General features: G+C 42.8%; 2 protein-coding genes, 1 long non-coding RNA gene and 1 other non-coding gene across 5 annotated transcripts in view; all 4 read left to right on the forward strand.

Annotated features, from left to right (window-relative positions):
• Positions 1-4,196, forward strand: part of LOC135498903 (uncharacterized) — a 16,946-nt gene extending 12,750 nt beyond the window's left edge. Inside the window, exons 3-4 of the long non-coding RNA XR_010449177.1 lie at positions 1,088-1,139; positions 3,746-4,196. This is a non-coding gene — a long non-coding RNA (uncharacterized LOC135498903). The remainder of the gene's footprint in view (positions 1-1,087; positions 1,140-3,745) is intronic.
• A 20,102-nt stretch (positions 4,197-24,298) lies between these two features.
• Positions 24,299-44,598, forward strand: LOC135498889 (sarcoplasmic calcium-binding proteins I, III, and IV-like). 2 transcript variants are annotated; one of them, XM_064789404.1, is made up of 6 exons: positions 24,299-24,456; positions 37,117-37,169; positions 37,910-38,020; positions 38,507-38,639; positions 38,893-38,990; positions 43,772-44,598. In XM_064789404.1, the coding sequence occupies exons 1-6, from the start codon at positions 24,399-24,401 to the stop codon at positions 43,877-43,879; spliced, it is 561 nt and encodes a 186-aa protein (XP_064645474.1). In that variant the 5' UTR covers positions 24,299-24,398; the 3' UTR covers positions 43,880-44,598. The 2 variants fall into 2 exon arrangements, with proteins under 2 accessions (XP_064645474.1, XP_064645475.1); XM_064789405.1 differs by lacking the exon at positions 43,772-44,598 and adding an exon at positions 43,480-43,728.
• On the forward strand, positions 35,948-36,020 carry Trnam-cau (transfer RNA methionine (anticodon CAU)). Its single transcript has one exon. It is a non-coding gene; the product is annotated as a tRNA-Met (tRNA).
• Positions 44,599-47,246: 2,648 nt separating the features above from the next.
• Positions 47,247-48,293, forward strand: LOC135499184 (FMRFamide receptor-like). The gene has a single exon (XM_064789849.1). The coding sequence runs from the start codon at positions 47,247-47,249 to the stop codon at positions 48,291-48,293; it is 1,047 nt and encodes a 348-aa protein (XP_064645919.1).
• The last annotated feature ends 3,734 nt before the right edge of the window (positions 48,294-52,027 follow it).

Consider the following 52,027-nt stretch of genomic DNA (forward strand, 5'->3'; position numbering starts at 1 on the left):
CACCCTGTAATTTAGAAATAGTCGTTATCTCCTTGTCAGAAGTGTATGATTGCTTGTAGATGGGCTTTATCACATGGTGTGTGCAGAGAACGTTTAGGGATATACACGTACTCTACTTTCACCAATATAAGACCATTTCGAGAAGCGAATGAAGTTATTTCCGCTTAAGACAACTACGAAATCACACTAAACCTTGGTCCCCTTGGAAACAGTGTGTGTTCCCTGCGTTATCATTCAGCCCTCCGCTCCGGTTTCCGTAATTTGCAAAGAAACTTACCCGATTGTGCTGCCAACTTTGACTGTACTGCCACCTAAAATCTCACGACCGTACTTCCGCTTTAAGTAGAGAACTACGGATATCACACAAAATCTCCGTTCCCCTTGGAAACAGTGGCTTTTCTCCGCGCCATTGTTGAGACGTCCGCTTCCCTTTCTTAGAGCTTCCAAAGAAATTCTGACAAAGGGTTTGAGTATAAAGCATGTGTCGTCAGCCCATTGTGCAGAGCATGGAGTTCCTTGTGCGGAGGAAGTACCAACTCTGTACCCCGCTTTGTACACACTGGATAAGATGCATTGGTTTTGTATTCACGTGGCTGTGTTCGAGACCCTCAGTTACTGTTTTTCGCAAATTTCGTAGGATTTTTCGTAAAAAAGTGGAATTCGTACCCTGAAGTGTTGTTATTCGCGAATTCCGTCCGAATTTTGTGTAAAATTGCATCAAATTTGGAATTATTGTAGCTCCGATCCTCTCGGAACAGTCATATGATTCTCAGAGCGCATAGCTTGACAATTTCATGCGGAGTGTCACTTGGAATAGGCCAAAAATGCTGCGCCTGGGCAACATTTCGATTTAGGTAATCTTCCCTCCTTACTCTAAAGACTAGTGAACTTTTGAAAATCAACCCTCACAAGTTCTTCATTCAAATTGGTGACGTCAGTCATGACGTCACGGTGACTGCGTGTGTGGTGCATAAATTAGTTCGCTTGAGAGACGTTTCTGACGTCTGTTTTTGATATTTTAATTTTTGCCGAAACTCTCATTTTGGTGTCCGTGTTGTGTTTCGATCACGTCTTCTGTCCCTTTCAGATGTCGATCAAAGTGACGTCACCAGTAAAGATCCCGGAAGTATTATAGTGTGGTAAGTGGGTACGATCACGTGATAGAACTATCAGCTTGATTGACCAATGAAACAAGGTTTTAAATCCTTGCCAAATTGGCCTTTGAACATGTGGACAGTCTACTAAAATTCATCTGATGACACGGACCTCCAAGAAATGAAAGATTCTCATTGGACCGATTTTGGAGTTGTGGATTTTGATTCAACCAATCAAGCTGGTGTTCTTCTGTGGCACCGTCGCGCATGCGCACGGCAGCTTATTCTTGCCACACGCCACCTAGTGGCCGGCACCCTAACCAGTTCTTCGTCCAACCACACCGTATGTTAGTTTGTTAGTTAGTTAGTTTACACGTTAGTTTTACTAATTTTATCTAGTCATAGTTATGTACAGTTGCACCGTTTATATTCTTTTTAAAACCTTTTTCACTAATTCAGTCGGAAATCGGGATGAAGACAGCTATACATCGGTGGCATCAAAATGTACGGTTACACACTAAATAACAAATACTTGTGGTCAATATGTATGTGGTCAATGGGGCGTACAAACTTCTTCATGTCTGTATAGCAGTGTACGGTTGTGACTGGCTTGTTCACGGATGTTCTCAGTGATGTGGAAACATGTTAGGTATCAGCTATATTAGATATGTTAGATTTCTACCTTGATTAGTTTTAACATGTCACTGACATTTGGCGCAATTCTCTGATCTCGCACCAGCGTGATATACAGCGAAGTCACGTCCGCAGACTGATTCAAAGCGCCTCGGCGCAAACGAGCGATTTTGGCCGCTCCATCCTACGACGGACCCCTAACAACATATTGTGTGACTGCAATTTAACGAATCGGCGGCCGCATTAAAATCAGACTTGCCGTGTTGACAAAGCTCAAATGAGGTATGCGTGGTGCTTTAGGCAAGCGAAAGAGGTATCTGGTTCGAACGCCACTGTTGGCGTGTGTTTCGCATAACAAGCCTCAATCCACCGAGGTTTATATTTGATGCATGTACGTGCATGGGTACCGGTCAGAAATACCAGCATGGGCCGACTGATTTCATGCGCTATATCTCTACTAAGGCGGCGTGGCAGAGCAGAAGGTCTAAGAGCACACATTGACAACAAACTTGTCGCGTCTTTGACGCAAGGGGCGCTGTTTACCTCGAATACGAGATGACCCAGATCCTGGACTGGGCACGTAATGCCCGAAGTTAAGAATTTTGATTCTCCACCGTGAATTTGCGGCAATCCTTTTCGGTCGAACCCAATCTGATTAAGCGAACTGACCCCGATATTCGTGCAGTTTATATAATTATCGAAATCATGGCGTGGATATCCTGCTCTAATCAGAGGTCATGCCTAGACCCGCGTGCGAACTCCGGACATACTTCGCAACCAGGCCAGCTTTCCTGTTACATCTGACCCAAATATCGACCACTGGCAAACGGCAGCACGTTGAGTACTTTCACATAAAGTTTCGCCTCGAAAATAATCTCAATTTTAATTTTGCTTTTTTATGTTTCGTCGTGGAATCGTATTCTAAAACAACTAGATTCTAGATTCTAGTTCCTCCGTGGCTGCCCCTTATCTCTGGAATCGACTCCCCAAAGCAATTACATCTGCTGAGACCCTCACCCAATTCAAATCCCTTCTTAAAACACACTTGTTCAATCTTCACTTCAAAAAATAGAGGAGGTAGCGCTTTGAGCAGGGTGACCCGGAAAGGCGCTTTACAAATTCTATATTTATTTATTTATAATGTACCGCAGTTTACAGTGTAAATGCACTATGCACCGACGAAGCGACCTTTTGAATTCAGCGGTCACGCTCAGGCAACCACATCCGCCATGCCTCGGATTTGATCAACATTTTAGCTCCACCCTCGCGGTTCGGTGAGATCAATACCTCCATTACGGTATCAATAAATCATACAATTTAGCCTGTTGTGAAATTTTCATTGCAGGATCATTAGAAACTGCTACACGCCTCGTAAACAGGAGGCCTAACAAGCGATCGGCGTCATGTTACAATTGAAATAACGAAGTATCTCATCATAACAATAAATTCACTGCCTCAATACCCAACGCGTGTCGATCGCAACGTCGAAACGGAGAATTGTGGTTTTGCGTTCACCTACTGTTGCGCCATCTGTTGTTCGAAGGAGAAACTAAACTAACTTGTCCGATTCTCTTCGGAACTGGAAAGAATTACTGTGGCCAGTTTTCGATATCTTCATCTGAGATAAAGCGACCTTTGTACGAATACAATGCCCTTCCGGCGCCTCTAAAGTATCAAAGGAATTGATGCATCATTAAGGCATACGCGGGTTTCTGAATGGAACCCTTTTGCGGGCCTATTGTCTACATAACCATCAGGCCGAGTCTAGCTTACTGATCTGCGCCGGACTTATAAACAGGAAATGAGATGGTTCATATTCACCGCCTGAGAAAATGTAAAACGTTGGCCGTAACGTTGGTCGTGCGAAATCCGCTTTAATGACTTGACCAAGACGTATCCATTGGGTCTATTCAGGATTCTGACCATTGATATATTTGCCAAGGTGAAAATAATCGCCAAACCGTTTTCTACAACCGAAAGAAATTTAAAAGTACAGAAATGTTTCATTTTTTCTACAGGGTTACATTAGAGTCCAAACTCGCGCAGAAAATGAAGTCACCGAGGAATGACGTAATCGAACGACGCTCGGAAATGACGGAACAGCGGCGAAACGAAAGAGAGGAGAAGAGAGCGACGTCACCAGGGTTTTGTTCAAAACAACGTTAGCCTCTAACGCTGGCGTTATTGGATTACGGTCATGTGGCCTGCATCCTTCAGAAGGATCATTTACTGTAAGACAGACAGTATTCACCGACACTGTTATTCAGAATGCGAACTTACATGTAACGCGCCGCGAGGTAGGGCTAACGTCGTTTTGAACACATTCGCCCCGGAGAAGCAAAACTCTGAACTCCGACGAGCATTAGACGGTTCCGAACATCCTGTGTTCCTGAGTCCCGAGTCCCTGATACCGTATTTGGCTATACCTGCTCCCTTCTTTTAAATACACTAGTCAGTTCTTACATAGGTTTTTCGGAACACAACGGTCGAAGTTTAAACTTAAAACCGCTATGCACTAGGCAGAATTAAGCACAAAAAAACTAAGATTGCGTTGCTTATTTTAGGGTCAAGAGCTTTTGCTATCTTAGCAGAGGTATGACGCTTGAACGCTGTCCACAGCAGGTCGAGTATTTCTTGATCCGAATGCAAACATCAGCTTTTTACAAGCATACACAGGTATGCCGGGAGAGAGCCGTTTTTAGGAGGAACGATGGAGGGACTGGGGTCTCAGGGGCAGCGGTAGCGCAGTGGACTAGAGTCGGCCTCATGATTAAGAGGTCGTGGATTCGACTCCCGGCCGAAGTGCTCATTGGTGTACCTACTGGTCGAGTTCAAGTGAGCGCCTTCTGGTTGCCCCTTGAAACCCCTGACTAATTTCTATGGCTACCAGAGTAATGATATAGTGTACCAAAAGCGGTTCGAACAGGGAAACGTGAAAAACGCTATCTCAATATTATACTAACACGTGTGCTCGGAACAGGGAATGCGAGTTCAGGACTTTGATTTTCCGGGGTGAAACTCGCTCGCGACTCACCAGAAATCAAGAGATTGGAAACTGCAGAGGAAAGATTATGCCGATTGTTCCAAGGCCCAGCCGGGGACATGCGACAAAGTTGCGAAAAGGCGCTCAAGGACGGTATTTTTTCAATTTGTCATACCTTGTATGTGGTAAGTTAACTTGAGAAGTAAGTATTGAAGGGAGACTTATGACAAAGCCTGGTTGGTCAGTTGCAAGTTAGACAAAGTCACCAATAGGTGTCTCTGATACAAAACATTGAGTAAAGCTCTCAGATTCTCCTCTTTCCTGGCACAACCTGAACTCAAGGGCTAAACGAACGACAAGTAAGTCGTGGGCTCATCGCAAAACTATACACCTTCACTTGACGCCGCATCAAGAAGAGTACTTTTCATTAACTCCGTTGGACTGTATTGGTAACACCGCCAGATAGGCCTACTGTAGCCGGCAGTCGTCCCAACAAACTTCTGGTAGTTGGCCACACCAGTCTCGTAATGTTGGGCACGATGTTTTCACACTCATGTTTTTCTGCAGTAACCATATTTTTGCGGGAACAGATTAGATACTGGACTCCTAGTTGGAACTATCTCAACACAACCTTTGGCAGAATCGAGCTATTTAACACCAAAGTCTTTCAAGAAATTTATTTGAAAGGCTCTGACATCACCGAAAACAAGCCATTTGATTTGAAACGAAATCCTAACAAAATTTCCCAACCATTTTGAATTATCATGTGCAGTGTAAAGCACTGATGAATTGGATTATTCGGTTGTCAAATAACCACCCTTACTAATGGAAAACGGCAGAAACTTACCTAATTTCAGCCCGAATAACCGAACGCGTTCATCGTTGGCAAAAACAATTCCCACTACGTTCGTTGCTACGCCAAGTGACGCGCTTGGTGACGCGCCTCGCTTTGATCCTGTGCTACGACGTGATGACGTCAGGGCGATTGATGACGTCATGTTGTTTGGAAAGACCGATGTGGAAGAGGCAAATTTTGTAACAGTGCATGACGAATGTCGTGCTTTCTTAGGCCTTTTATTCAAGACGGAGATCAGCTGAACCCGACGCAAGGCGCGGTTTGATGGCCTAAATCCTCCATTCGATCTGAGAGACATCGCTGTGTAGCGTCATAAACTAAACGAGTCGCTGCTTGCAGGGGCGACATATGTTGGTCTCTAATGCTGTGCTGGTCCCGTGTAAAATGCATATAGCTACACCCAATCCAACCATTCCAGGCGCCTGGTGCCTAGTTTTGAAACTGGGTTTCAACGTTGGGATCAACCTCGACCCCGCTTGCACTCAGGCCTAAATTCCAATTGTTCTACTGTCTTATCAAAGGTTTGCATGATAAATCTTCACTATATTTTTCACCCCTACGTGACAGCTTCTATGGCGGTCGATTGGCTTAAACCGAAAAGGGCAAACGTAATGTACCTTATTTTCAATTGTTCATGTTCCGTGTATGTATTTTCTTTTTTTAATTGCACGACTTTTTCAGAAAATGATAACCAGACTGCGAGTGTATGTACCTTCTGAGGAAGACTGTAACTGCTGGAGAAGATTCGGATGGTTGCCATGGGAATTACTCCACCTCCTTGGCAACAACCGCTCAGCAACAACGTCGCTATGGTAACCAAGAAATTTCCTACGTCTCCTTATCATTTTTTCGACCTGTATAAATACATGACTGGACGGAGAACTGATAAGGGCTTGTGGGAGATGAGCCGACCATTGGGAATGAGGTAAAATTGTCGTTTCGTGCAGTAATAAACGTATGATTACCGATACCGAATGACCCGTGGCCGGACCTGGGCGTGCTTGTGACTATTAACACGCGTTCAGTTTTGGTGGGAAATCTGAGTATTGGGTTAAAAGTGGTCCGACTACCACTGAAATTAGGAATGGGATCGACCGATAGATTGCGAAGACTGTCATCAACAAATGGGTACTGCTATAATGCGTAATGTAATTGTCCGAAAGCGGGTCCTCGTCATTTGTCCGGGCCTGTTTTTATACACTACTGGACGGAGAACTGATAAGGGCCCGAATAGGACCGAACAACAGTTGAAAGATATGTCGCTAGATGGCGTCATTGCTTCTCCTTCGAATGCAAACGGATCAGACTAAAGACTGTCATCCTGACAAATATGATGCTCGTGGCCTATGGAGATTGGTAGGGGAACTTCTGCTGTAAAACCTGTAGTCCATAATCCTAGATTTGAAACCTACAGAATCTCGCCTAATCGCGCGTAATCTCGCGAGAGAGATGTCTGTCATGTGTCCTCTTCATTTTTCCATCCTGTCTGAATTTGAGAACTGGACGGAGAACTGATAAGGGCATAGAGCAGACGATATCAACAAAAGGTCAATAGACATCAACAAAAGGGCAGTCGACATCAACAAAAGATCTATCAATTTGAGGGCGGTTTGAATAAAATATCAGTCGATTTGTGCACATTCTGTCTGAAGTCGAGAACTGGACGAAAGGTGTTGAGGGCAAAGATCAGACGGTATTAACAAAAGAGAAATCAATGAGAGGTCAAGGTCATTTCAAAAACAACAGAGCGGTCGATCTGCGGACGATTTCAAAAAAACAAAAACATTAGTATCAGTGCATGTGTGGGATAGCAGCAGAATGTTTTGTTCATGCTTCGTTGGGTTCATCATGATCATTTGAATAAAGATCCATTAAATGTCAATGTAAAGCTGTATTTGATGGAATGTTTTTTAAGAATAAACTCGACGTATTATGGACATTGTCGTTTTGTTACATTTTTTGAATGGCTTTGTTGACACTCGTCTCCGCACTCTGGTGCGCTCCAGACGCAGTTGACCGGGCTCGTCATGTCGCCCGGTACCACGTGATAACGAAGTCGAACGATCATGACAACGGGATAGGCGTTCACGTGGACGTTTCGGGGGTTTGCGAAAACTCCCTAATGACGAAATAACTGAAAACGTGAATCAGGAAATATTAGTGTAAACCTATCCCTCTAGATGTCAGCAGCAGTCTATGACATGAATGAATTCACTTGCACTAGAGGTGTCAGTTCAGGGGATGAAATTCTAGACTGGTTTCGCAATGATCCTTCCGAACGACGAACTACGGAGTGCAAAACGTATACTCGAACGTAATGTCACGTGCAACCCTCACTATCCTCTCGGGTTCCAGCCGAACTCGGCCTTGGATTTCAATGACGGCCCTCGAACGCCATCTAACGGCATTTTAAAGAACTTTGCACTTGCGCAACCAGGAGACAGGCCATAGGCCATGCTCGTCTGAGGGCGACCCCTTTTGGTCTCTGATGCTATCTATGTTGGTTCCGTGTAAAATGTACAGAGCTACTCCCCCCCCCCCCCCCACCAAACCATACGAGGCGCCTGGTGCCTAGTTTTGAAACTAATTATTAACTGGGTTACAACGTTTGGACCAAGAACATGCATGTTCTTCAACGAACCCGTACGCCACCTTACGCCAAGGATATACACTAAATCTGCATACCTTTCCTCACCTGTGGATAGTATGTTATTCGATTACAATGTAACCGAATACAATTTGATCAGCTATTTATATACTTGAGGATTAAATGATAAATACCTGCATTATAAGTATGTATTTGCAATCATCTTTAGGTGTTAACGCTACCAGCTTTAAGTACAGTTAGGTAGACGGCAAATACGCCCGCAAATACGGCTTCACTGCATCCTCTCACAACAGGAGGACTTTAAATCTTTCCGAAATATACATGTATGTAATCGAAGTGGAGGGCGTTTTAGAAACGAATACAGCCGACTCCGGCAGGTGCCAGCGCAAAAACCCACCAGAGCTTGTGCTCCAGACTGCTCACTCTGGGACACTGAGAGGACGACATCCACCCTTTCAGCTCTAAGATCTGTAAGCCAGGCAAAAAGAAGCTGGGTGCTGTTTGTCTAGTGTGTAATTGCACCCAGGGTGCTTATTGTCCAGTCGATCTCGAACCTGGGTACCATTTGTCGGCACCCAGGACAACATCCACCCTTTCAGCTCTAAGATCCGTACGCCAGGCAAAAAGAAGCTGGGTGCTGTTTGTCTAGTGTAATGGCACCCAGGGTGCTTATTGTCCAGTCGATCTCGAACCTGGGTACCATTCGTCGGCACCCAGGACGACATCCACCCTTTCAGCGCTACTAGATGTCGAAAATGCTCCACAGCCCAATGCGCTTCGTTAGCTGTCAGTCACGCTTATGAAACCCATTCTTCTTATTTGCGTATGAAAACAAATGATCGAGGTAATGGAACAAACAGGTGTACACGTTTCTTTTTATTTACATTGATAAACGACGATGTCGACCGAAAGAACAATGAGTTATGAATACCGCCCTACTCTGGGCGCATTGGCGTGACGAGTGTTGTGCTTCGCATTCGTGACCTTGTCAACCATTCTGAACCTCAGAGATAGCCCGTTCGTAGCCCCACCCCCATCCCACCCCCACACGCACACACCTAAATCAACTCGGCACGGCAATCCCAATGTTCAGATATACTGTACATAACTGTGTATCAGGTTAACCGAAATGTACTGGTTTGTTTCACCATGCTTTACACATGCCGCAGTGCATTATACACAGAAAATGTACGTATCACTGTACGCAGATATATTGGCATATAACACAGTCTGCCTCAGCCTATATAGACATATATCATGCATACATATGCACAGTGGAACAACGTGCATTACAGGTCAAGTTAGACTTCTGATATGATGGGGTTATGTGTATGTTTACATGTGCACACACTTGTATACGTATCAGCAAAATGATATCATGTTTCCCTTGCGTTAAAGGGGGACTATAGGTATGACCGGAGAATATGGAGAGAGGGGCTGCGACATGCGATTATAATCACTGCTATGTGCGACAATCAAAAGTGCCAGTTTGGCCCTATCGACGCCTATGAATGATGTTTCGTGGAGGTCGATGATATCAAGTTTTGCCCCAATAACCCTTTGATAAGACGTACAGTAGAACGATGGGAATTTCGACTTAGATACAAGCGAACTTTGTTTAAAGACAGTAGACCCTGTATTGGTGTTGGCATTTCTTTTAAAGCAGATTCCGCACGAGCGATACGATGCCCTTCTCGTACATCATCGGTACCAAAGCACACGATGCCTCATCAAGTTATACGCGAGTTTCTGAATGGAACCCTATCACTGGCCCTCTTGTCCACATCCTCACCAGGACGACAGCTGACTGATCTGTGCTGTACTCATAAACAGAAGAGAGTGAGTTTCTGAATGGAACCCTATAGCAGGCCCTATTGTCCACATGTTCATCAGGACGACAGCCAACTGATCTGTGCTGTACTCATAAACAGAAGAGAGTGAGTTTCTGAATGGAACCCTATTGCGGGCCCTCTTGTCCACATGTTCATCAGGACGACAGCTGACTGATCTGCGCTGAACTCATAAACAGAAGAGAGTGAGTTTCTGAATGGAACCCTATCGCGGGCCCTCTTGTCCACATGTTCATCAGGACGACAGCTAACTGATCTGTGCTGTACTCATAAACAGAAGAGAGTGAGTTTCTGAATGGAACCCTATTGCGGGCACTCTTGTCCACATGTTCATCAGGACGACAGCTGACTGATCTGCGCTGAACTCATAAACAGAAGAGAGTGAGTTTCTGAATGGAACCCTATTGCGGGTCCTGTTGTCCACATGTTTACCAGGACGACACCTAACTGATCTGCGCTGTACTCATAAACAGAAGAGAGTGAGTTTCTGAATGGAACCCTTGTCCACATGTTCATCAGGACGACAGCTAACTGATCTGTGCTGTACTCATAAACAGAAGAGAGTGAGTTTCTGAATGGAACCCTATTGCGGGTCCTCTTGTCCACATGTTCATCAGGCTGAGTCCAGCTTACTGATCTGTGCTGCACTCATAAACAGAAGAGAGTGAGTTTCTGAATGGAACCCTTGTCCACATTCTCACCAGGACGACAGCTAACTGATCTGCGCTGTACTCATAAACAGAAGAGAGTGAGTTTCTGAATGGAACCCTATAGCAGGCCCTCTTGTCCACATGTTCATCAGGACGACAGCTAACTGATCTGCGCTGTACTCATAAACAGAAGAGAGTGAGTTTCTGAATGGAACCCTATTGCGGGCCCTCTAGTCCACATGTTCACCAGGACGACAGCTAACTGATCTGGGCTGTACTCATAAACAGAAGAGAGTGAGTTTCTGAATGGAACCCTATTGCGGGCCCTCTAGTCCACATGTTCACCAGGACGACAGCTAACTGATCTGGGCTGTACTCATAAACAGAAGAGAGTGAGTTTCTGAATGGAACCCTATTGCGGGCCCTCTAGTCCACATGTTCACCAGGACGACAGCTAACTGATCTGGGCTGTACTCATAAACAGAAGAGAGTGAGTTTCTGAATGGAACCCTATTGCGGGCCCTCTAGTCCACATGTTCATCAGGACGACAGCTAACTGATCTGGGCTGTACTCATAAACAGAAGAGAGTGAGTTTCTGAATGGAGCCCTATTGCAGGCCCTGTTGTCCACGTGTTTATCAGGTCGAGTCTAGCTTACTGATCTGTGCTGTACTCATAAACAGAAGAGAGTAAGTTTCTGAATGGAACCCTATTGCGGGTCCTGTTGTCCACATGTTTACCAGGACGACAGCTAACTGATCTGTGCTGTACTCATAAACAGAAGAGAGTGAGTTTCTGAATGGAACCCTATTGCGGGCCCTCTTGTCCACATGTTCATCAGGACGACAGCTAACTGATCTGCGCTGTACTCATAAACAGAAGAGAGTGAGTTTCTGAATGGAACCCTATTGCGGGCCCTCTTGTCCACATGTTCATCAGGACGACAGCTAACTGATCTGTGCTGTACTCATAAACAGAAGAGAGTGAGTTTCTGAATGGAACCCTATTGCGGGCCCTCTTGTCCACATGTTCATCAGGACGACAGCTAACTGATCTGCGCTGTACTCATAAACAGAAGAGAGTGAGTTTCTGAATGGAACCATTGTCCACATGTTCATCAGGACGACAGCTAACTGATCTGCGCTGTACTCATAAACAGAAGAGAGTGAGTTTCTGAATGGAACCATTGTCCACATGTTCATCAGGACGACAGCTAACTGATCTGCGCTGTACTCATAAACAGAAGAGAGTGAGTTTCTGAATGGAACCCTATTGCGGGCCCTCTTGTCCACATGTTCATCAGGACGACAGCTAACTGATCTGCGCTGTACTCATAAACAGAAGAGAGTGAGTTTCTGAATGGAACCCTATTGCGGGCCCTCTTGTCCACATGTTCATCAGGACGACAGCTGACTGATCTGCGCTGAACTCATAAACAGAAGAGAGTGAGTTTCTGAATGGAACCCTATCGCGGGCCCTCTTGTCCACATTCTCACCAGGACGACAGCTAACTGATCTGCGCTGTACTCATAAACAGAAGAGAGTGAGTTTCTAAATGGAACCCTATAGCAGGCCCTATTGTCCACATGTTCATCAGGACGACAGCCAACTGGTCTGTGCTGTACTCATAAACAGAAGAGAGTGAGTTTCTAAATGGAACCCTATCGCGGGCCCTCTTGTCCACATTCTCACCAGGACGACAGCTAACTGATCTGTGCTGTACTCATAAACAGAAGAGAGTGAGTTTCTGAATGGAACCCTATCGCGGGCCCTCTTGTCCACATGTTCATCAGGACGACAGCTAACTGATCTGCGCTGTACTCATAAACAGAAGAGAGTGAGTTTCTGAATGGAACCCTATTGCGGGCCCTATTGTCCACATGTTCATCAGGCTGAGTCCAGCTTACTGATCTGTGCTGCACTCATAAACAGAAGAGAGTAAGTTTCTGAATGGAACCCTATCGCGGGTCCTATTGTCCACATGTTTACCAGGACGACAGCTAACTGATCTGTGCTGTACTCATAAACAGAAGAGAGTGAGTTTCTGAATGGAACCCTATCGCGGGCCCTCTTGTCCAGATGTTCATCAGGACGACAGCTAACTGATCTGTGCTGTACTCATAAACAGAAGAGAGTGAGTTTCTGAATGGAACCCTATAGCAGGCCCTCTTGTCCACATGTTCATCAGGACGCCAGCTAACTGATCTACGCCGGACCTTTAAACAGGAAATGAAAAGGTTCATTTTCATCGCCGGAGCAAATGTGACAAGGAAGCTGAGCTGAATGGCTGGACGGGCGAAATCCTCTTTAACTGCGAGGAAAATGGCAAGATAGGGTAATATGCGACAAAACAAGATTTAAATCATTCGTTTACGGGATGTTTATTTTACAGCAGGTAGGCTGGTGTGTTGTTGTCTAGTTTTACTGACAGAAACTGACATTGTTTGGCGTTGAACACGATCTAACGGTGATAAATAAATCTTTAAACACACGATCTACATGTAAAAAGCTCGAAGATAAATTACCCACTTGCTGCAAAAATCCCTCAGAACCGACAACTTTTTTATAATGTGTTGATGGATTACGCCACAAAGACACATCCGCCTTGTAGAGCACTGTTTTGCGATGTTTTCATTGGTGTTAAGTGTATGAATAGGAGGATTGAGACGGAACTCTTTCCCGCCAGGTTCGTGATTCTATAAAGATGGTCCCATCACAGTGCGTGCAAACATCGCCGAAAAAAACACTTTAAAAAGTTTCCGAACGCTGCCAAGTTCGCCAGTTCTAATACATGTTCTGTTATGGCTCGTTATAACTTCTATAACGGATTCCATCTGAGATCTGTGATTATCTCACAGCAGATACGACCACGTTGTTCCTTGATGGGACATAAAATCTATATGGTGACTGATGTATGTATCCATGCGCGGGTGTATGGCGGTGATTGATCATCAACGTTCTATCCATGGGCCCATCCATGGATTGATGATGGAGAACGGGTCCATCCATCATAGATCTATGGATGGAACTTATGGTCGTATCTACCATGGGTCCATCCATGGATAGATGATGGGGAACGGGCCCATCCATCATAGATCTATGGATGGAACTTATGGTCGTATCTACGATGGGCCCATCCATGGATCGATGATGGAGAATCCCCATCACAGATCTATGGATGGAACTTATGGTCGTATCTACAATGAGCCCATCCATGGATAGATGATGGAGAACGGGCCCATCCATCATAGATCTATGGTTGGAACCCATGGTCGTATCTACATGGGGCCCATCCATGGATAGATGATGGAGAATCCCCATCATAGATCTATGGATGGAACCCGTGGACGTATCTACCATGGGTCCATCATTGATCCATGGGTAGAATCCGTTATAATTTTTTGGACAGGCCATCAGAAAATTAATATTAGAACAAGTGAACTACTCTTATTTTCAAGAATCCTGAGGACTGTTACTCAAATTGGTTTACACTTTGCTTCATACGTTCAATTTCATGGGACCCACCTTCGGGCCTATGATGGAACTCTCATCAATGAAACGTCCATGGGCCATCAATGGATCTACCATGGGTCATCAATGGATCTACCATGGGCCATCAGTGGATCTACCATGGGTCATCAATGGATCTACCATGGGCCATCAATGGATCTACCATTGGCCATCAATGGATCTACCATGGGCCATCAATGGATCTGCCATTGGCCATCAATGGATCTACCATGGGCCATCAATGGATCTACCATGGGCCATCAATGGATCTACCATGGGCCATCAATGGATCTACCATGGGCCATCAATGGATCTACCATGGGCCATCAATGGATCTACCATGGGCCATCAATGGATCTACCATGAGCCATCAATGGATCTACCATAGGCCATCAATGGATCTCCCATTGGCCATCATAGCATCTATGATGGGATCCCGTCGAAAATGAGGTTTTTGATAATCATCATGGATCCGTCCATGGGCTTATCAATGATGAGACAATACCACCAATGAATATTCATAGGTTGGAGGGTCGAGGCCTATCAATTAGACGCGAGTATGTTTTTAACTCTCAAGTACATATTTGGAGAGGTATTGAAAAAATATTTGCTGTGGCAAGTCTACAGATATATGATCCATGCCTGGACACCTTTGCATGTGTGATGGAAACTTTCGCTCGTGCATTACTCTTGAACGAAGGTCCCGCCCCCAGGCCAAAATGCCAAGTTGCAACCCAGCTCCGGCCTCTAGTCTGCCTTTAACAGCAAAATAACTATCACGGTAAAGTTCTAAGAAAGCACTTAATAAATACATATCTGCTCAGATTGGGGGACCCCCTGTGCCCTCGTATCTGAGGCCGAGGATTATACAAAAATACTAGGCCTATATTTTTATCAGGTGAAGAGGCCTAGCTACCGTTCATGCCCTATCTGTGCTAAGCAAAATAAACGAAAAAAATAACACTCCGCCGCTGACAGGTGAAGCGTTATTTTAACACTTCATGACCGATGTACAAAAGCTTTAGATATTTAGATAAGTTTCAGCAACCTTGCATGCATGATAACTGTAGTATACACAGGTGAAGACTCCGTCCACGGAGAGTTAATGGCCTATGAACGAGTCATCCACGGATCGTCCATGGATGGAACGTTCGATTAATCCCCATCAACTATCCGAACGGCGTGTCCCCTTAGACGCCCGATGACATCATACAGTCATGTATTTTGCCATTCCCGCGAATAAATGCCTTGGGCGTGAAACATTCTCTAAATCGCCATGTATCAGTGGAACCTCTCCAAGCGGACACCTCTCTATTAAGGACAACCGCTGTATTAAGGACACTAGCGTTGGTCCCAAATTGGCTGTTTTCCATACAGTTTGACTTTTCTAATCGGGAGACCTCTCTATTAAGGACAACACTAGTTGGTCCCGAGGTTGAGTTTGCGGTTCTACTGTATAAGCCTTCAACCCTACTTCGATCTGTTCCATAGAATATGAAGCAGTGTGAAGTATTACAGCTGGTTTGAATGGCATTATTGGGTTAATAAATTATTCATTTGGAAAAAATAGGAGAGTCAAAACATCGAATTGTTACACCATGCTTGATTAGTTGCATCTGAATTGGTTGGGAAGTTGACCTCATCAAATATATATAGTTCCACTGTATGTTACGTCTTAGGGTCTTTATACTGTACACATTTAATTGTATTGTTTTTAGAATTAGGAAACTCTATCACGTGTCCTGCATAGTTCACGATATTTTGATTGGGAGTCAAAAAATCAATTAGTTTATGCACAAAGAACAAAACCGTATAACAATTCATCGATTTATAATTAATTCTACCTTCTGAAAGTTCACAAAGCATGTTTTATTTTTATAGGGCACAGGACCATGTTCACAGAGCAACTGAGGCTTGAAATCAGAACGTTTGGACCTCCCGTCGTCGTGGTCGTCGTGGTCGTCGTGGTCGTGGTGGTGGTAGTGGTGGTGGTGGTGGTCGTCGTCGTCATCGTCGTCGTTGCGTATGACTTGATGCTGCATCAATTGCTATAATACCGATTGTAGAGTGGGAAGGACATAGCAGGGCTCGTGCGAAATTCACTTAAGCCAGAGTCAAACCAGAATTCAGGGTCAAATCTTGGTAATGAGCACGTTTGAGGAACGCCTTCCGCATCCCGTAGCTTTACCGAGATGAACAAATACCAGCGTCTATTTACTTTTTCAACAGACAGTACATGCAACTGCTTTCTTACCAAGCGAAATTTCTCCTAAAGTCCCCTGGATTCTTGCTCCGTTGTGCCTAAGCCTTGCTACATTACTAAGTTAAATTCTTGCGCAAATATCTCGGTAGCTAATCGGTTAATTACTTGGGGGTTTTCTCACCTGCTAGTGCTAATTAACCCTCTATGATGTTATTCTGAGAAACATCATTTTGATATACATGTAATGTATAGTAAAGAGTATGTTTTTGTCTCGATATATATAGTAGAACCTCTCTATTAAGGACACCCTCACGACTGAAAAGTGCCGTCCTTATCAGGGAGGTGTCCTGATTAGAGAGGTCAAATTGAATGGGAACAACCAATTTGGGGCCAAAACTAGTGTTCTTAATAGAGATGTTGTCCTTAATAGAGTGGTGTCCGCTAAGGGAGGTTCCACTGTACTTAAAACAAAGATGATGAGAGATGTTCAAACAAATGGCATTGTCAATAAATAGCTATGTTTCTAAAACTCTCTGGAGAATAACACCTACAAGCTTCAGAAGAAGACGTTGCAGAAACTTCATCCTTTTTTATAATTTTGGGTCCGAGTTCTTTTTGTTGGAAAATTGCGCCCATATGGGTTAAATTATCTGTATACACTTCATATGCATAGCAACAGGGCCTATTGGATTAGGAATATTCATCAACGCTGAGCCCGATTATGCAGCATGTTTCAGCGCAGGATCAGATGGTTACAAAGATTCCTCGTCAAGTTAACCAGCCAAAAATCATTCCTTAATCAAGGTTAAGTCTCTAGTTGCAAATATGTTTCAGCTCTTGATCTGTGAGTTGCCTAATTACTGGGATTCTGCATCGACTAGGTGCAAAGAGAATCTAGTAGGCCTAATCTGGTAAAATATTGCCAGATACAAGGCTTGATAGAATTTTCTCGGATTTACGTAGGATCAAAAATGAGTCAGCCTGGAAACACAGGTAATTCGTGCTGAAATAGTTATCAATATAATATGATCAATATTTTTCGATATTGTAGCCGAATTGACCAAGGTGAAAGGATTTCTGCTATCGAAATGATGTATCTCGCGGGAAAAAGAAATTAAAAAGAGGATTCAGTCTTTGTCCAATACACGGTCTTATGTCCTGAAACAAAGCTCGCTCGCAGCTAGGCCTGAATTCCCATTGTTCCACTGCTGTATCAAAAGGGCTATCGGGGCAAATCTAGATTACATCTACTCTGAGGGACAGTTTTCAAGGGTGTCGGTATGCCCACACCGGCAATGGCAAAGCAATGTAATGTCCAATCAAGTATGATGTAGAAGGAAACCGGACAGGCCCGATAAGTGTCTTTTGATCGGCCAGTACCCGATCGGATGTTTCGATGAAGAAAATGGCGGAGGAAGTAAAACTACGTATGACCTACGTTTCTGACCTGTGTTCTAAACCTCTCTATTATCAGCCTTCTACGTTACTAAGCTAGACTGCACAAACACCTCGCTTTCATAGATATTAATTATGGCAGTGTAAATTCGTGTTCAACCTAGTTGCACAAAAAATGCATACATTCGAACAGAAATGTACACAAAAATGCACAGAGTAGCCAACCTACTCACGCTGAACTCAAGTTTCGTCCGCACTTCAGCTCGAGTGCATGAAAACTTAGTACATTGTCTAATGCATTTTGTATAAAATGTACACGTTTTTATCTCATGGTGAGTGAATGTTGGGTGAATTTGCCTTGATTTTACCTCAGAGTTCAGGTTAAAGCCCTGTTGTTGTTCTACAGCAATAAGATATTGTAATAACAGCATGCATTCTTAATACTTTTATCTATTACAGAAGGTGTGAAGGCCGATTCGATTTGATATAAATTCTCGGCCAGGTTAACACTATGTGTGCCGAGTTATTCATGCGATTTCTTCAACAATAAATGGTATCATCAGAAAGTGCTTATCGAGTGCTTTCAAACGAATGGTCATGTCAACAGGTTTACAAATGGTTCCATCAGTAAGTTCTGCCGGAGAGTTCTCAAACGGATGGTCATGTCAATAGGTTACAAATGGAGCCATCAGTAAGGTCTGCCGGAGAGCTCTCAAACGGATGGTCATGTCAATAGGTTTACAAATGGTTCCATCAGTAAGGTCTGCCGGAGAGCTCTCAAACAGATGGTCATGTCAATAGGTTTACAAATGGTTCCATCAGTAAGTTCTGCCGGAGAGCTCTCAAACGGATGGTGATGTCAATAGGTTTACAAATGATCGTACCATCATATAGCTATCAGTAAGTTCTTTTGGAGAGCTTTCTAAAGAATGGTCATGTCAAACTAGCTTTTCAAATGGTATCATCAGAAAGTGCTTATCGAGAGCTTTCCAATGAATGGTCATGTCAATAGGTTTACAATTGGTACCATCAGAAAGTGCTCATCGAGAGCCTTTCAATGAATTGTCATGTCAATAGGTTTAGTAATGGTACCATGAGAAAGTGCTCATCGAGAGCTTTCCAATGAATGGTCATGTCAATAGGTTTAGTAATGGTACCATGAGAAAGTGCTCATCGAGGGCTTTCCAATGAATGGTCATGTCAATAGGTTTAGTAATGGTACCATGAGAAAGTGCTCATCGAGAGCTTTCCAATGAATGGTCATGTCAATAGGTTTAAAGGGATAGCACAATCGGTTTTTCGACGAAGCTAATCCTTTTTTTGAACAAAGAATATATTTTCATTACGTCCATTTGGAGGACGGAGACGACGGACATCGCGTTGCCTGGTGTCCGAAATGCAATGAAACTCTGAGTCTATGATGCCTGCTATGCCAAAAACAACTTGATGACGTCACCAAAGAAACAAACCTCGTTCTTGCTCTCGAATTCAATTCTAAACCTCTCTAATATTCCCACTAAGCTATCGTTGATCAAGCAGGTAGGAGCTAGGAACGAATGCCCTTTAATGCAGGCGTAGGGCCTATACCTCCCAGGTCATGTCGGTAGATTCCTCCAGCCCAACAAACCGAATAAAAACATTTCCCTCAAGCGCGGATTGATATCAATGTTGTGATATGTACAGGTGCACTGATGTCTATGCCTTGCACTGATCAGTCGCTGCTTTGATAAAAAATTTGTTGATTAAGACACACGCATAGAAACTTCTAACTAAACCAATGTTTTGTGTTGAAAATAAAACATTCATGACATCATGCGTTAGAGTGAACACATGATTAGAGTTCTTATCTTTTTCTCCCCTCATTTTTAAGTATTTATTCAACCTTTTTGTTTATCGTTTATTCAACCTTTTCGTTTATCGTTTATTCAACCTTTTTGTTTATCGTTTATTTAACCTTTTCGTTTATCGTTTATTCAACCTTTTCGTTTATCGTTTATTCAACCTTTTTGTTTATCGTTTATTTAACCTTTTCGTTTATCGTTTATTCAACCTTTTCGTTTATTGTTCCTTCAACATTTTTGTTAATTAAAACATAGGCCTAGAGATTTCTAATAAAACCGCTTTTTGTGTAAAAATTAAAACAATTATGACGTTACGTTCTAGAGTTAACACGAGGGCGCTATTATCTTTTCTCATCTAATTTTTACGTATGGTTTGGCACTAAAGCCTGCAGCACACTAGCCGCCAACTTTGGAGACAAGAAGCGTTCAGCTGACGCCTCTCGACGCCAAAGTTGGCGGCCAGTGGATCCCGGTCAGAGCACACCTGCCCAGAATCGGCGTCCAGTAGCGTCCTTTCCGCCACTTTAGGCTGCCATTTTGAAATCGTGATATCAAGTCGCATACTGATTGGCCATAGCCTCGCCGCCGACGCCAATTCAGGCGGCAATCCGTAGCACACCTGGCTTCTTCTTGCGTTCAAACGCGGCGACACGCGTCAAAAATCAAACATGTTAGATATTTGGCGTTTAGTTGCGGAAAGTGGCGGCAAGTCGCGTTCGCCGACGCCGTTCGTAGCAGACTAGGGATTTTTCAGGCATTCAAGACTCTTGCGGCAAAAAACGCCTGTGAACGCCGAAGTTGGCGGCTAGTGTGCTGCGGGGTTTAAGATGTTAACACGACTCGTGGTCCAATATGTCAGTGCATGTGAAAATGAAATGACATGAACTTGTCATGTCAGTACTCATCTGATCTTGCAGTTTGAGGGAACATGGTTTTCTCGTGACCAGCTGAACATAATCACACGCTGGTAAGACAAATTCCGATGTTTTTGCATTTTGATAGATTTGCGTGTAATTGTTCAAAATGATGCAATTAGATACGGTTGTCATGTTCTGTGATATCATGTGAGTGAGACATCTGGATTGTGTGTGTAAAGACATGTAAAAAAGGCCGAGCAAATGTTTAAAAATGTTTCTCGACCGAACCTGTTCTCAGATTCGGTGCGCGGGGGTCGCTAACTTTTATTTCTATGATGGTAAACCTCACAGCCGACACATATCAACATGCAATAGTCCACGCCACAAGCTGAGAAAAGATGGAATAACTTAATGTTTTTACTCGGCTTAAAGCTTGATCTGAGCGAAAACACGAGTAATTTCCATCAGGGGTTATCAATCCCTTCGTCATGCCGTCGCCTGAAGGCGCCCACGAGGCTCTCAAGGAACACTCGAAATAAGCACTTCACGACTTCAGTGTCGAAGGCTGTAGCACCTTAGGGCAGGAGTTGGCGGTATAGAGAGGTTCAGAAACGTCACGCTAAACGAATCCGACTGACGGTTTTGATTACTGACTACTCACTTTGGTCGCCTCGCCAAACACAGCTCGCGAGACGCCACAACTGACAGTGATGTGACATTTTTTGCCCAAAACGCCTCAAAATGAATATACAGTAGAACCTCTCTATTAAGGACATACTCGGGACTGACAAGTGCTGTCCGTAATAGAGAGGCGTCCTGATTAGAGAGGTCAAATTGAATGGAAATAACCAATTTGTAACCAAAACTAGTGTCCTTAATAAAGAGGTTGTCTTTAATAGAGAGGTGTCCTGATTAGAGAGGTCAAATTGAATGGAAACAACCATTTTGGGACCAAAACTAGTGTCCTTAATAAAGAGGGTGTCTTTAATAGAGAGGTGTCCTGATTAGAGAGGTCAAATTGAATGGAAACAACCAATTTGGAACCAAAACTAGTGTCCTTAATAGAGAGGGTGTCCATAGAGAGGTGTCCTCTGTACTGAAACATGGTTTTGACTGCTCCAATATTTTCACCAACCAAAAAGGTTATAGTTGTCTATGATGAAGTACTTATGTTGACTAAATATTAGACGCTATGTATCGTAACAAATCAGAGATTACAGGTAGGCCTTCGTGCTCTCAACAAAAACACACACTTCGGGCCTACAGTTATTTTCATGCTATATTGGATATATGCGTTTGAGAAGGCCAAGGGAATTCGAATGATGCATTAGTCTAATGTTAGTCCTTATCTCAATACCATCAAATTGCATTGGCTGTCTTTTTTGCAAAAACACCACGTGATTCGGACACATCTTCCAACCACCTAATTTTTAGATTCTAATGCAAAAAATACTACTTTTAGGTGATTAGCGAGATCACATCTGAGGTCCCGGGTTCGACCCCCGGTACTCTCATGTGATAAGAGGGCGACTCTCTTCGACAGGTAGGTTTCCTCCGGGGTGTCCGGTTTCCTCCTACTCGCATTAAAATCGCCTAATATTGTTTACAGAGCTATCAATGTCTTTCTTGATGCTCAGCTCTCAATGTCTAAAAAAGGATGACATTTCAACGAAATCCTCCCTCGATTCGAGGCACGCCCTCGGAAAATGCGGTGCCGAGTCTACAGGGTGATGCCATTCAGCAAACATGTGACCCGCCAAAGCGAAACAAGGCGCGTGTTACTCAGCTCGGCAGGTTGAGACGGACTGGTTGTTCATTTTGCTGTTGTTTTTTTGTAAAATCTGAGGGCGTCAATTTCTTTCATTATCTCCTGGTGTCATTTAGGCTCATCTTCTGTGCGTCAAGTGGCTGGTTTTGCTGCGACGGGGTGTCACAACAAAAAAAATCCTTTGAGAAAACGACGACCACTTCGTCAGACATCGTTTCTTTAATAGAAAAAGGAAAAAACAACGGCGGAAATAATGGTCTGATACAGACTTGATATGCAAGGAATACCAGCAAACAATTCATCACACTTGGCCTTAAGCTAACAGGTAGCTTTAAAGGCCTACGCCTTTCGCAAATACGTAACAAAAATTTGAAAATTTCCCAAAGCGTTAATACGTTCTGAATATAAATTTCAACATTACTGTTGTGTCGACAGACACACGAATACTATACATGCCAAGTTTCAGCAAAGTAGCATGCATGATACGTTGACCACGGCATTGTGTATAACTGCATTTCTATCTCTCTGGCACAGCAGTTAATGCGATCGGCGTACATCTTTAAGACAGCTAAATTGTAAAGATGTATTCTCAAAAAAATGTGACCCAAGATATATGTGATTGTAGGATCATATTTTGGGGCTAAAGATCCGGCAGTATTCGTTAGTTTTTTTGCTAACTATACCTACTTCAATTCCTACAAAGTACACGTACTTTAAGTGCATCCTACTACAGTGAACACCTCTCTATTAAGGACAACCTCTCTATTAAGGACAACCTCTCTATTAAGGACACTAGTTTTGGTCCCAAAATGGCAGTTTCCATTCATTCTGACCTCTCTAATCAGGATACCTCTCTATTAAGGACACTAGTTTCGGTCCCAAAGTGGTCGTTTTCATTCAATTTGACCACTCTCATCAGGACACCTCTCTATAAAGGAAACTAGATTTGGTCCTAAATTGGTTGTCTCCCTTCAATTTGACCTCTCTAATCAGAACACCTCTCTATTAAGGACAGTATTTGTCAGTCCCGAGGGTGTCCTTAATAGAGAGGTTCTACAGTATATTGTCTGTGTTGTATAATGCATCTACGTAGAAAATGCATTGTGAAATAGCTGTCTTCATAAAGTGCAAAAACGCTTCCTTTGCAAGTGTCTATCGTTCATACAGAAATACGAAATGGAATGGGCACCCAACAATTTTGGAAATAAAGATTTTTCAGATATGCGGCCCCTGGTTTTTAGGGAATTGAAAAACCATTTGCGATTTTTCACGAGGTCAAAACCTTGAATTCATGCACACTCTGCACTGATATAACTGTACAGGTAATATTGGTTTCTCGCATTGGGTGAAATGGACATTAAAAGTATAAGTAGTAAGTATATATGCGTTGAAATTTATAAGAAGCAACATGGAACTACCTATGAAAATATAAGTGATGTTTTGATGTACAAATGAAGGCTTTGATTACTATTCAGTTCAGTGTCGAGTCAAGTTGAGTCAAAATATGCATGCATTTTGTACACATTAGTACGTGCATTGCAGGTATGCAAAATGCACAGGTGTATAATGCTATAAATTGAAATGCAAAGACATGCGATGTTGGTTCCAGCGTAACTTTAACATCAAATGCTGTGCATTCATGTACATTGATGCATTGAGTTTCTGGTTCATGTCAAGTGAGACGGCAACGGAAGACTGTACCAACCCAAGCATCCGAAAATGCTGCACTTGCGTGTGTATCATGATGCAGATAATTTCTCCCAATACAGGTGCAAGCTTTAGCACATACATATGATATAACTCGAATTTATTGCATTGAGAGCTTGTATATGGTAATTCCCAGGTCGACAGTAAGCTTAAACCAATCAAAACGCAGGTAACAAACTACCCTGGGAAACACTCCAGGCAGCGTAAGCAGAGCGCGTGCGTACAACTCCGCGCGGAGACTTGAGTCGTCCGCGCACCAATCAGGTGAAGCGTAAGCCAGGTTGGCGCGCGTGGAGCCCCGTGACGTAACTTCTTGCTGCAAGAGCGTGGTTTCGAGTTTCGAGGTAAAGAAACTTCGCTACCAGCCCTACAATAATCAGTGCAGAGTCAAGTCGGATCGAGTAAGCATCTACCACAGAGTGTGGAAACAATCATCTCTCAAAATGGGTCTATCAGAATTTCAGAAGAAGAAACTGGGACATGTTTTTGATGTCTTCTATGGTGAGTGCAAATTTCGTTTCGTCTGCCTTTTCCTGATTCGGATTTTATACATGCTCCTCGGATTTTTCCCCCTTCCTGAAACTGTTGGATTATTGTTGCACAGTTTAATTCGCTTTGATATTTTTCGAACGCCGATTACGCGCGGAGTCGAAATTTGCGGATTGAGAGGATCTGTGTGCAGACGATATAAATCGCCGAAGTGTATATTCGCACGTTTTTCCCTTCCTTGGATTCCTTGGATTTCCCCACCTAATCTCCGATTTTTTAATCTGGGTTACAAAAAATCTCGGATTATATATTTCAAAACAAATTTTTCGATACATCATAAACGTTGCTTTGTTAGCTGGACAGTTTATAACCTGATAACGTTGCTTTGTTGTTAGGGAATGTATTAAGTTCAGTGCACGAATTGTCAAGGTACGAGATTTGCAGGTGTCGCTTTAAATGTTCGCATGTTTTTCCTCGCGTTACCAAGGTGATACCGGGAAGCTGTTACCCTGGCCAGAACTCGTCTCTATTTCCACATATCTTGCGGCTGACATCTTTTTATCTGTATATGCATGCGAGATGATAGGCCTATACACATATTCGGTGCTAATTTATACAGCGATATTGAAATATAGATTGATAGGCCTACGCTTTAAACATCTTTGGTGCTAATTTGTACTGCTAGAATCCAATTTTTTCCGATGTTGCAAAAAGTTTTCCGTATATGCTCTCTTTGCCCCGGCGTATCAAGGCGATTAAATGGCTGTGCTCGACAGCGGACATTGGATATTTTTTGAATGAAGGGTCGAAAATCGATATATTTTCTCACGTATCTAATAATTTATTCACAAGCATTGTTGCATTGTGTTTTAAGGGTTTAGCACCAACTTGACTTTAGGGTACATTATGCATTAATTGATCAAGAACCACTTGGCGTATCATTAATAATTTACTTAATGATTCATAATTGATAGATCAATATTGAACTTTCGCCCGGAAGCCGGTGTAACATCTGTGGTTGTTCCCCATGTTTCAGTGTTTCCAAACAATAGGCAGCTAGAGAGACCATGACTTTTCAATAGGGGGGATACACAGGAAAACACGTCAATCTATTTTTGAGCGTTCCCAAACAATGTGGGGAAACACTCAAAAACAGAAACACTCAAAAACATTACACCGGTGTGTTTTACTTGATCTGTGGGCTAAGCCAAGGTAAACCTGACGACCGTGTTTTCCATAGTTCATTCGTAAATGTTATGTCCGCAACTTTAGGGTTCTGGAGCGCAGACTACCGCTCGGACATCTTTGAAATTAGTTTATATTGATCTAGCTTTACAATTAACAGGAGTTTAAGGACACCTGATTGCCAGTGCAGAACTAAAAAATCAATCTTCAATCAGAACCGCTTGGGTAGGGGCGAAATAGCGAAGCAGTGAAAACGTACTCAAAATCGCCGCGGGGACGCAGCTGCCCTTCCGCCAAAACTTCGGCGGCACATCTTAGCTCCACCCTCGCAGTTTTGGTGCGACAACCGATACCCCCAGCTTTGATCACACACTCATTGAGCTGTATTTGGCTCGAACCTCGTGGTGTTTGGTGAAAACCAATACCTCCAGTTCGGTATCACTACAATTCAACACACTTTCCTATGAAGTGGAACAGGGTGGTTTTACCGTCACGACAGTAGAAGACCAGAGTAGAAAGTTTCAAACCTCGTGGTGTTTGGTGAAAACCAATACCTCCAGTTCGGTATCAATATAATTCAACACACTTTCCTATGAAGCGGAACAGGTGGTTTTACAGTCACGACAGTAGAAAACCAGAGTACGGTTTTTAATCCGACTTTGGCACTGAAACAATGTTAGTGAAGTTGGTTTAGTAAGATCTGCCATAAGCCTTCGACTAAGTTAATAACCATGAATGAATCTATTAGGCCAACACTTGTCAAATTAAAAATATTACATTATGGTATACTATTATTTTTTAGATAAGACGTCAATCCGTGCAAACCTTCCAGTTCAATATCATGAAATCCAAACTAAATAATGCAACGATGTACAATAAATTTTTTTTATAAGTCGCACTTAAATCATTATTACTAAAGTATAGAAAATTTTGCGGAATAAACAAAGGTCAGAGGTTTTTGCGACTTTTCCCACTAGTTTGACCACGAGAAGCCAAACCAATGGTTTCAGGTTAACCAGGCGCAAAAAGATTATGATATTTAAATTCAGATTCCAGCCATTTCAAGCTCTTATCGTGAATTACGTTCGCGATAGGTTAGTTTGGTTTCGCAGTGCGGGCTTATTATGTCACGTGACCTAATGCAAATTATCGTAAGCTCAGACGAGACATGAAACGGCGACTACATCTATCGCAATCTCGATAATTTTACCACATTTCACAGCCGAGTGAGTTGACCTTCACCTTTAAGTATTTTGACGTCATCAAATTATGTCTACTTGACTGCAGGGCTTGTGTACTGGTTTTTAAACCGTCACGTGATTTGTGTTGCCCAATTTAACATACCTTCAAGTGTAATACCACGCTTGGTGTATAACCCAGACCTCCAAGTGTTGATTACGTCATCAAAGTCTGTTTAATTTACTCCGGGGCTTGTGCACTGGTTTTCATGACGTCATAGAATTTGTGTTGCTCAATTTAGAATACCTTGCACTGCTCTTGGCAATGCTGCGGGGGGGGGGGGGGGGGGAAGGAGGCGCATTTTCAAAACCATCTGCTGTTTACCTTCTGTTTTCCAACTAGGATGCATTTTGGCTGAAGTAACGTTGGCTCAACTGAAGCCGTGGGGCAATGTCCGTCCACTTACAATTTTATCTTTATTTCTTATCAAATCATCACGCCCAAGGAAGACGAATGTTATAACTGGTATCAACGTCTCAGTGACCAAGTTCATGTACTTCATGGCAATTGGTTAAAAGATCGCCAGGCATGTGAAACTCTACATAGTCAGAACGTGTGGGTCACTGTTTGGTTTGGACGACCACACTATGAAACAGTGGCAACATTGCCAAGCAGGTGATTGGCCATTCGGTCCAAGCTAGTGAATCACATGATCACCAGCTCTTCTGTGATTGGCCAGTTTTGCCGAACTTCTGCAAACGTCTTTTTAACATTTCAAACAAAGTTGCTGCTGTTTAGTGCTTGTGTATGGAAACACACCCACATACGAAACCCGTGTAAACATTTTGTGGGACACACGAGCAAAAAAAGCTTGTCGATGTTTGCAAACAAAGATTTGCTAGTGTCGAGCGGCAGCCTTAAAGGGACGACTGGGGACAACTTGCCACCATGCGTCGCCACTGGTAGTATTACACTAATGCTGATCTATGATAATGATTTTTGCAGTGTTACTAGGCAATTTTGGATATGACATTGAAATTTCAGGCAAGCCTATGGCTACACCGCGTTCTAGTACATTGTTTATTGAAGTTCAAGGAGTTTTCGGTTATCCACTTTGGAGACATCACGGTCCTGCTGGATGCCATCGTTGTGTGAAAACCAACATAACTGATGCCAAAGTTGTTCTTTGAAAGTGCTACTCGTGCAAGGCATATGTTGCAAAGCTACATTTCTCGGCTAATCATTTGGCTAATAGCAACCAAACCCTGGGATCCAGCCCCCGTCTAGGGAAAAGCTTATTGACATTCACACGCAGAACTTTTTGTCTAAGCGTTCAAATCTAAGATGGGGTGTTGCCATGGCAACCCAACACAACAAAGAGTCGGCGTGATTTGTCTACTTGTGATTAAGATATGCAGGTTTCCAGAATTCAGATGTTAACGATTTTTTATTGTTTTGCCAGTTTATTCAGATCAGATACCTCATCCGCCAAGTTTCACGTTCTCGAGTTTATTTTTCCTGAAAATGTGAACCATTTCCTCGAGTTTTCGGCAAACTTATAATCTCTCTCAAATTATACCTCGAACGCTCAATATGATACAGGTTATATGCTATGATAAAACAAAAAGATCTTAACTTATGTAAGTATAAATCCTTATATAAACAAAAGATGTCGTCGAGAAATAGAACAAGTCGGTAGTGCAGCCAGCAACTCCAACCAATCGGGCAAAGTATCAGTTACCTGGTCTGGATACCTGTTATGAATTAAAATTCCAACTAAGTTGGTGAGAAGTCCCTCGTGTGTAACGGGCTTTAGAAATAAAGGCTTTTGAGCTAAAATTTTTTGCTCACCACAGATATGCACCCCATAGCGGTTTTTCGATAAGATGAAAAACCCAACTGGTTTTTGAATGCGTCAAACTCTGACTACAGCTTTAGAAATAATCACGTAACGTACTTCGAAGGCTTGCGAAACCCACCTATTGTTGTTAAGGTACTATGCCTTTGTTTCGAAGAATCGGCAGAAAACGCTTCAGCATGTAAAGAATAGATATGTTTTTCTCGCTGTTTGTATAGCCCTACCGCGGTGTGGGTAATTACCTATAGGCCCTAGCAGCTAGGTATACATCATCTTCTAGGCCTAGGTTAAGCTCCTACAACGATCGAATAGCCTCCTGTCAGCGCGTTTAACCCCATGAGCGTTGGTTTGTTCCTGTCCATCACTTGAAGATAAATATTCGCTTGAGACAAATTCTTAAATTCGAAAGCTCGAACGGTTCGTCGGTTTGGAATTTGCTCAATATACTTGTAGAGGCGATATTTTTGATACACCCGGGCAAAAATAAGCTACATTGAATATAGGCCTATCTTAACAATGCCGTTGTGTACACACACATGCTAATACAAATGTAGTATAAATAGGTTATCCAGTGAAAAATCGAGGTTTCGACACCAAATGTACTATAAATAGGTTATCCAATGAAAAATCTAGGTTTCGACACCAACTGTACTATAAATAGGTTAGCCAATGAAAAATCGAGGTTTCGACACCAAATGTACTATAAATAGGTTATTCAATGAAAATCGAGGTTTCGACACCAACTGTACTATAAATAGGTTATCCAATGAAAATCGAGGTTTCGACACCAAATGTACTATAAATAGGTTATCCAATGAAAATCGAGGTTTCGACACCGAGGGGCTCAATTACTTTACAGTCATTCGCTTTGCGTTGCTTTCGCTCGTCCTTCGCTTCCCCGGAAAAATGTGTTAATCATCAACGAAAATATTTATAAATAGATATATATAACTCATAAATAGTTGCTATGACTTTACCTGAAATCCCACCCAGGTGAGATGGAGTTACGATGATATCGAATTATGAAGTTAAGTACGTAGATTAGAGTTATTCTTAATGAGGAGATGAAACATGATTTCCTATGAGAAACCGGAGCCTTGTTGTTCAAAGCGTTAGACAACCGTCCCGATCATCATTCAATCTTAAAAATAGCGGTTTTGGAGCTTTTCAAAAAGCTTTTTTATTTGTTTTTCAGCCAATACAAATACAGTGGAACCTCCCTTAGCGGACACCTCTCTATTAAGGACAACCTCTCAATTAAGGACACTAGGTTTGGTCCCAATTTGGTTGCTTCCATTCAATTTGACCTCTCTAATCAGTACACCTCTCTATTATGGACAGCACTTGTCAGTCCCGAGGGTGTCCTTAATAGAGAGGTTCTACTCTATACATCCCCTGGTGATTTTTCAGGTGATGAAAAATCCCTAAAGTTTTTTTAGCCTTTGAAAACCTCAAATGGTTCTTCATATTTCTGAAAGCCTCTATAGAGAGCTACTTTATGTTGGCTGAAAAAGCCTGAACGTTTTTAAGAAGCTCAAAGACCTCAATTAAGGAGTGTTTTTACGAAATAACTGAAACATCTGCGTAACATTGTAGCCAATACGCCCCCTCGCGGTGACTTGTGGTATTATTCTAAACTTTCATCAGCTAAGAATCTCCCAATGAGAGGACGCGCTTCATTTGCCTCTTAAACCGGAAGAGACCAAGCGGAAGAGACCAAATGTAAGCTAAGCCTAAGTTAGAGCTTACAAATCTGGGGCAGAGTCAGTACACGGTGTCAGTATCACTTAGCAACCGTTACCAATGGCGATGCTAGGAGATTGATCAACAAACTCACGATCAGGAGTGCTTCTCACACATCGGGAAAGTGCAGATAGTACAAACGTAAACCTCATATAAAACTAGATATTTTGCTCGGAAGCTCTCAGGTGTAATAATATTGTAACGTGTAGGTCAGTTTTTTCAAAACAAACTTTACCACGAAAGTTTAGTTAGCTCAATTTGAAGAGCTTCAAGTTACCTCCATCATTAATTTGATAATATCTAACGGAGTATGGTAATTAAGAGTAAAATTTACAGACGACGACTTCGTAAGGTAAGCATTAAACTGTATAATAGAACGGAATATGAATCGAAAAAAATAGAATTCTATTGCAAAACAAAATGATTGACGGAATCAGTCTTTCTAAAATAAGGGGGGGGGTCTACATGGAACGAGACTTGGGGACGGACGTAGTAAAACTAATACCATTCGACCCCTTATCGTTGTATTGGAAGATCAGTCCGCGTCGCTACCACCTGACCTGACGCATGCGACGAGATCGCGCAGGTGGCATAGTGAATTAGCCAAAGTAGTTCTCCTCAAATTGATCTTAATTTTGAGTTTTGTGACGCCTTTTCTCAGTATATCGTATTCATACAATTCAGTAAGTTGATAACGAATGTTTGGAGCTGATTTTAAACTTAGTCTTTTTGAAAAAGATATTTGGATCGGAATTTGATAGTGTTTGGCGCCATTGACGTCATAGAATGCGGCTTCGGTCTAAAGTTTGGTGGATACCCTTCAGGAATCGAATCAGAGTTGCGCGTAAGACTTAGTTATCAAAGCCATCATTTAGTGGCCTATAAATACTGCTGTGGTTAAAAAGTGACATAAGTAATTGAATTTGAATATTTCCCATTTCGTAAATGCGCACTAAATGTCAATTTCAGTTTTGCAAATACATTTACTATCAACACCAAGTTTCAGTAAATTCGTATGCATAGTAACGGCACTGCGGCATTGTGCATAACTGCATTTCTATTTTCCTGGACCGCCTGTAATTACGAACGGTGTAACCCTTTAGGTACAAATGGTTAAAAGTCGAGCAGAAATAAACATCATAAATATCTATTAAGTAGCAGGAAATTCGCAATTACATTGTTCGACACCTGTTCAACACCTTGATGAAAAAAACCAAGCAGAGCTGCCTCATGAATATAACTTAAAGACCTAGCTGTACAGGTAGAATTAGAGAGATCGTGACCTTATACAAATCAAAAGAAGTAAGACATGAGACAGGTTCCGCAATCTTACAAGTATTTCATCGATGTCGACTTTTGAAGAATTCCGCGACTCCTCAAAGCTACATCACCCCACTTATAGATTTAAAGCCATTTTCCTTCAGACATCAACTGCCATAAATTGTTCCCAGTATCTCACTCGCACCTAACTTTTCTAGGGCAGGAAGACCTCAACCAGAGCATCAATCCATAGACGACCACGATAATTTCAGGGTTTGGGGTTCTGGAATTTTTTTTTGGGGGGGGGTTGTTTTTGTCTTAATTTCACGCGCCCGCCACGTTTCTGGTCTTAGCGTGTTAACGTGATCCCCATCCACGCCGGTGGACATATCAGGCTCAAATTTCATGAGGATGTTTAGTAGAAACATCTGTACATGTATTACGTGATACCAGAGGAACTACGTTAGGATATCAGAGATAGCAACCAAACTGGACAGTGAGACCGCGCATTGATTTCTTAGAATGCTCATACTTTCCTATGCGTGCGATCCAGTTTCGACGCACATGATAGATGTGAGAGACCCCTATTGGCGACCTCGTGTAACCTTATCTTGCCTACCTAGCTGGCGGCTATAGAGTCTCTTTAAACCTGCCTCGATACATCGATGGTAAAAACAAATGCCTTGAATGACCCAGTAGTTGCACTTTAACATGGTTAGCGGGTTTTTTCGCGAGTCAATTGATGTAAAAATTAGTTTACACCTGTTTCCACCGAGGTACCTACGTTTTTTAGAAGATTGCCCAACTAAGCCAATAATTCATACTCTTATAGGTTACAGACCGACGGAAGATCTATCTCAATTTGCTAGAGGAAACCTGTAGCGAAACGCTTATAAAAATGGGGTGTTTTGAACGGCCCGGTTAAAACCTAAAGCCCGCAGCACACTAGGCGCCAACTTTGGCGACAAGAAGCGTTCAGCTGACGCCTCTCGACGCCGAAGTTGGCGGCCAGTGGATCCCGGTCAGAGCACACCTACCCAGAATCGGCGTCCAGTAGCGTCTCTTGCGGCAAAAAACGTTTGTGAACGCCGAAGTTGGCGGCTAGTGTGCTACGGGCTTAAGGCGGGAATATGCTTCCATTGATGAATCAATGTAGCAGTTTCGAATTCCCCTCTGGTAGTTACGTAGCAATGAACTGCATAAGAAGTAATCACCAATTTTAGTTCACTACGTTCAGTTGGCCTACTAAAGACTGTGCACCATGTATATGGCACGGCTTAACCCGCCGGCCATGAGGGAATTCCTTTATGGCCCAGTGGTTGGCCCCAGAGTGGAAGTTAAGCAACGTTGAGCGCGGTCAACCTTTGGATCGGTGACCGGCGCGTACAATACACCCAACGGACGTGTTTTGGCAAAATGAAAACCCAAAATGTTTTTTATTGTGAAAAACTTCTAAGGACGTTACACTTTGTTGATCAGAAAAAAACTCTACGGGGTACGTTTCTGCTGAAAAACCAGAAAATGTTTCTTGGAAGCTAAAAAACATTTATTTCTATGAGTGTAGTCGAGAATGCTTATGTACACCTTCATGCATTTCTTTCACATACTGGGGCAAATAGGTCTTCGTATGATACCCGACTTAAAGGCTCATCGCCTCTCAGGCATATACATAGGCCTACATTCCATTTTTTCTACCAACAGAACCTGTTGGCAAAAGTAAAGACATTTCTTCGAAAGTGAAGTAAGAATATTTTCTTTGTACGCACTCGTAGGAGCCTTTTTATGACTTTGTTAATGGTTTCTTTAACTTTTTCCTGATTTATCTGACAAAAGGCCGATATTATCCGACTTTTCCTTAAAGGTTGGATTTCTAGAAAACCGGTGGACAATACCAGGCCGTCCCAATATCAAAGGCTGAATAGGGTTAATGAGTGACCTATATAATTGAATGAGCTAATTCGTATTCACACTTTAGGGTCACTCGGGCTGTACACCTCATTCACCCCAAGCCTATCCGTCAGAATACATTTGGGCCGGACACTTTTTCCAGGGGGACATTTGCTACGTCTACACCGGGCCGGTTCGAATCTGAGGATTGGAACCTCAGTAGCATAATAGCATACCGGTAGTACTGCTGGTTACACGCAATAGGGCCTGGGTACGGTCCCGGTGACCAACCCATGATTGTATTTCTGGATGAACCGGCGTGGCTTTCAAGGAACTAAAATTCCTGGCTCTTCACAACAAAGTTTGAGGCTCTGAGTCGAGGAGCCTCGAAGCCTGGTGGTTAACACTGCTGGCTACCACGCAATAGGGCCCGGGTTCGGTCCCGGTGGACAACCCATGATTGTATTTCTGGATGAACCGGCGTGGCTTTCAAGGAACTAAAATTCCTGGCTCTTCACAACAAATTTGAGGCTCTGAGTCGAGGAGCCTCGAAGCCTGGTGGTTAACACTGCTGGCTACCACGCAATAGGGCCCGGGGTGCTGGTTGATGACTGATTGCTACCACGCAATAGGGCCGGGTTCGATCCCGGTTGACAACCCATGACTGTATTTCTGGATGAACCGGCGTGGCTTTCAAGGATTCATAATTCCCGGCCGTTCACAATTTCGATGGTCTATCTGGTGAGACAAAAAACTGTCTACCCTTGAACTTGGTTGCCTGTGCCAGGGTCACAGGCACGTGAAATTAAGAGTTCAATAGCCCTTAGCCATATTGAGCTGTTAATTTCACGTACCTGTGCAAAAGATGCATATTCCTGTCAATGTCGATGTACCTTTTCCAGGGCAAAAGGTCAATAGAGTTTTACAGGTTGCTAACCATTACTGCCCAGCTGCAGCTAAATACTCAACATAAACAATGGGAGAACGTTAAAGGCATACACCCTTCATTGAATAATTTGTAAAATTGAATTTGAAATGTTGAAATTGAGTGAACACGTTCCAAATAGAAATTTCAACAATGCGATCTTGTGGACAGATATATAAATACTATTAATACCAAGTTTCAGCGAATTCGCATGCACAATAAGTGCACCACGGCATTGTGTTTAACTGCACTTCTATTTTCCTGGCCCACCAGTAATTGCGAACGGCAAACTCTTTAACCGTTGGCTACAAATAGTACTTATAGATACTAACACCTTGTGTGTTAGTGCATGGGGATGGGGCCTCCGGCTACTTGTATACCTGTATAGAGTGTCAAAATAACAATGGAAAATAAATGATAATAATCCGTTTTTACTTCTCCTGAAAACCTACAATATCTTTTGGCTTCGGTTGACACTGCCTGTACGCAAAAATGTTCCTCCCACCTTGAAGGAGGAATACTCCCTGGTGAAAATCACCTCAAAGTGCAGAGCGAATGCTGAAATTTACATTTTAATATGGGCATGTTTTTTTAACACCCTGTACATTTTTGCATACAAGTGAAAGGAAACATATGCTACGATGTGCAATCACAAGTACATGTATTCACCTGTCTGCGATATTGTTTCGAGTTGATATGTGCATCAAATGATACACTTATTTACTATTTCTAACCATGTTGCAAAGAGCAGGTAGGTCGACATGTAGGCTAGCAAGGGGTATCTCTGCCCAGGTGCCTTCTTCTCCTGCCCTGCCGTAAGGTCACGTGACCCCGACCCCGATCACGAGGTCCAAATATGGCGTCCTAGTTGATAGAGAAATCAAGCCGCGCACATATCTCGACTGGTGCCAAAACGTATCGGATTTAGCCACGAGAGTGTTTACCTGTAACATTAGCCTGTACTTGTAGCTGCATTGGAACTATGTAACATACACTGGGGCGAGTTGATGTAACTTTATACATATTAATTCAGCAGGTGGCGTGTTGATAGATATGTCTGGGATCGCCTGTTTGGAGCATGTGAGGCGTCTGCTTGGAGCATGGCGGACAGGCCTGAGGGGATAAGGGACATGTACCCGCCAATGCCTATGAAGCACTGTGCATACGGTCTATACTGATAAGACTGGCTACTCAGCGAAACATTTATCTAGAACTGTAGTCCTGGCCGACAAAATAAACACAAACCTAACTAATGTAAAGCTTTCGATACACCCTAACGGACTGAACTAAAAAAACATCTGCCTAATAAACGCAACGCATCACTTTTGAAACACCCTGTACACTGACCTTATCAAAATCGCGTCATTGTTACCAGTCTTTTGTTATCAAAGGCGCCGTCACGAACTCCACCGCCTGGCTCTAGTCTAGTGGTATAAATCAATACAACGCGGCCCGTTCATTCAGCCGCCTCGTTAGCGCAGTAGGCAGCGCGTCAGTCTCATAATCTGAAGGTCGACAGTTCGATCCTGTCACGGGGCACGCAAGGTGCAAAGCGCGGCTTCATTTTTACTTTTTTTATTTTTATTTTTACTTTTTTTTGTTATCTTGGCGATTTTTTCTTTCACTTTTTAGTACTTTTTTTTTATTCCTATTACTTTTTTATTTCAACAAGTAGTGATATCTTTTATGTTTTTCTTCATACCTTTTTCCTAGATATTTACTGTTTTCGGTTCTCCTTACACTGCTCACGAAGAATAATATATATGTTTATTCGTACAAAACTAGTACAGATTGTTGTGCATAGTGCAGATTAACTTGTCTTTGAACCTTAAGTGCATTACAAAAACGTATCTTATGTATTATTAAATAGTGCAAAGGAAGTCTATAATTTGTCCTAACTCTTCCTTTGATAAGAGACAATGACCGGAATCCCTCAATTTTTTTGTAGCTCTCTGATTTTCCTCCTCTTATAGTTCTTCCATGATATCATTTTGGTTTCTAATGCTAAATTCACCAAGGCGTCATTGATACGTATTTAAGGAGACGTTTGGAAATGTATTTTATATTAAATTTGTTTCTGATTTTATCTTCACAACAGTTCGCTGTGGATTTGACAACGGGGATCATACTACTTTTTTATTTCCTTGAGGAACAGTAGCGCCCCAGGACATCCTATGGCCTGATGTCCTAGATAGAGATATGTCCTGATTACAGAGGTCAAATTGAATGGAAACTAATTTGCGGGCAAGATCATGCCGTAAATAGAGTATCCTGCTAAAAGCTAGGGGCTTCATAAAGGGCGTTTAGCTCAAAATAGCGTTTAACTACTGAATAGACAGATTCAGGTCCTTCATGTAAATCTTCACAGAATATGAATAGGCCCTGAAACTGATTAGAGAGAAGTTACAGACGTCTTACCCTCAAATGCCCTTTATGAATTTGGCCCTGGTCTCTGCCAATTGAGGTTAAGAGGTCTCCGCTCAGGGTGTCGCTTCGCAATGACTTGGCCTCTACAGTGGATATGCTGGGACCTAACATCAGGTGAAGGTCGCATACAACTTGCCCGCCCCATCCTACACCATTGTAAAACACGCCAACATAAGTATTCATGTGTTTTTCTCTTCTATACTTCCAGACGTAAACAGAGACGGTCGCATTGACTGGAACGACTTTGAAGACCTCATCGTGGTATGTAACATCACTTTGGATTGGTTGTGGTGCCATATATGAATTTGTTCTAAAGATTTTGATTGGTTGAACCCGTTTTCAAGATACACTGTTTTGCATCTCCAAGCGTCGACATTGGTTTACTCTCTGTTTCACACCAAGACTGTTGAACCCGTTTTCAAGATACACTGTTTTGCATCTCCAAGCGTCGACATTTGTTTACTCTCTGTGTCACACCAGGACTGTTGGCTCATTTGCTTGTTAGAGTAACTACTGATTGGCATGTTTCGGTGTTCAACCCCTCAGCAATATCACAATCTCCACTCGCAAAGATACTGTGGTACCGTGCGACAGAGGAGTACCGGTAATAAACACATTTCAAATTCAAATTCAAATTTACAAAGACGATGATTAACTCTGAATATACAATGGCACCTTATCTAATACGGACACCATATAGACTGATATGTGTTGTCCTGAATAGAGAGGTGTCCTGATTAGAGAGTTCATATTGAATGAACTCGGAAATAACCAATTTGGGACCAAAACAAGTGTCCCTAATAGAGAGGTGTCCACTAAGGGACGTTCCATTGTACATAAAAGTTAAATAGAAGAAAAGAGAGAAATGGGTCATTGGGCGAAACAGGCGAAAATAGCCAAAAGGTGCTAGAGATATGACGTCACCAACAACGGTATAAAGCTGTGACATCATCAATCATTGCGCTTCATGAATATTCATGCATTTCTCATTTACATTGCAGAGAGTGTCAGACATAAATGGGTGGGGCAAAACTGGCGAAAAATACAACAACGGTCGCAAGGTGCTGGAGAATGTGTGGGGAGGACTCCAGAAATACGCCGACAAGAATGCGGTAAGTCACATGACATTGACGCCATCGTGACGTCATATTTATGACGAGACAAATCAATCTCCCAGTGGGAGGAATCGCTGTGATTGTACCCTAATGCTAGTATCACTAAGCAACGGTTGCCAATGGCGAGCCGAGGAGATTGGTGATGAATATTTTGCAGACGAAATACAGTAGGACCTCGTGGCATTGAGGGAACGTCGTGCGCGAGGTACCCCTTTAATGACATTGATTAGAGAGGTTCAGATGTTGCTCCGAGAGCGAGAACGTAGTAGTATTTTGACGACAGGTATGTGGTCAGAAAGGCATTGAAACACCGCGTCTACGAGATATCTTGCCCACTGAGTGCTCTTTTGTTTAAGATTGCTATTTTGTTTATATAGTTCGTGACATCCGGTCCACGGGCTGTTCCCCTGTTGAACAATATCCGTTGAAGCGACCGTTGCCCTTTTGTTGAATTCGTAACTAAGGATTGCTCTTTTGTTTCAGGACAAAGCTGTTTCCAAGGACGAGTGGTTAGAAATGTGGACCGGTGAAGTAGAGAAGGTGAAAGCCAACAAATCCCTTCCTGAGTGGCAGGTCAACTATCTGAACTTTTTCTTTGATGCCAGTGATACCTCAGGTTCGTCAAATTTGCATATCAGTCTGCTTCCGCCGTGTTTTCAAACATTATTGGCTAAAACCAGGTCACGTGATTGTACATCTCATGTGAGGTTAAAGATGACGTCACGCTATCCTATCTGTTTCGGATTAATCGTAGATTAGAAGAATTCATCAAATGCAACGTGTACATGAACTTTTTTGATTCACTGATCACGTTATATGACGTCATCACGCTTTCATCTCTCGTCATCACGCTCTCATCTTTGTTTCAGGTGATGACATCGTTGATTTAGACGAATACAGTAAAGTGTACACGAAATTTGGTCTCACTGAAGATAAATGCAAAACCGCTTTCAACAAGATAACAGACGTGAGTAGTTCCACTTTTCGCCGAGAGGTTTCTCCCTTTGTTGTTTACCCGATCAGTGTCAGACTGGTTCCACACTTTGCCCCCGAGTTTGAACACTTCGCACGTGTGCCATCTTAATTCATTGATTCATCCAAACACCCTTTTTGTCTTATATACAATATTACACACTTAAAACTTGTAATAAATTCGAACAATAATATGATAAAAAGTTGAGTAGAGTAAAACAGACGGGGAATGCATTAGGCAAGATATATCTCCCGGGTTGGTTGCCCTTGAAGAATGTGCCAGATCGGGTCTTTCAGGCAAGTGTAACAGAGCACAGCTCTCCGCCATTCATGCTTCAAATAATGTGGCTACCGGACGACATATGCTGTTCCTGTACATTCGGCCTGGAGAACATGCATGCATGGTCTCCACATAGGCCTAATGATGGCGTAGGAACACGCCCAATGTATTGAAATTGAAATGAGTATAACTGGTACAGACCTGGACTCTTTGACACAGCGGGGGTCCTTTACACGGCCTGCAACTGAAAAACATGCTCTGAGTAAGTCTGGTAGATGCACAGTAGAACCCATTGGTTTGACTGCAGCAGATCATATTAGAATCGGGCCATGACCATTTTCATGATGGCGTTGAGTTGACGGCCTGAAACCCCTTTTTCCCGAAGTGAGCATGGCCCGATTTTACTGTAAATCACTGATGCGAACCGCTTACAATACGTAACTGTCACTCTGTTGTATACCAACCAACAATATCGAGCAATACTTTTGCCAGGGATCCGTTTATTCCTCCAGGCCCCCAACGTCTCCTGTCCTGATCAAATCATACGACGAAGCGCATCTGCCACCGGGTCCTTCCTATGAACCCTAGTGGCAAATTTTGGAACCAGTCCCATAAATGTCTAACGTCATGGTTCTCAAGTGTTCTCAAACTTTCCAAAATTAAAGAATGTATCGTCAATCGATGTATGAATTCAAAGTAAAACCTTGTCTCTTGTTAGTAATTATCATAAAGTTAAAATAAATGATTTAAAATGTCAGATTAATTAATCCTCTTCAAATAGAAAACATAAGCAAACAATTCTTTCTCGACCTCTTTCTCAATTCTCGTTCCTTTTAAGTCGGCTTTTTCGAATTAATCAGTCCCCCTATCGGTGAAGGTTTGTTGTGGGCAAACAAAATGGCCGACATTTCGGGTCAAACACTGCACCAAAGTCGGCCATTATTTATCGTAATCGTGATCCACCGCTAGGGGCGCTGATCTAGAATGAGCTGACTTACCAGTGGATTCCAAATTTACGCCGACTTTTATACTTCTCGCCTGATATTATTTCATTTTTCTCTTTCCAGACCAAACCACTTATTAATCCAATTTCTGTCTACCCTAGGTTTGAGGTGGAAATATCATGTTGGTTTCAGAAACCACCGCCAGGGTTAAGAGGTGTCGGTAGTGTCCGCCATGTTTGTCGTAGCATCGGACGTGATAGCTGTGCTACTCAGACACAAGCGCTGTGGGGCGCTCAGGCTCTCGAACCCCTCGTAGCGTCTTCTCATGTTCTTACATGCGCTGTGCGTTGCTTTATTGTAAATATGGCGGACATGACCATCACCTATTCACCCTAGCGGAGGTTTCTGCAACTAAAATGGAAGGAAAACACCCGCCCGTAACCAGGTTGGTTCCAGCTTGTCTCGCCACGGCCAATCAGATTATCGGTATTGCAATATCATTATGGGATGTCTCGTGACGTCACATCCGTTTATGATCGTATTTATCAAGTTTGATCTTGGAAATGATGTCGTGCGCCATCCCTTGATGATAAGATACGGCAAAACCGATCATTTGTGTCAACCAGTGGGATGATAGCGAACTGGTCGCCCGCCTCACCTCTTTTATTCCTCGGAATTTCGCGCGCGACGCCGTAAATTGTTGAATATACTTTCTCATGTATTTGAGCTATGTTGGGTGGGGCATTCAGTCGCATGATGTGGACAACATAATGTTCATTCTAAAATCAAATTGTAGGAAGTAAATCACTTGCGCTAAGTCACTGTGTACAAACGACCAAGCTCTATTTCCCGGAAGTAAAGTCCATTGATCGTATCATTTTGTTATACAGGGTGTTTCAATATAAATCGGGTATTTTTTCAATGGGCTATACCCCGTCGGCATTAATATGTGCATTTGTCCACCCTATGCAACAAAGAATTGGGCCATCAGAATGTACTTCCTGTTAGTACAGCAGGGTATTTTCATGACGCGCTTGTACACAAGATAAGTGGTCAAAATCGAAATATCAAATGACTTCTCCGTACGGTTTCCGAAACCTCCCTACTATTAGGGGGCGTGGTCATCAGAAGAGTACCGAGTCCATGCCGAAAGGTGGCAGTGTCAGTCTTTCATCGTCCATACACCATACCCCATCATCACCCATCGCCAACCCCGTTTCATTATCACCCTCAGAAATTCTCAGCAAAACTCGTTGAACCCCGTCCCCCTCTCAATCGTGTTCACCCTACTGTTTACAGTTGTTGCACATACAATAGGCGCAATGATACAAGGACCAGGTTGTTAAAATCAGACATTGTTTTGGCAAGACTCCTCTGAGGACTTTGAATAATCACCGCGTTACATTTCCAGACTTATTTCCGTTTACACATGCGCGTAATGATTTCATTTACTATATTATTATTGCGCATGCGTAACCGGGAACAAAATCGGAACATTTTGTTTAAATTTTTGCCGATCGTGGCGCTGATTCGAAATCCTAAATGAGTTGAAAATCGATTAAGATGCCACGCCAACTTTAGATTATACAGCTTTGGAACTTTCGAAAGCAAAAAGAAATTACTAGGTGTAAATATCAAATCTTCTTTCACACAAAATTGTTTTAAAATCGACAGAAGCAAAGAAAACAAAAACAGATAATGTTGAAATACAATTATAGCCCCTGTGTGCATGAATGTGCACTACCAGCTGTTTACAACAACATAGGACAATAATATAACATGATAATAATGCAATTATAGTCGTAGTTCCACCAATCATAAAACCCCGTGTTTTTTCAAGACCCGTGTCTTCGCCGTGTGTCAAAAAACCCGCGGCGCACTTACACCTATCAGTTGTGTTAGATAATGGTTAATAGCCCCGGCGACAGGTGCGCTGTAGGTAGGGAGCTCTCCTGTGTTTCTTTCCCGTTGGAGGGGGCGCAATACCGAGGCAACTACACCGCGCCATCTGTCGCTGTATCTTAGAACTTGCAATTGCCGTGTCTATTCAGATTCCACCTATCAAAAAACCCGTGTTGAACAACGGGTTTAAATTAGCCCCCGATTAGCCCCATCGAGCTCGATGGGGCTAATAGACACGGGGATTTGACACACGGGTCTATTTAGACACGGCAATTCATAGGTGTAAGCGCAAAAGACACGGGGATTTGACAGGTGGAAGTTCGGCTATTACTGAAAGCTATAATTGCACAACTTTACCTTACATGTACAAAAATACTCGCCACAAAACAACTATCAAAACATAAAAATCAATAAGTTTCTTTCACATCTCTACAGTGTTTGTCTGCGTTTCTTATATGCGTTTGTGGATTTTAAAGTGATGTAGATGTATGGTGTTATTATGTTATTTTGTTTTGTTTAGTAAGGCAAGGTGGTACAGTTATATCCTTGGACAATTGTAGCCTCTGTACGAGAGCATTTATGTGTGGTGTCAGCTCTTTTTACACTGTCTGACGCTGGAGTCATAGTCCGGTAGCATTGTATTTGACCAATTAAGCAGCATGATCTATTGTACCGCTAACCCTAACCAAAACATTTAGCAATGCGCGCTATTGTTACACGGACTATCAGCCCTAGGACTACTATCCCTTGCACACCGGTGTAGCAGTTTGAAAAGTCAGAGGATAGAATGTCCGGGAACAATGGATTCTATTATGCGTTTTAATCTATTAGCTATCAACGGCCATGGGCTCTATAGAAGCGTATACCGTAATCGGCCAGATTACAATAGCACCGGACACTTTTTCCAGGGGACATTTCTACTTCAACACCAGGGCTATGACGGTACCACTTCACCTTGTTGACATCATGAGTCACAATTCACGCATTCACAAACCCTTCGTCAAACACTATCCAAGCAGTGCCTATCTTTATGAAATGTACAATATGGTAAAATGATACATACACACAGGTGCATAATGCTTTTCAAACGTACAGCAATACCTTAATCAAAGATATCAAGGTTTTAGTGTTGCTATGCAGTAAGAATGCATCCGATTGTACAGAAAAAAACAAAATAAAGATGTTTTTTGTGTACGCAACAGTTTACAACACGATGAACTCATCAGCACCATTCCACCACTCGTTAACAAATCATTAGACACGCACCACGGCCAAAACAGAACTTGTCCGCAGGCGAAACCTAACGACAATAACAACAAAATGGCGCTAATATTTAATTCTCCAATCTCTCCTTTCAGAGCGGGAAGTGCGAACTGAACAAGGAGTTATACCGGGCCCTTTGGACGGAGTATCTCATTACGGACGACCAAACTAACAGAGCCAACTTCCTCTTCGGACCTATTTAAATGTATTGCACGGTTTTTGAGGGTCTTTACTTTCAGAAGATACCATTAGATTTATGGCGGGGAAAAACCATTACGGCCGTCGTGGAAATGTTCAGGGGGAAAATATCAACAACAACATCAACGGAAATTGTTTTTGATTTTTTTTCACTTCATTTTCGCTTTTTTCGATACTTTTGTTTTGCAGAGTGGAAAATTGAAGCTCGATAAATCATTATACGCACAGCTCTGGACCGATTACATAATCGGGGACGACCAGGGAAGTAATTCTACCTTTCTGTTCGGAGGTGTCTAGATACAAGGACATTATCGCCACCTGGTGTCACTTTTGTAAACTATTTTCCTGAGAGAGGAATGTTTGATCCCTAATTTTGCAACGGTATCTCAGGAAAGTTCCGTGATGTGCCGCTAGGGACCGCAAGTGACTCGGACCAGGCCCATGAACAACCTGCACTAACTTTTTACTCGATCCGAAAAAACAAGTCCCGGTCCGAAAATTGACTGCGCATGCGTAGATGGACGTTGATGCCATTGCGTCAAATCTGAGGCAAGTGCATGAAATTCTTTAAAACGAGGCTCATACGGCGAGAGGTTTAAACACGTGATTACCACGTGCTCAAACCGACCACATGGTCGTCGCTGCAGTGAATAAGTCACGTTACCCTAGCGGCATGGTAGTTTTTCTGTGATTCGCAGCGCCGTCTAGCGCTATTCGGCAGAATTGATGGACAGTTAGCCTGAATACCGATCTTTCTTCCATGATTCCAAAACCTACTATGTATTAAGTTGTACATTTTTGATACCATGTATTCTAGCTCTTATGCATCTGACAATGGAGCATATCATTACGTCACTATTACGTCATACCATGTCTATATATAGATACCGCACAGTGGCGCCACCATGCGGTGAAGGATGTCACCAGAAGCAAATGAAGATCAAATGTAACTATGTCTGATGTAAAAGGTCATTGCGTAATAAACCCATCCTATGAGAATTGAAGACTTGCCAAAATCTCGTGTTATCTTGATTTTTGTTTATGTGGGTCATTTTAGTTCTTGCAGTTGGGGAGGAGAGTTTCGGTATTGACGGCCATTTATTTCAAAGCGACCATATCGTGCAACCAGGTTGCTGTCCGCGCTCGCTGCATGGTGCAGCGTCGCTCATAGCGTTCGCCATCAGCGCTATAAAGGGCTTGGCCGCCAGAGGAAATTGTAATACGCACGACGTCCCGATAACGTGGCGGCGATGTGTCGTCTGACTGTGGTAAAAACGAATTAATATGCAGCAAATACCGAAGCGCTTTACCCCCTGGTGAGAGTTACCTGAATCAATATGTAAGAGGTTATGATGCTCGCCCATACTGCTTCACGCGGGCGGTATTTATCGACGAATATGATGACCCACCCAAACCGACGGGAGCAATTTATTGAAAATATTCCATGCATACTGTGTGTGGCCGTCAAGAGAATTATAATTGACTTGACAGTTTTGGTTTTGAAGGGCAAAAAATACGTTAACATTTTCTGCAGCGGATGCTATGGACTTAATGTTGCTGTAGGCTATTAGATATACAGTTGAGGTCAGAAGTTTACATACACCTGGGTCGAAAACATTCAACTCAAATTTTCAAAAGGTTTCATTGTACTTACAAAAACGATTTTGTTGTGATAATATACCTCAGAGGTCTACTTTATTTTCTTACTGATTCGTTTAATTCTGTTTCTTTATTTCAGAATTATTTGACATAGTTTGATATCTCTATTAAAACCAGTGGGTCAAAAGTTTACATACAGTAATATTTCAATACTTGGTAGCATTGCCTTTTACAGCAATCACCTGACTCAGACATTTGAGATAGCCATCTACAAGTTTCTTACAATACTCTTGGGGAATTTTGGGCCATTCCTCCTGGCAGAAGTTATGTAATTCAGTCAAATTTGTTGGCTTCCTTGCTCTGACCCGCTTCTTAAGTTCAGTCCAAAGATTTTCGATTGGATTTAAATCTGGGCTTTGTGAAGGCCACTCTAAAACCTTCACCTTGTTGTCCTTAAACCATTTGGTGACTACTTTCGCCGTATGCTTGGGATCATTGTTTTGCTGAAAACTCCAACCCCGACCAAGCTTCAACATTTGGGCAGAGGCCTTGACATTGTCATCAAGAATCTGGATGTAGTGTTCTTTTTTCATGATACCATCTATTTTCTGGAGTCTTCCCATTCCTGATGCAGCAAAGCAACCCCAAAGCATGATGCTGCCACCACCATGCTTTACGGTTGGGACGGTGTTTTTAGGGTTGAAGGCTTCACCCTGTTCACGCCATATGTACCGCTGGTCATTATGACCAAACAGCTCCATTTTCGTCTCATCAGACCACATAACATTCCTCCAAAATGCTGTCGGTTTGTATTGATGTTTCTTTGCAAACTCCTGTCTTGCTTTTCGGTGCCGATCTTTAAGCAGTGGCTTCTTCCTGGGGCGATATCCCTTCAGTCCAGCTCGATGAAGAATGCGCTTCACTGTGGATCCTGAGACACTCACTCCTGCATCCTGCAGATGTTTGCAAATTTGCTTTTTTGTTGACCTGGGGTTGATCTTCACCTTGCGCACCACGGTCTGTTCATCTTTGGGGGTCAGTTTCCGTTTTCTTCCGCTCCTTGGCTTGGTTAATGTGGTCCCGAGGTCCCTGTACTTCTTGACGATGGTCTGAACGGAAGACCTAGGTAGATTCAACTGCCTAGCAATGTGGCCTAGTGAGGACCCTGCCTTGTGAAGATCAACCACACGTCTTCTAAGGTCTTGGCTGTGCTCTTTGGATTTACCCATCTTGTCTCAATGCTTGTGAACACTGGAATGGGCTATACACTATAGAAACGCCTTTTTATATAGCCCCTAAAGAATGCTTGGGTTATTACATAATTTCTGTAGTGGCCAATGGCCTGTGAAATCATCTGTGAGGCCCTAGATGTCAATTTCTTGATGATTCAAGGTTGTGTTTTTAGAGTTTCACTTGGTGTATGTAAACTTTTGACCCACTGGCTTTAATAGAGATATCAAACTATGTCAAATAATTCTGAAATAAAGAAACAGAAATAAACGAATGCAGTAAGAAAATAAAGTAGACCTATGAGGTATATTATCACATCAAAATCGTTTTTGTAAGTACAATGAAACCTTTTGAAAATTTGAGTTGAATGTTTTCGACCCAGGTGTATGTAAACTTCTGACCTCAACTGTATGATACATGTATAGCCTAGCCAATTTGATGCTAGTTGACTCGCGTATTACACGTCATATAAGGTTCGGTCCATGTTCGGTTTCAACCGTGTACGCTTCCATACGTAGTTCATCGGGTTTGTTGTAGATTTTATGCGGACTCTCGCCAAAAAATCGTCGATAGGGGAAACCAATTCTACCCTAAGGTCATCGTACGCCTCCACAGGGGTAACATAAGCTGGTACGTCTAGCAAGGACCGTTCACGAGAAAACACGTACATTGTATTTGAAGAATTATTCCTTCAAACATGTGTTTTAAAAAAAACAAAGTGCTTTTTTAGTGATTGTCTGGCCATATTGGCGACAATTCTGGGACATCATCAGAGTAACGTTGCCTTTATTATGGGCCTAACCAGCAGCGATCTTGTTGATAGCAAATCGGAAGCATGAACAAACTGATGGAGAACATGTCTGCGCCCGTCACGGCAGTGGCACGGCCGCCAGAGAATAAGTGCGAATTCCACGAGACAAACGCCAACACATTCTATCTATATATGTTCGCCATTACCCCGACTTCTATCATGGGAATCGTCTTGAATGCCATCATCTTGATCGTTCTCGGAAAGCAGCAGAAAAACGCAGTTGCAACTTCTGTATTCCTACTGCGCATACTCGCCGGATGTGATATATTCTTCCTGTTGTGTTGTTTGGTGTTTTTCTTCATCCGACATATGGTGGTCTATTTCGAACACCGGACCGCCATCTTCACAAGAGGCGACAACTACATCGGAGGAGATATATTCTATTGGAGCATTCCATGGTATTTCGCCGCGTTGCAATCTCGCAATGGGTTAATTGTCCTCATTACGCTAGAGCGGTTTTTGAATATCGTCTTTCCGTTATGGGCGAGGCCATACTGCACAGAGAAAAACTTCGGGAAAGCTGCGATAGGCATAATTTTATTATCACTTTCTTGCAATATGCCAACGTATTGGTTCCTCGAGCAAATCAATGTTTCCAATCCTTGCACCGGCAATCCTGAGGTTCAAATCAGGGCAAGACCCGGATCGCGGCGACGCACATACGACAGTTACTTGTACTTGCTTGGGATGGTGGTGGTGCCACTCTCTCTTGTTTACGTCATGAATGTCGTGCTCATCATCTCCTTGCGGAAGGCAATACGACGACGGTCAAAGATGACAGGGGGCGAAACTGGCAAGGACCAGGAGGAGAAGGCGAATCGACAGGCGACTCTCATGGTGGTGTCCATACTCATTGTCTTCACCCTATGTGAGACGCCAGCGACGGTTGATAGGTTGGCGGGACTGGCCGGCCTTCAACTTTTCCCTGATCGCCGATATCACGATTACTTCAGGAAGTTTGGCCTCCTTTTGATAGTGGTCGACTCGGCGATGAATTTCGTAGCATACTGTATTACCAATAGAACCTTCCGACAGAATTTCCTTTCAGTATTCAGAAAGAAGATCAATTAAAGGACGACTGGAGTCATCAAGGGCATTACTAACAAGCCGTCGGCTGTCCAGTTACCTTCAACTACATGTATAGACTTATGCGACGCTTATGATTTATTCAAAGGAATAAAATGCCCGATTTAACATCCTGCAGACTCAGGGGAATCGGGCGTTTCCAGTGATATACGACACAGATGGGTTGTCCACATGCATTCACTTTGGAAATGTATTTTCAAATTGATGTTACGTCCTGTTAATGGGGCACGTCATCATCGCGTATATTTGAGAAAAACTCCCTAACGAGACCTTTTATCAAAGAAAGTTGCGACAAACCGTCCACCTCTTGATAATTCTCTCGATATGATAATGATTCTGAGCCGATATTGTGACAAAGTCGTATCCAAGTTAATTCTAAAATATCCTGCAAGTCATGAGATTGGCGAGAAAAACTCCTCGTATCCAAGTAAAACCAACAACGATCGTGCGACGTTGATACTGTTACGTCACACCATCCTCTGTTGAGCATCATATGCGCGCGCAAAGTTTTGCGTGACGTCAAAATGACGTCATTTTGTAAACAAAGATATCCATCTATATAGTAGCGCATGTAAACATCGAAGTGTTCAAGTCTGATCAACACCGATGCAACATCGCTTTGAAAACCTGAAGAAAACTCCGTGCGTGTCCTGAAGAAGCTGCGAGTTGGATGTACGGTCCATACAAAGGCCTTGTATAAGGTCAGACGCTCATTGGATTTACGGCTAGGTTGCTAAGGCTTGGTTTTCGGAGAGGTAACTGGCCTCGACTCCATAGGGTAAACAGTTTAAGTGACTTGCCCAAGAACACTGAACAAGTTGTAGTGGAGTTGTACCAGGAGTCCAACCACGACTTTTATGTTCAGCGTCCAGCGTGTTGATCAACTGTCTGGTCGTTCTAAAAAATGTCAAATCAGGAGTCCAAGTTTTGCGACATACATGTGAAGATCTTCGGCGTCTAAATACCGAGGGCCCGTCCCATGACTTGCATCTAGCCAACAGTCACAGTGGAAGACCAATTCCCGCTTGGTAATGTTCCCCATCATTGTTATCTGCAAGAAGGAGAGAGAAAAGGAAGATGGCGGCGCCCAGGTAGACTGCGTGGGGGCCGCCATCTTGTTCTGGTCTCACTCACTAACGAGCAGTCATAGTCCATCTTGGTTGTCTTCAAATCAAGGTCAAACTTTGAATTCCAGGCGCCGATTCGAACCATCCTACGGAGTGGCCCACCTCGAAGCCTGGAATCAGTGTGCACTTCAGTTTGTATTGTTCGAGTTCAGGGAACCACGTCTATCAATCTCGTCTCCAAGCATACTGTCAACGGCTAGATTGCCTCGATCATGCATTGTATTTTACCCTGGGAACAAGGTCTTAACAAACCCAACCAAAGACTGACACTCGGTGACCGCTGAACCAGGGATCGGTCAGACCAGGCCAGTTTCTCAGGTGTTTCTACTGCGCGCCCGCGCAATCATAATTTGATTATGAGAGATGACTTTAGTCAATATTAGCCCTACCTTAACAAGATACCAGCCTCCGCTGGCACCAGTATCATCATGACCGACCCTGATAAAGAGAAAAGGAAAAAAATCAAAAGATCTTATTTTCTTATGATTTGATGACCGGGGGCGTAGCATGCGGGGGCGAACGCCTGCCAGAATTTTTGACCGGGATTTCAGCCGGAAAATTTCACTCAAGTGTCATTTTGCCCCCAGAGAGCCTTTGCCCAAAATTGTGAGCTAACGCCAGCGTTATCTCTGACAGGCACCGATTAAGCAACCTGCTCTTAGCACTCAAACAGGGTTGTCTCACTTTAGAAAAGAACCTTATTTACTTTATTGACATCTGAAACGGAAATAAACAAGGGATGGAAAAACCCAGTGAAATGGACTGGGTAAAGTCCGCATTGTTTGGGGCTCTGGGGAGCGAACTACTGGTCGGATTTCTTTCAAGTTTGGTTTTTGTCGATCCTTGCCTCGAAACCAAACAGGATTTTGGGAGTTCAGCATTTTCAATGCAGAAATAAAGGAAATTCTTCAGCGAAGTCAAATGGTCATTTGGAGGGTCCCTCGATCGGTCATAATTATCTAATTTCTGGATATTTCTCATTCATTCTTGGCACATGAGTAGATAGTCACAAAAAGATGATAACCCGAACATTTCATCCAGATTGGTCGAGAAATAAACCGTACAGAGCGGAAAAAGTCATAATTCAGTGCAGTGCGTTAATGTATACAAATGCATACAAAAAATTATTTCGTTACCATGGTTACTGAAATGAAAACATCATCTTTGATTTTGAGGTGAAGAACTACACTAAAAAACTAACTTTAAAGAAATCTGACCAGTAGTTAGCCCACCAGAGCCCCAAACGATGCGGACATATTATTTACGAATGGACTATAGATCTTGAGTAGCACACGCCAATTAAGATGAATGTGTCCTACCGTATACTACGGTGGCCCATTAGGGACATCATGTTTTTTTTTAGATTCAAATACGATTTTTTTTTCTCGAATTTTCTCCACGGAATTAAGTATTTTCTCCACGGAATTAAGTATTTTCTCCACGGAAATAAATACTTTTCTCCACGGAAATAACATTTATCTCCACGGAAATAACATTTATCTCCACGGAAATAAATACTTTTCTCCACGGAAATAAATATTTTTCTCCACGGAAATAACATTTATCTCCACGGAAATAAATACTTTTCTCCACGGAAATAAATACTTTTCTCCACGGAAATAACATTTATCTCCACGGAAATAACATTTATCTCCACGGAAATAAATACTTTTCTCCACGGAAATAAATATTTTTCTCCACGGAAATAACATTTATCTCCACGGAAATAAATACTTTTCTCCACGGAAATAAATACTTTTCTCCACGGAAATAACATTTATCTCCACGGAAATAAATACTTTTCTCCACGGAATTAAGTATTTTCTCCGCGGAAATAACATTTATCTCCACGGAAATAAATACTTTTCTCCACGGAAATAAATACTTTTCTCCACGGAATTAAGTATTTTCTCCGCGGAAATAAATAATTGATTCCGCTGATATGATTGGTCCTGCATTTTAGAGGACGAGGTCAAGGTGAAACTATTAACCCTTAAACCCCAACCTTGCGGTAGGCTCGGGAACCAAGCTGTACAGGCGCTGCCCGCTGGAACACGAGGCCGCTTGTCAATCCCGTTTGACATTGTCAGATCTGACTATACGTGTATAGTGTTGGCATGAAGACTGTGGAAGATGTAAGTAACACGATGATTGTCAGATTTGATACGTTTTGAATCATAAAAATGCAGTTGGTAGCATCTTTGTAGAGTGGCCTAGTATCAGTGAAGAAAACGGTACGTGGAGACCCACTGCCGATGTTATGTATAGCTAGCTACTGCGCGCGATAGCTAGCTATACATAACATCGGCAGTGGGTCTCCACGTACCGTTTTCTTCACTGATACTAGGCCACTCTACAAAGATGCTACCAACTGCATTTTTATGATTCAAAACGTATCAAATCTGACAATCATCGTGTTACTTACATCTTCCACAGTCTTCATGCCAACACTATACACGTATAGTCAGATCTGACAATGTCAAACGGGATTGACAAGCGGCCTCGTGTTCCAGCGGGCAGCGCCTGTACAGCTTGGTTCCCGAGCCTACCGCAAGGTTGGGGTTTAAGGGTTAATAGTTTCACCTTGACCTC

This window comes from Lineus longissimus, chromosome 14 (genome assembly GCF_910592395.1).
Source record: "Lineus longissimus chromosome 14, tnLinLong1.2, whole genome shotgun sequence".
NCBI classification, from domain to species: Eukaryota; Metazoa; Nemertea; class Pilidiophora; order Heteronemertea; family Lineidae; genus Lineus; species Lineus longissimus.

Excerpts from the sequence above, each read along its gene's own strand:
- LOC135499184 (XM_064789849.1), top strand. The coding sequence starts at position 47,247 with ATGAACAAACTGATGGAGAACATGTCTGCGCCCGTCACGGCAGTGGCA.
- LOC135498889 (XM_064789404.1), top strand. The coding sequence starts at position 24,399 with ATGGGTCTATCAGAATTTCAGAAGAAGAAACTGGGACATGTTTTTGAT. Across the intron at positions 37,170-37,909 it reads ACTTTGAAGACCTCATCGTG|AGAGTGTCAGACATAAATGG; the intron begins GTATGTAACATC and ends TTTACATTGCAG. Across the intron at positions 38,021-38,506 it reads AATACGCCGACAAGAATGCG|GACAAAGCTGTTTCCAAGGA; the intron begins GTAAGTCACATG and ends CTTTTGTTTCAG.